Genomic DNA, 72,089 nt, shown 5'->3' with positions numbered 1-72,089 from the left:
CGGAGGACGTCAGCGACAACATCAACTACTACTTCCGGTCCCGGGTCTGCAGTCGGAAAGATGGGAGAAGATGACATGGGTGCCCAAATCATTTTCTGGGTGCCCATATCAGTTTTTTTTTTTTTTTTTTTTTTTTTTTTTAAGTAACGGGACAGTGAAAGAAAAAAAGTTTTGAATGTCTATTGGGGGCAATAGGCGTCTATTGGAGGGCAATAGACGTCTATTGGGGGGCAATAGACGTTTTGAATTGACGTAATCTCCTCTTTTTTTTATTTAATCAAAGTTTTATTTGTGTAATTTTAGGAAAATTAGTTCCCATTTCGGTAATCGAAACGTCTATTGGGGGGCAATACATGGCTGATAGTCGTCTATTGGGGGGCAATACATGGTTGATAGTCGTCTATTGGGGGGCAATAGACGTCTATTAGGGGGCAATAGACTATCGGAGCAATAGGCGTCTATTGGGGGGCAATAGGGGGCAATAAAGGTCTATTGGGGGGCAATAGATGTCTATTGGGGGCAAAAAAACTTTCCGGTGAGATTTTCAGCAAATTCCGGTGGGCGGCAGCCGGTGACCGGAATCCGGCGGCCGGTGACCGGATTCCGGCGAAAGTTGGCTGGATTCCGGCGGCCGGTGACCGGATTCCGGCGGCCGGTGACGGACTCCGGCGAAGTCTCCTATGGTTTCTCTCTCTTCCATTTTCTCTATTTCTCTCTCTAAGTAACAAAGGGGTGAGGGGTAAAATGGTATTAAAAAAAAATTAAAAACAAAAAAAAAATATTAATGGGGTATTAGGGAAGACTCCCTTAGAGTGTATTGGGTAAGAGAGAATTAAAAAAACTTAATGGGGTAAGTGGGAAAAAAATCCCTAGAAATGGGGTAAATGGACAAAACCCCTTTTATTAACGTGTCTTGAGATGTTGCCCAAACAATTATAAGAATTCACAAAACTGGTAGGAAAAAGAAATATCCACAGAAAAACGAGAAGGAAGCGGTTCCCCGCCGCACGGGTGCCTCAGTGCAGCCTCATGTCCACTGCAATGATTTTGTCTTTGTTTTTGTTTTTATGTTATTGTCTTTGGCGATAGTAACATTACAAGAGAAACAGAAACAAAGAAAAAGGAAACAAAACCAGAAAGGAAGAACCATGAACAGAGCCCTCAAGCCCTCATGGGGGAGCAGAAACATCAGATTGAAGGATATGTAGCAGGGATGGAGGAGGATTTTGAATCCAGTTCAAAGAACGCTCCAACCTTGAAGCAATGTGAGCTGCAGTATCAGTCGCCGCATTTGCTTCTCTACTGGTCCAAGACCAGTTAACAGGAGAAAAAGAATCTGCCATAAGCTTAATCTATCGAAACCAAGAGGCTGTCCGCCAAGAGACGGATCGTTTAGGGGATTTCAAAGCTGAAATTAGAGGTAGACAATCAGCTTCCAAAGAGAAAGAATTAAGGGATACAGACTTTGCCAATTTGAGGCCTTGAAGAATTGCTTGAGCTTCTGCAGAAGTAGCCTTTCCAACTGTGACTATTCCATTCAGAAGAGAACCTGTAGAGTCTCTAAGAATTGCTGCAAGATCACATCGAAATGTTTCTGAACTCCAAGTTGCCTATGTGTTTATTTTTAAAATTCCTGTTGCAGGGGGATTATTGTTAATGTCTAAAAGTTCAGCGGTAGCTAAACCTTTGTTAACGCTGGTCCGATGGGCGGACCGCTACTTGTGATGTTCTCAGAGCTTCCGCTACCTGTCAAGTAAAATACAGAGGGCGTCAGAGGGAGACCGCGCTGGGCGGTCTTCAACTCTCCGATGCCTAAGTTAGTCAATGTATTTATGTTGACAAAGTAACAGTAGGTAAGTATTAAATGCGTAATTAATGAGGAGAGAAGAGGGAACCTTTTATAGGTGAGGAAGGAGCTGAGCTTCTCCATATTTTCGATGTGGGACTGATGTGCTTCAGTCCCCAGCTTCTGGAGCTTCTTCCGTTGTCTTGGCGCGGCGCGTGGCGGCGCGTCAGCGATGATCTGGGGGTGAGCCGGGGCTCAGGCGGTAGCCCGCCTGGCTGTGTTTCCGTAGGTCACACCTTTGGTGGGAGTTGGTACCGCTGGCGGTAGCATGAGCGTGGCTCATTATAGCTAATTATGCTTGCAAATGCCTATGTAAGTACAATTATGTACCAGTAAGAGCATGGTCATTCAATGAGTGAAGACAAAGTGAATGACCCATATTGCGTACTGAAATAAATTCCTCCGCCTGTTGAGACGCCATTTTTGAATGAATGATTGAAAACACAAGCACATCTATGTTTCCAAATGTTCCACAGCAAGAATGAGATGTCAGTGTAGACAAACTTGGAATTAGAGTCTGTAGCAAACTTCAAGTTAATCATCTGCTCAATCGAAGTATCCAAAGTAGTGATCTGAGAGCATGGCACGTGAAATCCAAAAGGATGGGAAAACCAAGCACAAACTGCCCATTCACAAGTAAACAACACTTGCTCTATCGTTTCCGGGAAAGCATTGCTTAATGGACACAGTCACACAGAGAAGTATTTGAAATATGCCTGTAATGTAAGTTTTGCTTTTGTAGCCACAATTTTATGCACTGCTTTATAGAAAAGTTTGATTTTATGAAGAGAGTTTAATGTGGGAATATACATAAAGTTGCCACAAGATCATTCACGAGAATATAGACACAATTGTACATACATATAGGATAAATGAATTAAAGTTTAAGACAGGTACCTGTAGAATCTATTGAAGGCAGAGCACAAGTCCTCTGCAATTCTCTAAGTTTGAGCTTCTTACCAAGTGGGACAAAAACTTATGCTCTTAGTCATAGAGGTTGCACCGTTGCAGAGACTTATGCATCCTTATATATGAGTTAGGTTAAGCCTTGAACCGATCCCATAAAGGAAGTTCAATAGAACTCAACTTCACTCCTAAGAATCCTGAGGATATCATATATTTGTAATTAAGTTAATAATCAAGTAAACAGATTTCTATCCCTTACCAATACATATACCATTGATTAGGTTACTAGAATTGAGTTATGTTTCCATATTCATATTAGGACTAAATTCAGTTTGCCCCCTCCAACTTTGACCCAGTTTGGGCCCTGATTTTTTTTTTAATCACGATCGTGCCTGCACTTTTAATTTTCATCACCCGCGTCCAAATTTCAAAATTGGCTCCAAATATGACATCACAAGCTGAGATTGCCCCTACATGAGGGTCCACTTTTCAGACTTTGACCCTCAATTTGGATGAAATGTCCAAAATACCCTCCTCTCATCTCTCTTCCTCTCCATTGAGAAATTGATCGACATGCGTGGCTTAGGGTATTTGAAATTCATCCTCAAAATCTTGAAATTAGTCCACACTTTTTTACAGAATGCCAATGATTTCCTGTTCAAGATAATTCATTTCCTCAGCAAAAACCTTCTGATTCTTCTGCTCATAGCCTCCACAGCCAAAGCCCAAAACTGCACAACCACATGCAGATATGGAGACTCGGATGGGTACAAAATCTGATTGAACTGCTCTAACACCACCACCATCTTGATCAGTAATTTCACAGTCCAGAACATATACTCAAGCAGCATCTTCCTCGATCTTCCAGCAAATGTGACAGACGGGTCAAATCTATACACCACCTATTCGGCCCATACTTCGTCCTAACTTAGAACAACAGCTTGCTTCTCCAGAGCTGCCCAAAGTCGCAAAACAGCTGCTAAATTCCGGCGGCTTTCATTCAAAAGCAGTTCGGTTTGGACAACTGTAGAGCTAATAACAATAGCATAAGCTATTTTTCTCACGAGATGTCAAACCCCCCCCCATTTCATCAACATACCCAAACTACCCTTCTCCTCCACCACTATAGTACCAATCAACACCTTTTTCATTTTCTACATCCCACCACTGCTCTCCCCTACCCTAATTCAATGATATTTTTGAAAGCCGCAGAGAGAGCGTTGTCTAGGCTATCATCGATGGCATTGCCTACACGCTGCTGGAGGTGCCCCTACCGTACCTAAGTTTCTTGGAGAGAATGCTGGTAGTGGTGGCGTGGTTTTCGAGGGAGAGGAAGCCGGTGAAGAAGAAGAGCAAGAGGGCAGTGGAGCTAAGGCAGGCAAGGGAGGAGTTCAAGATGTAGAGAAAGGAGGAGTTGGAGAGAATGAGGAATGAGAGAGAGATGATTGATAGGGCCATGAAAGCTCAGAAGAAGGAGGATGAGAGTAGAGTGAGGAGAGAGAGGAGAAGTGCGGTGGCCTGAATTTCGGGCTTAATGGAGGACGGAAGAGGATTGAGAAGATTGAGAAGTTGTTGAATCAATTTGGTTTTAGGCTTTGGAGATATGAGAGAGAGGCAAAGTGAAGCAAAAGAGAGAGAAAATACAGAGAAGAAAGGAAAAAAACTTAGAAATTAGAATAAATTCTAATAAAAGAAAAAAGAAATTAGATTAAAGAGGAAATGTCCATTTTGCCCTTCTTAGGGGTTCAAAATTTGAAAAGTGGGCCCTCATGTCGTGGCCAACTCGGCTTGTGACGTCATCTTTAGAGAAAATTTTGAAATTTGGACGCGAGTGATGAAAGTTAAAAGTGTAGGGACGATCGTGATTAAAAAAAAAAAATCAAGGACCAAACTGATGTTTGTCCTAAAGTTGGAGGGGCAAACTGAATTTAAGGGACCAAACTGATGTTTGCTGTTTCTGTGTGAGAATACGGAACGGGAACTAAGTATGAGACAAGGTAGAGAGGGTGACACAAGCATGTATAGTGGTTCACCTTGCCCTTGAGGCAAGACTACGTCCACTTAGAGATTTCACTATGAGTGAGGCCAAGTAGCCTTTGTAGTGTACAAGTGTGGGGATCATGGATCCCATCCTCATCTAAGAAGGGGAGGACTTCCCTTTATAGCTAAAGGAAGTCTCATTCTATTCTATATTTCCGATGTGGGACAATATGTGTCTATTTGTTTCTCTTGAAGCCTTTTGGAGAGCATGGGAGGATGGCCTCTAGGCGAGATACTGGTCGACCTCCATCATGGCGAGGTAGCTCGGGTGTCGGTGTACCGGATGCATGTCGTAGGCGGGACTAACCATGTCGCGGGGCCTATCTACGAGGTCGTTGCTTATGCTTGGCGGTATGTGGTATAAGTGATATAAAGAAGTCTCCAAAGTCCCTGAGTAAGAGGCGCTTCTTGGTTGGGGAGTTTAAATATGATGCCGCCAAGTATGAGTGATGACCTTGTTGAACGCTATACCCATACTAGTCCCCCAACTCCGTAAGCAAGAAGGGACTCTTTAGGTAGGTTGGTGCCACGGGGCCCTCATCATCGAGCTAGTACCTGCAAATAACATAAGAGTGTACAAAGAGCATATTGATTGCACTAGGGCAATCTAAGTGACGCTTGAGTCAAATGCATCGAGGAGCATAAATGTTTATATGAGATGCATATGACAAATTGCGTGTATGCCCGTATGATGTAGTGTTGAAACGCGACGTATGAGTTTGAAATGTATGTGGTTATGATAGCATACAAAGTGCATATGATGCAAAGATGTGTGGTGAACACGATGACACGTACATAATGATATGTATATGTTGTATGCATATGATGCACATGTGTTAGGATCGTGAGTGTTGTTACTCGCTGAGTCCCCAAGTCATGTAGTTAGTAAAATGGAAGTTTGGATTTGGGTTATGTTCGACAATGCCGGTAAGGCTGAGCATAGAGCTCCGGTATTGAAGTAACTATTTGCCATACCAGCGAGACTATGGCATGACCATGATAGTCCCCGAGTATGGGTGAGAGGAAGGAACTTGAATTTGCTTAACCCGAACGTATAAGCCATAATTTGATTGTTTAGCTCATGTGTGACGGGAGTGTAAGAGTTGAGTTCGCTCATGTCGAGCGGGTGATAGGTTATGTGAGTTTTGTCCTATGGTCTTATTAATGGGATGTAAAAAGAATTTAATTGTTGCGATAAAAAATAGGTGAAAAATTCAATATTTCCATTAATAAACCAGAACATGAAAGTCACACGTACCGGAGGCATAAGCGTGATGTTTGCAGATGCCCGGAAAGTATGAGAGCGAAGCTCATTGATAGTCCCCGTCGGGTACTACCTCCACTTGTGATAAGTGGTATGAATAAGTCCTCCAAGTGTAGAGAACGTTCAGGAGGTGAGATGACTCAAAAGCAAGGGACTAGACCTTGGCTTACCCCCTGGGTACTGCGCTCCGGGCGAGGATTTTGATGCAAGGGACTGGACCTTGGCTTATGTAAGGGAGCTACCCTTTAGTTATCCCGTTGGGATACTGTCACGCCCCTGATTTTTAACACAAATAAAAATCGATATATAATCTCAAAATTATACATGCGTGATCGTTCAGCCATCAATACAAAATACATTGAGACATCTTCCCTTTAAACCAAGTACATATTGATGCCCTGAACCCACAATTCCAATATTGACCCGCTCCACAGAGTCATATATTACATAAGCTTACGAATTAAATTGCCATCACAAAGTAAAACGTAAATGCTCCTCAGAGTTTACTACATAGCGGAAGTCATAACAATGGCAAGGCCAACAAAATTTGCTTCCCACCCGTTCTGCTGCCAACAAGCTACCTCAGCTTCAGCCCCGATTATCCTAACTTGCAGGATTAACCCCTACACCGTTTGAATGGTGCACCGGGTAAGCTTGTGAAAGCTCGTATGAGTAACTCATGAACATCAATCAACAATTCACACAAATCAGCTTAAGGAAACAATGCAACTATGATTCCTTCTAACATTCCATGTCCTTTCCACCGAAGGGACAACTTAAGTCACCGCTGTGAAAATGTTCTATTTGCTAACTTAGCCATCAATAAGCAAATCAAGTCTCATCTAGACAATAAAAGAGAGAATACTCTCGAGACTCTCTTTCAAGCTACATACTTATGAGTCTCCAGCAACCTCGACTGTTACCCCCATAAGCTATAACGGCAGACAGACTAGCACTCTAGCTGATCGTACCCACTTGCCCGGCCAACTGCGTGATTCCCTATTTCTTGCCTTGGTCACTATCTGCGACCTGTCACTATCTGCGACCTGTCACCATCTGTGACCTATGATCTTCAGACCCCGTCTGGTCTCGGAATCAACCGTTGGTCACCATCTGCGACCTGTCACCATCTGTGACTCTTGATCTTCAGACCCCGTCTGGTCTCAGATCAACCATTGGTCACCATCTGTGACTCTTGATCTTCAGACCCCATCTGGTCTCAAATCAACCATTGGTCACCATCTGCAACCTGTCACCATCTGTAACTCTTGGTTTTCAGACCCCATCTGGTCTTAGATCAACCATTGGTCACCATCTGCGACCTGTCACCATCTGGTCTTAGAACCAACCGTTGGTCACCATCTGCGACCTATGCTTTTCAGACCCCATCTGGTCTTAGAACCAACCGTTGGTCACCATCTGCGACCTATGCTTTTCAGACCCCATCTGGTCTCAAAATCAACCATCGATACTTTTCAAACAATAATATGAACACAATCTTGCATATTATGAACACAATATTGTTTCCTGAAAAGTCGCCTTCAACAATAATATGAACACAATCATGCATATTATTCATCACACATCACTCACAAGAATATATATATATTTCACGTAAATATATATATAGGGCTAAATATTGATTACTACCCTGTAGTTTGGGTCCAAAATCAATTCAGTCCCTGAACTTCTAATTTCATCAAAAACACCCCTGCACTTTCAATTTTGATCTAATAGGTCCAATTTATTAGATTTCCGATAATTGAGTCATTTAACTTGTTGACGTGACTTATATATGGCCTATGTTTTATGATGTGGTGTTGAGGTGGCCTGCATAGTCAATTTAGGAGTGAGATCCACTATTAGAAATCTATCAAATAAATAGTTTTTCAACAAATAATCCAACTAAAACTTGAACCCGTAACAGAATATTAACGAATTGGCCCTATTAGATCAAAATTGAAAGTGCAGGGGTGTTTTTGATGAAATTAGAAGTCCAGGGACTGAATTGATTTTGGACCTAAACCACAGGGTAGTAACCAGTATTTAGCCCATATATATACGTAGTCATTCGCTCAGGAATGCCTACTAATACCAATTATAGTTTGCAGTTAAATAAATAACGCCAAAACAATAATGGTAACTCTGTTCGTAAATGAACCGTGTGAGATTACTCACCTCCAAATTCCCGCTGCGTCTTCAATATAGAACAAAGTAGCCAAACCACAAAACAACGTCCAAGGATACTTCGTCAAGTACCTAATCACATACAGTTTCAACTTAGTAATGATTCACATTTGATTTAAGTCCGAAACCCCTGTTTTGAACTAAAATCCCCAAAGTGGCGCCAATCGAGGCGAAACCACATCCGAGACCTCCCAAAGTCTCTGGAATACTTCCACGATCGATAAGTCCAAACCACAAGTCGATCGGAAGCTCGAATCCTCACAGATTGAATAAATCCACCGGTATGAAACGGTAAAAATCATAACAAATCCATACGAACTCCAAAATTTGCATACTATATATCGAAACGCTCGTATCAACGAGTAGAACATATATAATACCAAAAACAGTTCCCTACATGGCCGGAACGCCACCAGAACGCCACCAGAACGCCATTACAGGCGGTGGAGCACCGCCGCCGGCCAAAACTCATTATTTCCCAAAACTCCCAACATCAAAAATGTTCATAAAAAATGTTCATCTAAGCATGCTTGTGAATTTTCATAACTAGCTCGAAGTCAGAAAACAAGCATAAAGGGTCGAAAACTACCTCACAAGCTTTGAATTTTTGCTCAATCCGAGTTGAACCGATTTCCACGTAAATCGATCCAAACAAACACCATAGATCGATCCAGAAGTCTCCCACGAAGCCAAAGAAGGAAACTTGAAGCCGTGCCGTCGCCGGAGCTACATTTTCCGGTCGGGTCCGAATTCCTCTATCTTCGCCGCCTTGCAGCGCCGTCGTGGAGTAAAATCGCTGCTAGAGGATGCCAGAGGGACGACCAGAGCAAGGAGGCGATCTGATCTGGAAGGTTTCGCCGCCGGAGACCGTCGAAATTCGCTGGAAATTCCGGGTTCGGGTCAGGTCAGGCGGAAAACTTAGATACCGAAGGTATCAATCGAGAGAGAAGAGAGAAAGGAGAGATGGTTTCCGGATATGGAAATGGGATTTATGATTTCATTTTCTGATTTTCCATATATATACTAAAACATAAACTTCTTCCGCTAGCCATAACTTTCTCATACAAACTCCGATTGACGCGTTCCGCATGTCCACAAACTCGTATCGATGCGTTCTACAACGTATCAAAAGTCAACCTTGAAACCCCCCTAAATCCACACTTTACGAATAAAAATTCGTCCGAAACACTTCCGCTCCGTCCACGAGCCATGAAACCGTCCAATAACCATAAAATTAATTCCGGAAAATCCTCGGAAAATAATTACGAATTTCCGGGGTATCACAGATACCTCGCTCGAGTAGAAGATTTTTGAAGGCCTGTAGGCCTTGTGTACAGCGACTTTGGTACCCGTTGGAGTATTGTATAAGTGTCGGCCTCCAGTACCCGTTGGAGGGCCCGGTCTCTGGTACCAGGCTGGGTAGTGAGAGGGATTGGTGCCTCTGGTACCCGATGGGGTAGAGTGAGGGCTTGGTGCCTCTTGTACCTGATGGGGTAGCATGAGGGTCTATACCTTGTACCTCGTAACCGATGGGGTAGCATGAGAGTTTGAGATTCGTGACCCGGTGGGGTCACATGAGGGCTTGAGCCTCCTTAACCCAATGGGGTTGAATGAGGTCCGGTAGACCTCCTAATTTACCCGGTGGCGTGACCCCGGATAGAATGGTTTGTGCATCCTAACCCCGATGGGGTACCTCACTTGGGGGGAGGATTTTAAGTGCCGCATTTTACACTGATTTAGTGCCATATGTATATATGTAGCAATTTAATTGATTTGCAATTAAATTGAAACATGGCATAAGCACGTAGGCATAACAAATATGCTACCAAAAATTAATGCATACTATAGACATGCTGAGATTATAGTAATCGTTATTTGAAGCATGTAAAGCATTGCATTGGCTCAAATTGAAAGAGCGTAAGTGAGAACTTATCTGGAAACGTTCGAAATGATGTAAGTAGTGTAAAAATTGAGGTTGTCAAATTGGGGTTGTCCATGATGTAAGCCGTTCGAAAATGATATAAACATTGTAATCAACGGTGGAGTTGTTCGAGTACGAAATTTCCGTGTTTTGAAAAATGACGCCATAATGTAGTGTGCCAATGATGTATCCGATTCGAGTGATCGAATCTCCTCAAAACAGAAATAGATGTTAGCACAGTGTGACGTATAGAGAATGTATAATAGTATACTTGGAGTATGAGATATATGACTTAACTAGCAAAATAATTGAAACAATCTAAAAATAGTGATCAAGTAATCTGGTGCAAGGCATCCAATGATTATCCTTGACATGACTTGATATTTGTACAGTTAATATTTGTATAGTAAATCTCAGTTTTGTGAAGTAGAGAATGGGTGTACAACCCGTGTTGGTTTTGAAACCTTTGATATTGGCAACGTGCCTAGACAGTAGTAACTTGACAGTTGGTCTATGTGTAGCATAGATACAAAATATGTCACTAAGTGAGGCATGTCAATTTGATAATTTATGACCTGCAAGTAATCTAAGCACATGTGAACTTTATGATATTGTAGTTTATAATGCTCAGAAAATATATGTGGCGATGCACATGCTGAGGTATACATATTCAATTTGAATGCAATTGAATATGAACTTGTCACACATTCATTGAATTATCAATGTGCTAGCGTTCCTGACAAGCGATGAGCTTGTAATCATATGTATACATATATATGCATATGCATCATAACACAAGCTGATAAACTTAAATGCCCAATACTCGCATATTATATATATAATACAGTAAGCCAATGTGTGCTACGTGTTAGGCTCATGGTGTTGAAGGCATCCACGTGTTTTGAGCATGGTTAGCTAACCAACATTTGTAATTTGATGAAGATGTATAGATGCCTGGTCATGCTTCGTAAACATATATCAATGAGTCTGGGCGAGAATACAAGTCTGAGCTTTTAATTAAACGAAAATTAAGCTTATTACTTATCTTTTGCATTGAGATGTCTGATGCGTAGAGCATGTAATGCTTTGCAAATTCCAGCTGCAGCGAGCAGATGGGTGACCGTATATAGTTTGTTGAGAGGAGTTTGCAAATCCCAGCTGTGACTTGATCGAGATACAAGCTGTCGAGATGGCATCGAGAGCAGTTGGTGACTACTTGGCACCGAGAGAAGGTTGGCACTCAGGGGAGGTGCCGGATCGGTCACGAAAGGAATTGCCGAGACAAGCCACTTCTTTCAATCTCTTTTCTAACTCCGTTAGACCCTTACTTGAACTAGATGTCCCCTCACTTGATACTTGAGAACCCACAACCTCACCAACACCACTTTCCCTTCCCTCTTCCTCATACACCTTGTAAAGGTCATACAAGAGATCCTTCACAGTCTTTGTGTTAGCTTCCACATTTTCATTCATATCCCCATCATCAAGAATCTCAAAATAGTCAACAACTTTCTCAAGTTTATGACGTGGATCAAGAACAATAGCAATGAATAGATAGTGATTCAACTTATCAAAGCTACCCCAATACTTGACAAACTTGTCTTGCATAGGTGATGCAATCTCAGACAAACATGGGTTCTTTTGTTCTTGCAAGAGACCGTAAATAGAGAGTATATCACCAAAAGTACTATGAACGATAGGAGAATTAGAACAACATACCTTCAAAGTGATTTCATAAAATGGTCTCAAGAAATCCATAAATTGCTCCCCATATTGCCAATCAACACTTGCCGGTGGCCCTTCTTTTGGCTTTTCACCCTTGGCACCTTCAAGCCATGCACAAAAATTACACGCATCTTCTTCCACCATTCTATCAAAAGCTTTTTGGAATTTCAAAGCTCGTTCCAACATCAAGAATGTGGAATTCCACCTAGTAGGGACATCTAAAATCACAAGCCCTTTGCACTCTAGTTTTACCCTTTCAACACATTCCTTAAAAAAATCAAGCCTTTGTGGGGAGGATCTAACATACCTCACCGCATTCCGAATGGCACCAATGAATATCTTCATCACACTCAACCCATCATTGACAATCAAGTTCAGAATATGGGCTACACACCTCATTTGCAAATGCTTCCCTTTATGCAAAACTGCATTAGGGACCCCCCCAATCACCTATCCTCCTACTCAACTCCTTCAATGCAACATCATTTGACGAAGCATTATCAACGGTGACCGTGAGAATCTTCTCTATACCCCATTCCAACAAACAATCCTCCAATAGCTTAACTATAGCCTCTCCCTTATGACTAGGAATCACACAAAAATTTAAAATTCTCTTATGCAACACCCAATTATCATCAATAAAATGTGCAGTGAGAACCATATAATTAATGTTTTGAATAGAAGTCCAAGTATCGGTTGTAAGAGACAACCTATATCTACTCAATTGATCCATCAATTTTTCCTTTTCCCCCAAATAAAGCTTAAGGACATCCTTTGCTATTGTCTTACGGGAAGGAATTCTCCAATAAGGAAGAGCTCTACCCATAAAACGCCTAAACCCCTCTCCCTCAACATGAGAAAATGGTAGCTCATCTAATATAATGTACTCCACACATAACATAGATAGCTCTTCTTGAGTTCATTCTACAGTACACAACTCAGTAGTTGGTTTTTTAAAAGAAAAAATCTTTTGCCTTTTAGCTTTCATCATCTCAATATTAGGGGGATACTTTAGACACTTGTCCATGTGATTATTAAGGGAGGTTGTACCATTCTTCCTAGGATCGGCATAGTAAATTTTTCCACAATAATTACATTGACCCTTAATTCTACCATCCACCATATCTCTCTCAAAATGATTCCAAATATCTGACCTTTCTTTCCGTTTCAACGCCTCAAGGATGCTTTCCACACTTCCATCATCTTCAAGCTGGGTTGCTTGAGTTCCTTGAACTTCCGGAGTTGCAGTAGAAGTTCCTTCATGGGGAGTTATTGGTGTTGTAGATTCACCAACACTAGTATTGATCTGCAAAACAGAACAGAAACTGCAATAAGAAACAAAAAAACAGAAACTGCAAACACAAACAAAATACAAAAACTGCAATAAGAGACAAAGAACAGAAACTGCAGTTTTAGTGCGCAAAACTCAAACATAAGCAGTTTTGATATATAAGAAATTGTAATAAACTAATAATACTAATACCACAAAACAGAAACTGCACTAATGACAGCAGAAAACAAAAGGCAGAAACTGCAATAATGCCAGCACAAAACAGAAAAACAAACTGCAGACTGCAAACAGTCTTGATATATATACCAAACAGCATAAACATGTGTAATATGATTATCTCAAATCCAATTTCCAGAAAATCCAAATCCCATAGAACTTAAAAGAAACAAAATTGGTACCTGAGATGAAGAAGTTGATTTCGGATTAGCACCGGAACTAGTAGCAGCAGATTTAGATTGCCTCTTCATAATGTTTGCTACTGATCAATCCTATTCAAATTCAAGGAGTTGCAAACTGCAATTAGCTTACTGCATATAAAAACAGTAATATATAGTCTAGTATAAAAATTGCAAAATCACATCAGAACATCATTACACAATATTATACTAATACCACATTATACATAATAAATCAAGTACTACCTAAAATTGCAGAACATCACTATAGAACATGAATAAGAGTATGAAACTATGAAATATGAACATTGAATAACGTCTGGGAAAATCAGAGAAAAGATCTTTTACCAATTCAGAGAGAACTTTTAGCAACTCATTAACAAAACCTGACAATGCTTTTAATACCAAACCTATATCCCAACCTCTACAAGCAAACAGATCGTAATAACTAAATTCAAATGCCACCAGTTGGTGCTAGGAAATAAAAAAACAATCTTAAGTCTGAAGAGTAAACATCCAGTTGTATAGAACACCACATAAAGAAGTACGAGTATAGTGGAGACTCCCACATACATAGCTCGAAACAAAGTAAATAAAAGATAATACATTTGAATACAAAGCAAAAATGAATCACACCCATCGATTCAAGATTATGCAATCCAACCCTTACCGGCGTAACGATTCGGATGAGTGTACTGAGGTAGAGGTGGCTTGCTCGCTTGCTGCGGTGGAGGAGAACGAGCCCAGAACTCCAGACAGAACGAGCCCAGAACTGCTGTGGAGGACTCGAGGAGGCGAGCTGGTGACTTGGTGAGGAGAGAAACTGGGGGCTGAGCCGCTGAGTGATAGGAGTATTTTAATGCGACGTTTTAACTGTTATTTCCTCATATTTACTTAGTTATTTCCTAAAATAAATCCGTCTTGATTAGGAAAGTTTCCATCTTTAGAAAGTTTCTATTTTTAGTAATTTTAATAAAAGTTTCTATTTTCTAGGTACATTGGAATAAATGACAAGGAAATAAAGCTGAAATGAAGAAATGGAGTTTTCCTGGTCCGACTAGGAATCCCAGTCAACGCAGGAATCCTGATGAGGCTAGGAAACCTGAAGGCATTAGGAGACCACATGGCTTGAAGATGACGTGGGAGATATTATGGGAGATTAAATCTGATTTTTGCATGGGAAATCAAGGAGATTATGTTGAGAAAATCAAGGGAGAGTTTCAAGGGATTGTGCAACAAGAAAAAGCTCAAAACAAGTCCAGATTCATTCCTTAATTCCCTCAAGATATGTTGGCTGAAATTAGAGAATAAAATCTGCAATTTTAATGTGGAAATCAAGAGAAAATCAAGGGGAGGACATTAAGGATAAAGCCATGGAGAGATTTAAGAGAGAAAAGGTCCAAAACAAGTCTAGATTCATTCCTAATTTCACTCAAGAGTATTTTGGCCGAAAATTAAGAGAAAAATCAGAAATAATCTTGGGAAAATCAGCAACAATATATTAGGGATTGATTTTGGAGCTTTTTGATTGGTTGGATGACAAAGCAGAGCTGACGTGGCATTATTTGATTGGCTGAAGCTGTGTGGATCAATCTTGAAGACTAAGTTGCCATCCTCCTATAAATAGGAGCATTCTCTACACAATTCAACAGACCTCACAACACAACAACAACACCACAACACCTCTTCATTCAGAAAAATTCTCTCCATTCTCTAGTTGCAAAGTTCTGCGTTTTCAAGCAAGGAGAGGAAGAAGAAGAAGGAGCCGTGAAGATCATATCCTCCATCATCCACCTTGAAGGCTTGCTTCCAAGATTCAAGATCCAACCATCTAGCTCTCCATCTCCATCTCCACTCACGGTGTAATTCGTTCCTTTTCCTTGTAACCTTTTTGGTTTCCTTGTTTGATTTCGTATGAACTTGTTTCTAGTTAACCTAACGTTTAGGGCGAAGTTAAGCCCAATTTCTATGTTTAAATAAAGTTTTTGAATTCTATAATTGTGATTCGAAGTTGCTTATGTGAGTTTGTTTAATTAAATTTGCTTTATAGATAACTTTTGTATTTTAATCTTATGTGGTTGCAAACACTTAGGGTTTCGATATAATTGGTGCTAGGTTTAAGAACATGAAATCGACTTTTCGTTTTGTGTAAACTTGAATCAAAGTAGTAAAGGTTTTGAGCAAAGATCGAATTTAATTAACGAGGATTGCAATTAGGTGGACTTTTCCATACTAAGTTGTACACTTGAGTTGATAGCCTTTCTTTATGTGTAATGCATTAAACATGACATGATTGACTAGCTTTCTAGGGTTTGATTGCATGTTTGATAGGATTAATCTAGGTGCTTTCGCTTAGATTAATTAGCATTGAAAAGTAAAAAATGGGAATTCATTTGCTTTCGAATGTTTCACATGATCAACTCCTTTCTCATGACTTAGATGAACAATTATAGGGTTTGAATCGAATTTGATTACATGGAATTGGTTTTGATCTTTGTTCCTTGCGTTCCACCCTTGTATATATGTTTTTACGTTTTCTTTATTTGATTTAACTTTTGATTTTATAATTCTTAAACCCCCCTTTTATTTCGTTATTTGTATATATTCTTTTTGTAAATAATACTTTTTACTTTTACTAATTAATTCATTGTTTTTGCAATTACAGGTGTACCCTCAATCCCCGGTTAGAACGATCCCTACTTATTCTATACTAACAACTACATGCAGGGTTAAATTGCGCGCTTACTTTTAGCGTATCACTGAGTGAATCAAGTTAATCAGAAACTCAATCAGATCGATGAGAGAAACTCAGAAACTAGCCCTAAATATCAGATCGATGAGAGATACACAGTGCTTACTGGCGAGATCGATGAGAGCTTCGATTTCCGGAACGTGATCGGGAGAGAGGTCGGTCTGAGAGAGAGGTCGGGAGTCGCCGAGTCGGGAGAGCTTCGATTTCCGGAACGTGATCGAGAGAGAAGTCGGTCTGTGAGAGCGGGAGTCGCCTATCTGAGAGAGTTAGAGGCTTAGAGGAGCGAGTGCGATCTGAGAGAGTTAGAGGGTTAGAGAGTTAGAGGAGCGACTGAGCGAGTGCGAGGGTTAGGCGACCGAGTGGATTAGGTCATTAGGGTAAGTTAAAAACCCTATTCAAAAACGACACCGTTTTGAGGTTCGGTTGTACGGTTCGGTTTGCGGTTCGGTTCGGTTTCGGCCGGGCCAAAACCGAAAACCGAACCGAACAGATTCGGTGCGGTGCGGTTTTTGCAAGTTCGGTGTGGTTTTTTTCGGTGCGGTTTTTTCCGGCTGCGGTTCGGGTATCGGTGCAGTTTTTTTCGGTTTTCGGTTTCGCGAGCCCACCCCTACATAACACACAACAGAAATAAATCATCTATGTTGTCTGAGTGATCAACAGACAAGGGAGATAATTTCACTTTGGTTATGTGTTACATATCTCAGACAACAAACAATGAGTTATATCTGTTGTATGTTATTAATCTCAGACGACAAAGAATGAGTTAAATCTGTTGTGTGTTACATATCTCAGACAACAATGAATGAGTAAAATCTGTTGTGTGTTATATATCTCAGACAACAAAGAATGAGTAAAATTTGTTGTGTGTTATGAACCTCAGACAACAGCAAAATTTCTTTTTGTTGTCTGAATGTGCAAAGGCATCCTCGCGCATGCCTGCGCAAAATTCACACAACGGAAATATGTTTTCTGTTGAGCAAACTGTTATCACACAACGGTGGAATCACCGTTGTCTGATTTTCCAATCACACAACACTCACTTAGACCACGGTCAGCTTGGTCATCAGACAACAGAAATCCACCATCGTTTGATGACCTTTTTGTAGTAGTGTGTACCTTTCTTTTTGTGTTTGCAATGTGCAGGATATGGTTCAGAACAGTTTATGCCTGTGTACTGGGGCAAGATAAGTTTGAATCCTTAGCTCCTTCCCGAAGAAAGAACAATTAGCTGGAATTCTGCAGAAACTGCCCTACAGCACATCTCTCTATGGTATTTGTTTTACCCTACTTACTGATATTCAAATATCTTGAAATTTTGACTTTTTTTTTTTGTTAGTTAACAAAGGATCTGGAAAGTTTCATCTTATTCCGAAGCAAGGTTATTTTTTGGTGATTTTTTCAACTTTCGTCTGCATTTGGGAAAGTTCCAGCATTTTGAATGTATCTTCTGATTATCTGTTGAGATTTGAACTCTTATTTGAATTATTTAACCTCTGGTTCTTTTGTATATTGAATTATGCATTTCAAATGGTTGTTTCAAAACTGATTTCATGTCAATTGGACTTACAATGAATTTTTGGTGAATTTTCTAAGTTGACCATAGTGCTGAGATTTTTTTTATATAACTCTTGCAGTTCAGTCAAATTGTGCTCATCTTTTTCCTTGCTTCCCAAACTCCAAATTGCATGAAATTTTAATATGTTCTAACTTAACATGTTTAATATGAGTCTGCAAAATTTCAAGCTCATGGCTAAACAAATGAATTCCCAAATCTAAGCTGTTCATGCCTTAACATTCCCGTTCATTTATGTCTCCTTTTTGATGTGTGATGCAGATTGCTTTGACCCTTTCGTGTCGATTTTACTGGGAGAGGAGAGCTTGCAGATCTTCATGTCAGTTCCATATATATGTATGGTAGTTGAGTAGTACAAAGGAACTTTTTTTGTCCCTATATAGAACTGGTCACTATATGATCATACTTAAACCTAGTTTTTTTGTGCCTTCATCGATCATATATATACTTAAACTTAGTTTAGTATTAGGGAACTGATGGGATTGATCACTATATGTATTCATGTATTTTGGTGGAGACAATGACAAATTTGGCTTTTTTTTTTTTTTTTGAAAAGGGGTTTGGAACCCAGCCTAGCTAGGAGGCTCAGCCCCATGCCTGGTTCCATTTATTGAAATAATATTTTGCAACGGGGGGGGACATAAAACCTGAACCCCGTGCTACATTAGAACAATGACTATAATCCTCGTAGAGTACATCCTGAATAATAGCAGGAGTCTCATCTAACCAAACATCATCTAACCAATCAATACTAGCAAGGTGAGCAAGCCTATGTGCAACACCATTTGCTTCACGGTAGATATGCCGAATTCGAACTGATTGAAAAGCAGATAAGTAATCTTTACAATCATCCAAAACTCGACTTACCTCCGAATAATTCACCTCCTTGCTATTGGCTTCTTTTTTATGACTAATTTTAATGGCTTTGGTGATTGTTATTTATGAATGATAATGATATGGTTAAAATCCAACACAGGTTAAACAATATATGTTGTCTCAACATATATAGGAACAACTAAACCAAACTATTATTTGTTGTTTCTTCTTACTTGTAAACAACAGAAAAGTGAAATCAAAATCAATATCAAACAACAGAAAAGTGAAGTCAGAATCAATATCAAACAACAGAAGTTGCAATCAGACGACAGAACTCATCACATAGATGTTGACTAGAAGAACCTAAAGCAACATAAAACTGACCTTGAAAACTAATTCAGACAACATATTTGTCAACTAAATGCTAAAATTGGTATATTCAAACAACAGAAACACATGTTTCCCCGTCAATTACGAAGCATTAAAATCACAGATATATTCTAAGTCTGTTGTCCATAATGCTTATGGAACAACATTTATATGTTGTTTCTTCTTGTTAAAAATGATAGAAGGTCACAAATTCTTCAAAGTTGGGTTGTTCAGACAACAGAGCCTTGCGAAGATTCTGTTGTGTGAATGAGATGAGACGACGGAGGATATCTGTCGTCTAATGTCATAAGAGACGGCAGCTGGATACACAACAGATAATTTGCATATTAGACGATAGATATCATCTGTCGTCTGAAGCTATTATTGGCATAGTGTTGGTTTGCCTATCACTTTAAGACAAAGAAATAAATAGTTAGAGAACGAATCATATAGTTTCTACAGAACATCTATATATTGAGTAGTATATCATTTCAAATAGACAAATCAAAGTTCCTCAAAATGTTGGTAACAAAAGATGTATAGTTCTATTTCTACATAATATCTAACAACTGAGATGCTGGTAATTAATCTAATATATATATTGTAGTTAAATTCTTGGCTTTAGACTAAAATGACAGGTTTCAAACTCTAGCTTAAAAGTTTTATATATAGCCTGATTATTCAGTCGCATAATTTGTATCATTAATCTCAATTTAACATTCCCAAATCTCAGTTTAACAATCTCAAATCTCAAATTGCCATTACACCTTAAAATCAAAGTAGCCAACTTCAACATATAAAAGAAAGTTGAAGAGTCAAAACAGAAAGAATGTTGAGATTAGAATTTGAATGCCTGTTGTATAAATTCAACCACAAAAACGCAATGGCAGATATCAACACAGCTATATCTAAAAGACTTGGGATATGTACTGAATTTATAGATACATATAGAACAAATGTATGCTTATTCATTTTCAAAGATTATATTTTAGACTTGGTACCAGAATATTTAGAACAAGGCCTGTAAATGCTTCTTCACCGAACCATATAGTTAGATATATTAATAAAATGAATCAATCGCAATCGGGAATTTTCTTAGGTACCCGGGTGTTTGCCATACACCTATTTTGTTAAATATTTTGGACCATTAGATTAGTAATATATCCAATGGTCCAAAATATTTAAAGTTTGGTAACCTGTTTAGCCATTAGCCAATTGATTACCAATTGACAATTACGTTTTTTCCTTTTCAAATTTTTTTTTTTTTTAAAACCTTCTAACTTAGGCTCACCAAATTACAATTAGTTAAATAGTATTTATTACTAATTAATTTTATCATTAGCCAATTAATGTTTGATTAATATTAGATTATCAATTGACAATTACACAATTGACAATTACACAATTCACAATTACACAATTGACAATTACATTTTTTTCCTTATTAAAAACAAAAACCTTCTAATTAACCTAGGCTCACGAAATTAGTATTAGTTAAATAGACTTTATTACTAATTAATTATATCATAAGTAGTTTTCTTAACCAAATATAATTCTTTTTACATGCATTTTACGACAACCACAACCATTAATGTAAAAATAGATAATCTTTGTAAGAGCATCTTTAGCAGACTCTCTATTTTGGCTCTTTAGCTATTTTGGAGAGCATGTTTAGCTTTTTATCTATTTTAGTAGATGCACCAGACTCCTAAGTGGCTCTCTATTATAACTTTTAGCTAACCACTGCAAGTGGCCTAGTGGTTCTTACCTAGTTGGGTGTGCTCCCTAACCTAGGTTCGAACCCCGAAGCTGTCAAAGTGGCAATGCACAGTTGGAGCATTTCACATGCGCCAAATGAGTTTATCTTGGGCCTAGGAAGCCTTTGGGTTCCCCTTGACAAAGTCAAAAAAAAAAAAAACTTTTAGCTATCTCGCTCCTAAATATAGAGAGCGAGATGAGGCTCTCTATAATTCAAAACATTCTTTTTAAGTTATTTTCTGTAATTTATAAATACATTTAAACTATTTAATCTTCATTTAAAAAATAATATAAATTCAAAACTAGCTAAAATGGAGAGCATTGATGCAGACGTAATTCTAAAGTGGCTAGCTAAAATGACTTTTTAGCTACTTTAGCTAAAATTTGACTCAAAAATGGCTAGCATTGCTAAAAATGCTTTTATAGATGTAGTAACTACTTCACGTACAACTTGTTATTGCTGCTTTTTTTAACTAAATTACAAATGTTACCACAATGTGTTATCATATAGGTAAACCATTATATTTTGACTAAAACCACGTATGTCCTCATTGGTGTAATGAAGTTCTCCCTTGCGTAATTAAAGTAATATATTGTGTAATTTCCGTCGTTGAAGTTATAATTACTTTCAGTCCACGTAATTTACCACAAACTACGGGGGGTGTATTGTATTTGGATTTGTGCAGACTTTTTTTAAATGACAAACTTTTTGAAAAATCCACAGACTCTTTAAAAAGTTGATAGACTGTTATGGATTTCTTAAAACCATTGATTTTAGCAATAGACTTTTATTGATTCATGAAAATCTATATACTTTATTATGAATGACTTCTACAGATTTCCTAGCATGTACAAAATATAAAAACAAAAAACAAAACAAATGCAGCCCAAACACAAAACAAGATAATAACTCGTTGTCTCTTCAATGCTCAAATATCTTCTAATAGAAATTGACTCAAATGAATAATTGTTAGTATGTCTAGCGAGTTTGTTCTCATTCCTAATCTCCCAACAACATAAATATACAATATAGATCACTTGATGTTTATGGTTAATTATTCTCATCAATTTTGTTTTCGCCGATTAACATATTATTGGTCATTGTCTTGATCTATAATCAATCAATTGAAATTCAATTGTTCAACCTTTCTTTGAACCATAATATAAATTCAAATTAATGAGAATAATTAATTAATAAGATAAAATTTAGTATGCCATAGCAACACTATTCAAGGTCTTAGGGGTAGATCACAATATTTGGGTTTTAAGGTTTCATAAATCATTTTTATTGCTATTAGGGTTCGAAGTATCACAATTGAAAAAAAAAAAAAAATCACATTCAACAACTACAATGAACATGTTGTGTATCAAAAAACGTTGATATCATAAAAAATTAGAGAAAAGACAAAAAATTAAGAAAGAGAGATGATGAAGGACCAACTTCTTCGTGCGTAGAGAGAAGAACCTTGATAGACCTTTTTTTTTTTTTTTTTAAGAGGAAACTTTGATAGACTTTTTCAAATCTTTGGTCTGGAGGCTGGAAAATTATTGGAATTTGGTATGTATAGTTAACACTACAAAGTCCATGATTTTCTAATTCCATAAGTATGAATGATATTTTGAATACCTCTGTACTTTTATTCATTTTTAAAAGTCCTAATTGAATACCCCTAGATTTTGGTGGAATTAATGAAGTCTTTAAAAATCCTAATTGAATACCTCAAGACTTTCATGGACTGCTAAAAGTCTATATTGAATACACCCAGACTTTTAAATTCCATAGAGTTCTTTAAAAGTTCCACTAATTCTATATACAATACCCCCCCTACAACAATTGATATAAAAACGATACTTTTTGTTCTAATTGTAGTAATTACTCCACCTACAACCTATGTACTAGTTTATGGACAATTTAACAAGTGTGACACCAAATTTATTGTCAAAGTGGTAAATCTTCATGTTTTTATCATTAATGAATTATTACTTCAATGACCATGCATTTTACCATATATAATCCATGTCAATTGATGTAAAAGCGGTAATTTTTGTTCTATTTGTAGTAATTACTCCACCTAAACTAATGTACTAGTTTATGGATAATTTAACAAGTGTGATAACAAATTTGTTGTCACAATGGTAAATCTTTATGTTTTTATCATTAATGAAATGATTACTACAATGACTACACATTTTTACCACGACCCCCAACAATTGATGTAAAAGTGCTCACTTTTGTTCTATTTGTAGTAATTACTTCAAAAACTGCATCATTTTACAAGATAATCAACCATTTTACAATTCTGACAACAATTGTGTTGTGAACATGGTAAATTTAATATTAGACCAAAAGATATGTAAGTACTTTATATTGTAAAAAGGTTCTCCATTTGATAATTAATGTTCTCAATTTGATAAAAGTTGTTCAATTATGATATTTACATCTTTGACCACTTAATTACAATAACCACAATAAGTGTGGTCATAAGTCGTAATTTTAGTTATACTAGGTGTAATTTATTATTTTGACAATATATGTTACATGTTTCTGAACAGTATTACATATCAAGATAGAATGTGTTGTTAATATAGTAAATTTTATTTTTTAAAATGACACATGTCAATATTTAAGTGGATAACCTGTTAACCGGTTCAGTCGGTTTCCACTATATTAATTTATTAAAAAAATAAAAAATAAAAAAATAAGGATATGACATACATCAAGGTACCCAAGACACTGTGCTGCAATGCACAGTTGGAGCATTTCACATGCGCCGAAGGGGTTTATCTTGGGCCTAGGAAGCCTTTGGGTTCCCCTTGACAAAGTCAAAAAAAAAAAAAAAAAAAAAAAAAAAAGGTACCCAAGACGACCCCGAATCAATCATCCTATTTTCAATAGACAGATGCCTTTGTCCTACGTAACCTTTCTCTTAAGAGGTGGAATAGATATCAACCAAAATTCAAAAAGCAGAGGCATGTATTTCAACATGAAAATCGGAGAGCCAAGAAAATGGGATAAGATATATAGTAACACAAACTGCCTCAAGAAGCAAACAGAAGAAAAAATCATAATTATTAGGAAGATAACTATACAATGGGGCCAAATTACTTATGTCAAGTATAAAAAGGATGTCCAGTTTACTTATGACCAGGGCCTAAACTCAGATAATTGCTTAACCCCACATACAGTACGTACTATTTTGTATAATCAGCAAACAATGATTAATACTTGTGTCCAGAAAATGAAGAAAATTGTAAAACAGCGTATCCAAATTTTATCTCAATCAGTACTGAATGTTTAAAGTCCTGCCTTGTACTTGAGACAGTATACATAATAACATAAAAGAAGTTGTAAAATTAGATTTTATCTAAATTTGTTTATCACCACTCAGTTAATGATTCGTTGCTTGTTCATGCTCTCGATTTGGATGCTAGTGGTGGTGAAATAGTGATGATACAGATGCATGTCATAAAGATCGAAACCCCAAAGTCACATCTGCTTTGATGAGTTTGTTGACAGTGTTGACTGGGCTAGGGCAAAAAGCCTAAAAGGCTAAAAATGAGGGAATCAATACTTTGTACTGCATGCGAAGCCTTACACACGCAAATGCCGGAGAACGATAATACACATGCACTCTCATCAATATCTTAACGATCGACTTGTGTATGATTAATTAGCTAGCTTCCTTGTCGTCGAAAAAAATTAGCCAGGGAACCCTAGCTAGACACAACAGTGAGTCGGTGAAAATGTACGATAAAAACAAATCCGTACCCTCGAATGGTCGGAATGACTAACTCCAGCTTTTTTCGTCCTCATCATATTTAAAAAATATATATCTCTCTCTCTCTCTGCAACAAGTCTAATCTATCTGACCGACTTCTCTGCTTTTGCTCACCTTGCGCAAAAACCTTACCTTGTTAATTTTTGCGCAGTGGGGTAATTTCTTGACTTTTTCAACAAAAGCTTCAGCTCCTACATATGAGATTTAATTACCTTGATAGCTCTCACCCTCTCTCTCTCTCATTAATTATTTGTATGTGAATATCTACCATTTCTGTTTCCACAGCATCATCGATCATCAGCCCGACTAACAACTGTGTTTCTTCCTTTCAATTTTCAGTGTCTCTCAGTCTAAATTAACTACGTGATGACAGACCCTAAAAATTACAACTCCAGCGGCCTCAATAGATGGATCAACTTCATGCCTCCCCATCCACAATACTACTGCTCCGAATCCACTTCTTCTTTCAATTCCAATCCTTATCCACATCATCAGTTCTCTCATAACTTGATGTATAACAACTCCTCCTGTGTTGTTCAGAACCAACCCTCATCATCTCATGATTCTCATCTGAAAGAAGCTCTGCCTTTAATAAACAAACTAAACCCTAGAGGAGCACAATTAGAGGAAGAGGGCACAAGTCACAACCCCAAGAACAAAGCTGATGTCGATGATGATGTAGCCCTACGTATAGGCCTCCCAAGTAGTAATTATAGTATTGATCCAGGTAGTGGTGGTACGGAAGTAGATCAATCTAATGATGAATTAGGAGCAGCTGCGAGTGTGGACAGATTAAACAAGGGTCATTACTGGATTCCCACCCCTTCTCAGATTCTAAATGGCCCAACTCAATTCTCATGTCCTCTGTGCTCCAAAACCTTTAACAGACACAATAACTTGCAGGTATATAATTTATGCTTCATTGCTTACATAATTACATTATATGTATACATAAATTACTTTTCCGTGATTCCATGTTTTTCATGAGTCTGTGCATGTGTTTGTGTCTTTGCTTCTTTAATTTCTTTGTATGACAATCATGCTTCTTTTTTTTCTTTTTTTCTTTTTGGGGTCTATCTCAGTGGTTTAAGATATCATTTACGTCTTATGACGAGGACTACCTGCTCCAGCTGAGACTCATTATATAAAACCTGCAATAAAAGTGTCCTGAACGTCGACCATGTCTCTGTGCAGGAGCACAGATATTAAATTTTAAAAATTTCTACCAACAATGTACTGATGCTTCCTCCAGTTTGAACAACAGCCACAACCGTTGGATTTAAATATTAATAGTAAAGTCTAATTGGTAAATTAGCAGTGTCTAATTGAACACTTCTTTCAATTCCAATCCTTATCCACATCATCAGTTCTCTCATAACTTGATGTATAACAACTCCTCCTGTGTTGTTCAGAACCAACCCTCATCATCTCATGATTCTCATCTGAAAGAAGCTCTGCCTTTAATAAACAAACTAAACCCTAGAGGAGCACAATTAGAGGAAGAGGAAGAGGGCACAAGCCACAACCCCAAGAACAAAGCTGATGTCGATGATGATGTAGCCCTACGTATAGGCCTCCCAAGTAGTAATTATAGTATTGATCCAGGTAGTGGTGGTATGGAAGTAGATCAATCTAATGATAAATTAGGAGCAGCTGCGAGTGTGGACAGATTAAACAAGGGTCATTACAGGATTCCCACCCCTTCTCAGATTCTAAATAGCCCAACTCAATTCTCATGTCCTCTGTGCTCCAAATCCTTTAACAGATACAATAACTTGCAGGTATATAATTTATGCTTAATTGCTTACATAATTACATTATATGTATACTTAATTTATTTTCCGTGATTCCATGTTTTTCATGAGTCTGTGCATGTGTTTGTGTCTTTGCTTCTTTAATTTCTTTGTTATGACAATCATGCTTCTTTTTTTTCTTTTTGGGGTCTATCTCAGTGGTTTAAGATATCATTTACGTCTTATGACGAGGACTACCTGCTCCAGCTGAGACTCATTATATAAACCCTGCAATAAAAGTGTCCTGAACGTCGACCATGTCTCTGTGCAAGAGCACAGACATTAAATTTTAAAAATTTCTACCAACAATGTACTGATGCTTCCTCCAGTTTGAACAATAGCCACAACCGTTGGATTTAAATATTAATAGTAAAGTCTAATTGGTAAATTAGCAGTGTCTAATTGAACACTTCTTCTTTCAATTCCAATCCTTATCCACATCATCAGTTCTCTCATAACTTGATGTATAACAACTCCTCCTGTGTTGTTCAGAGCCAACCCTCATCATCTCATGATTATCATCTGAAAGAAGCTCTGCCTTTAATAAACAAACTAAACCCTAGAGGAGCACAATTAGAGGAAGAGGGCACAAGTCACAACCCCAAGAACAAAGCTGATGTCGATGATGATGTAACCCTACATATAGGCCTCCCAAGTAGTAATTATAGTATTGATCCAGGTAGTGGTGGTATGAAAGTAGATCAATCTAATGATGAATTAGGAGCAGCTGCGAGTGTGGACAGATTAAACAAGGGTCATTACTGGATTCCCACCCCTTCTCAGATTCTAAATGGCCCAACTCAATTCTCATGTCCTCTGTGCTCCAAAATTTTTAACAGATACAATAACTTGCAGGTATATAATTTATGCTTAATTGCTTACATAATTACATTATATGTATACTTAAATTACTTTTCCGTGATTCCATGTTTTTCATGAGTGTGCATGTGTTTGTGTCTTTGCTTCTTTAATTTCTTTGTTATGACAATCATGCTTCTTTTTTTGTTTTTGGGGTCTATCCCAGTGGTTTAAGATATCATTTACGTCTTATGACGAGGACTACCTGCTCCAGCTGAGACTCATTATATAAAACCTGCAATACAAGTGTCCTGAACGTCGACCATGTCTCTGTGCAAGAGCACAGACATTAAATTTTAAAAATTTCTACCAACAATGTACTGATGCTTCCTCCAGTTTGAACAATAGCCACAACCGTTGGATTTAAATATTAATAGTAAAGTCTAATTGGTAAATTAGCAGTGTCTAATTGAACACTTCTTCTTTCAATTCCAATCCTTATCCACATCATCAGTTCTCTCATAACTTGATGTATAACAACTCCTCCTGTGTTGTTCAGAGCCAACCCTCATCATCTCATGATTATCATCTGAAAGAAGCTCTGCCTTTAATAAACAAACTAAACCCTAGAGGAGCACAATTAGAGGAAGAGGGCACAAGTCACAACCCCAAGAACAAAGCTGATGTCGATGATGATGTAACCCTACATATAGGCCTCCCAAGTAGTAATTATAGTATTGATCCAGGTAGTGGTGGTATGAAAGTAGATCAATCTAATGATGAATTAGGAGCAGCTGCGAGTGTGGACAGATTAAACAAGGGTCATTACTGGATTCCCACCCCTTCTCAGATTCTAAATGGCCCAACTCAATTCTCATGTCCTCTGTGCTCCAAAACCTTTAACAGATACAATAACTTGCAGGTATATAATTTATGCTTAATTGCTTACATAATTACATTATATGTATACTTAAATTACTTTTCCGTGATTCCATGTTTTTCATGAGTGTGCATGTGTTTGTGTCTTTGCTTCTTTAATTTCTTTGTTATGACAATCATGCTTCTTTTTTTGTTTTTGGGGTCTATCCCAGTGGTTTAAGATATCATTTACGTCTTATGACGAGGACTACCTACTCCAGCTGAGACTCATTATATAAAACCTGCAATACAAGTGTCCTGAACGTCGACCATGTCTCTGTGCAAGAGCACAGACATTAAATTTTAAAAATTTCTACCAACAATGTACTGATGCTTCCTCCAGTTTGAACAATAGCCACAACCGTTGGATTTAATTATTAATAGTAGAATCTAATTGGTAAATTAGCAGTGTGTAATTGAACACTTATCCATAACTCTATCACTCCTTGGTCTTTTTGGAGGTCCCGAAACTTCAATGGAATGCTATTTCTTAGTTGGTCTAATACCTACATTTGATTTATGTAATTCAAACTAGATTAATTAATAGTTTTAATCTAGTTTTTCAGAGCATGCATGCTAAAATGACTTGAATATTTAGAATTAATTAATTTCGTTCTTCTAATTACAACATCATTGGCTGACCTGTTCGGCATTTTCAAACAATTTAGTGATTTTATCAAATAATGAAATAGATAAATCTGTATCTTAAGCTTGCAGAAAACGTGCATACATAAAACAGGATTCTTTCTCTTTTCTCTCTTTCTCACAAGAAATTATAGCACACAAATGTTGTAAATACTAATTAACTAACAAGACGTGCAGTACGTAGTTGATATGTGTTCGAATCTGGAAGAATAAAATATTTATATGGAAGCTATATATAGGGGATTATAAGATCTGTGCATGAGTTTTCTTATACAAAAATCGGAAAATTCTAGTGTACTTGTGGGTATCTCATACCCACATTTACAAAAGTGACAACAAATTTGTTGTCAGAGTTGTAATGTTGAGTCCTATTTTTTGTAATCTTAGTTCTAATAATGGTAATTACACCTCTTACGACATTGTTACAAGCTTTTGAACAAATTCGTTGTCAATGTTGTAATTTTTGTTTAACTATATATAAATAGTGTAAATGAATATGGTAACTTTTGTTCTTAATGTTGTAATTTTGGTTCAAATAATTGTAATTCTTTGTTCAAATAGTTGTAAATGAGTGTATGAGATACCCACAAGTACCATAGTTTGTCTCACAAAAATCGGCTCTCCATTTGTGCAGATGCATATGTGGGGACATGGATCTCAATACAGGAAAGGACCGGACTCTCTAAAAGGAAATCAGCCCACAGCAATGCTGAGACTCCCTTGCTACTGCTGCGCACAAGGTTGCAAGCACAACATTGACCACCCAAGAGCCAGACAACTCAAGGACCTCAGAACTCTCCAAGCACATTACAAGAGAAAGCATGGGATAAGGTCCTTCATCTGCAAAAGATGTGGCAAGTCACTTGCTCTGAAAGGTGATTGGAGAACTCATGAAAAAAACTGTGGCAAGATTTGGCATTGCATTTGCGGCTCTGTATTTAAGCACAAGAGATCTCTCAAAGACCACGTTAAGTCCTTCGGTGAAGGACATGGAGCTTTCGATATCGAGTGTTTTGAAGAGGATGATGAACCAGCATCTGAAATAGAACACATGTGAGGCCAGTTAGTTGTCTTAATCTGATTATATATTAAGTTTTAGGTGTACGTCTTATATATATCTTTTTAAGCTGATCATCTTCAACTTCAAATATATAGATGATCGAGTACGTTGTTCCTCTAATTAATCCTCTATCATGATGGATATGGACATATGGTAAACTTGGCAGTCTTGGCTTTGCCTTTCTTATATATGTACATTCTTCTCCTTTGGAAAATGGGCTAGTAGTTTTGAAAACTATCGAGCTGCTTTGGTTATGAACGTACAAGTGATTAACAAGCTTTGCTAATTTCATCATTCTTCTTTTAGGGGAGTGAAATTTGCACCCCACTTTTTACAAACTACACCCCCTTTTCATATTTTAATAATTTCTTTTGTTCTCCTTAAATTTCTTTCCCACATTACCCTTAGAATCATAACTTCTGACTCCTTCCCTCTCTCTCCTCATCATCTTCTCGTTTCTCTTGTAACACAATCATCTTTTTCATTTGGCTTCTATGATTTTTGTTGCCTGATCTGAGAATTCCATCATTACGTCATTGTCCTTTTATTGTCAATCTTTCTTAAATCTGATTTGTCTCCTGATGTACAACTTTTCTTTCCTCTGCTCTCAAATTCTCAATTTGTTTCTCAATGAAATGGATTTGCTGTTGGTTTGACTGTGATTGAAACTCAGATCAAAGAGCAACAACCCAGAAAGCAAAAGATTTTTTTTTTGAAAATTAAAGTCTCAAATGTGGATACAAATCTGGGCATGAATCTACATTTCTGTAACCAACTAATTTTGATTTTGAAGAATATAGGCTGGTATGATTTCATTTCCTACTTCTAATACATTGGGTAATCTAATAAGAAAGAGAACTCGTTGTTCTTGTCTTCTGATGGTGCTACAACTACTGTAAATTCTTGCCCTTCCTTCTATAATCAGCCCAAGTTTTATAAGCTTAACATTATATAGCAACCAAAAACGTTAAAATTATACACCAACCAAAACGGTATTGCTCTAAAAGTCATGTTATGTTGTTCCTCATCAGAAACTTTGATTGAAACCAGTTAAAAGCAAACCCAGAACTTGATATGTAACTCATGAGAAACATTCTAAATGTCCAATCTTGTACCCAATATTTGTATCTGCTTCCATCTACTAGTACTACTACTTCTTCCTCCTGATTCGGAACCATAATAATCCCTCTTCTCCGAAACAATCCGATCCTCCTCATCATCGTGCTCATCCAATTCGAAAGGATCGTACAAATCCTCCTCCGATTGGGCCCTCTCAAGACCCCACCTTTGAATCTCATACGCCTCATATCTCCTCCCACTCTTCAACAGCTCCTCATACGCGCTCTCGTCGTAGCAACCCGAACCCGAATCCTGGAACTCCACGTCGCTAAACGTCGTCGTTTCGTGATTGCTCGAGAGACGGCAATAACCGTCATCAACTCGACGATCCCGTTGTTCTTCGTACTCGATCTAAACCTAGCGCCGCCGCCGCCGTCCGGATCGCGCCTATAGGGTTTATGCAATTCGCGGTCGTAATCGCGCGGCGAATAGTTCCTGGACCGGTCCCGGTAATCCGGACCGGACTCGAGGTAGAGGCGATGACGTGGCCGGTCGGAATCGAGAGGTGGCGGGCGGTGAGTGGTGCGAGGGGAGAAGGTTCTGGAATGATCGGAATCGATGGGGTGGGGGGAGAAGGTGGTCCTTTGGGGATGTGGTGGCGGCGGAGGAGGGGGATTGTGGGCGGAGCTGTGGGGGACATTTTCAGTTCTGATCGATCGAGTTGCAGAGAGAGCTGAGAACAAGAGAAATAAAGAAACTGAACAGGTCAGATTAAAAAAAAGAAAAAAAGAAACTGAACAGGGGTATTTTTGGAAGAGAGAAAAACATCAGTAAACTAAAATTATTAAAATATGAAGAGGGGGTGTAGTTTGTAAAAAGTAGGGTGCAAATTTCACTCCCCTTCTTTTATTCTTTTATATTTTTTGTTGCAGCAACTTCTTTCTAATTAGTTATATAGAAAAACAAAACATTCTTTTCAAATGCTTGTGTTTAGTTTGACTTAATTAGTATCAGAGAGTATCTTTAAAAAAAATCCCAAGTCCTTGGGGTAGTGTGTATCGGGAGTATATGTACATGCTGCACGTACAAGCGAGCAGGTGCTGTTGGTTGTGGTTTCTCACCGAATTGGAGATAGGTCGGTTGGTGGTTAGGTGTGGTACCGTGTTCGATACAAGCGGGTCTCCATGCTGGTTTGGAACTTTGGATGAATTAATGGATGATGGTGTTGAGCCGTCCGAGACGCCTCTGTGATGTCATAGTGCATGCAACCGGACTTATAGGTTGCTGCTGCAAAAGTTGTTCGAGGCTTATGGGCATTTCTAACATCCTTCGCTCTCTAATGGATTATCTCATGTTTTTGTATATGACGCGCTAAAACTTAGGAAGTTCCTTTGTGGCCCAGATTTTCTCCTTCAATTGGCCAGAGCATTTGGGTCGAACTTGTATATGTGGTGTCAAATGTACGATCCTAGGCTCTCGTACGTGGGCAGTTTATTTTGTTGGGCAATGATATAGGGTCTCAATGAGGCTTAAGATTTGTGGCCTCAATCCTAGGTGTCAAGCCATGTCACCTATACACCTCACTAATTTGTCAAATCATGTCATCTCATTCTTGAATAAAAAGACTATCTTATCCTTTCAAAATCTAATGGCTTTAAATTATTTTAGCTTTCTTCTAGAAAAGATATATTATTTTATTTTTTTCTTTTTCTTTTTTTATAATATATACTAGTCTTCCTACAAGCGCGATGCGCGTGCGGAAGGGCCGCGCTCGCGCGTGCGTATTGTCATTCCTCTCTTGATACGCATATTTGAAATGTTACTCATGAGTGCAATATAATTTCTGTGTTGCATATTACCTAACTCTTACCCCATACAGATATTATAAAATATTGTAGATGTCTTTAGCAATCCATTAGCAAAAGACATAAAACTTTGTACAAAAATATGCGCTGGTATATACAAATTTATATAATTTTAATGGTGGGAACCCAGTAGGAGGAAAGGCCTTCCCACCTTTAAGTCTACTTATTATTGGAATTGGTTAAGTACCACAAAATAAAAACATATTTAAAGGAAAAGAAGCAGAGCTTAAGAATTCATACTGTGCATGCTTCTTTTTATTCCACTCTTTCAAGATAAGCTCACTGAGATAATAATGTTCATTTTGACTGATTTTCCCATGCACCAACCACATGAAAAATACGGAAACACGCCTCCTAAAGCCCTCGTCTCTTTAAAACTTTTTCTTTTGTTGAGGGCAACGATCTCGTACCATTCCTACAAATAGAAAGAACTACACAAAGTTACAGGTTGTAATCCATAAAGGTGGAAAAATAATTAAAATTTCACCAACTTTTTCTTTGAGCGCGGCTCTTCTACATACGCGCGTGCGGAAGAGTCGCGCTCACGCTTGCGTAATGATATTTGGAAGAGATATAGTTCAAATATGCAAGATCCCGACCCATTATAATTCAATCTAACAAGATTTTATCTAAGTACCAATCTGACATCTTTGCGTGTGCAAGATGTTAAATTTTTTTTTTTTTTTGGTTATAAAATTTTGGCTAAAAATCTTTTATTATTCCTCAACTTTTGTTTTTTTTTTTTTTATCAAAACTTTTGTTCTTATTGAATATGTTTGGGGGTGTCATCCTTGATCCTAATAAGTATGATGACACCCCCATGTTGACACCCCCATGTTCAACTGCAGCTCGTTTAACATGCTTGATCCTGTTCCATGTTGCTCTTGCCTTCATCATAATCAACTTTGTTTATCCTTCTAAGAACACAACACTCGCTAACATCGTCAGGACCTAATCCACTCGATGCAACTTAGAGAAAAGAGCAAGTGCTTCTTCCTGAACCTGTAGCACTATAGAACGCAGTATTTGAAAATAAAAATTGGAACACACATATTAAGAAAATTATAAGATGACTAACAATTCACTCACTTTATCAGCAATGGATTGACAGAGAAGTGATTTCGTTGATTATATCCTCTAAGACAAAGGAGATAGTAAAGAACATAATGAAGAAACAAAAACTATTGAAAACCAATACCACAGTTCTAAGAAGAAGAAAAAACTATCAAAAACCAATACCACAGTCCTAAGAAGAAATAAAAACTATCTGCAACTTCCTAGAGCAAAAAAGGCCAGTACAAAGTAAAATCATTGCAAGGGAAGCCAAATAAAAGACGCAACTAAGAGAGGAAGGAATAAAAACTGTGCTGAGAATTCGTCCTATACATCAAATTAAGATTATGCGGCAGATCAAATTGCATGCCTAAATGAAATTCAGGCCCATCCTTCAAACTGGCCATCGTTCAAAATTAGAGGTGCTAAATCCATGAAATCAAAATATTAGATGGCAACAGTCTGATCCTTAATCTAAAGAAGAGGGAGCGGCCTTCTTTTTTTGAAGGAGGGACCTGGGGAATAAAGGAACTTGTTAGTACTGTGAAGTAAGAAAACCACAAAACAAAATGTTAGTGTTCCTATCTACGCTCTTGATAATAATGAGAAGAATGTTGAGAATAGACTTACCTTTTGAAGTAAAGAATTCAGTCCACACGTTGTTGAAAACTTGAAAGTATCTTCATGATTCTTCAATTATCATTACTTGAGACTCCACACTAAAAAGGAAAGAGAGAGAGAGAGAGAGAGAGAGAGAGAGAGAGATCAGAGAACAATCAATATGGAAAATGAGCAACTGTATTTACCAACAAATAGAATGAAATGGAATGAAGTAAAACTGTAGAGAGATGGAAAGAACTGGTTTGACTTAATACCTTTGAACGGAGCATTGTTTTGCTCCTGTTAAAATTATTCATATCTGCATCAAAGGAAGGTGCTACAACTGGAATGACAAAAAGAAGAACAAAAAATTGCTCATCAAGTCACGAATTTATAATTCTAAAAAATCTACAGCTTTGACCAAAAGAAGAAAAAAATCTAGAGGCAAAAATAAGAAGAGATCAGCAATTAAAAAGGCGATGAGTAGAGATGCAGATGAATCACAATGTTGTCTTCAATCACAGTTATAAGGAAAAATAATGTATACTGACATATATGCAAAAATGAGGAACGGATGAAATATGATATGATCTGCATCTGCTGATCACAGCTAAAGAAATTTGAGACCTTCAATGCTTGCGCCAGCCTTTCTATCCCTTATCCTTTCACAGTACTATTATTTATCAAGAATCCTTGTCTCAGCGAACTGAGCCAAGGAGAAAAACAATCAATCGTTCAATGAAAATCAAGCAAAAGTGATAAATCGGAAGAACATATGTACCTACAAAGTGTCATAGCAAAACCTTATTGAACCATATGCGGGATTTATATTGCATATTTGAATCATATCATTTAGTTTCTATTGCTTGGCAGGCCCCATCTCCACTTGAAGCAATTTACTCAGTAAATCTTTATTAATTCAGCCAAAACACCAGTATCTCTTGATATAATAAAGCAATGAGTTCCTAAACCACATATAACCATCTTACATTAGTATGACAGGAAAGAAACAATAAAGACCATTTTGTTGGAGTAAAACTGACGAATTTCTTTTGGCTGATTACATAACACATACTGACATGTATAGCACTGGACATTAGATAACAAAAACTGAAGCACTACTTGAGCAAAACTAAACCCAAAGATTAACAACACGGAGTGCAAATGTTCCATAAAATAATTAATTCATTTGAAAGTGAATGAAACCGAAATAACTAAAATTTTGAACAATTCAACACTTTGATATAAAATCAATCACCCAAGGATAAAATCAATGCATTGAACGGTTTGATATAAAATAAAAGACCAAAGGATCACACCGGACTTCTTAGCATACCACTGAAAAATTCACACACCAAAGAAAAGCAAAAACCAACTGAATCTGAAATTCAATGGAAAACGAAATCTGAAACTTACCCAATGACAATTATCAAGTCCGACCTAAGCCGATTTTATAAGAATTTTCTCCTCCTTTTGGGTTTGATTCTGCGCTGCTCTTCTTTCTTTATTTGTTTTCTATTTTCGTGTGAACTGGGAATTGGAAGACGGATGAGTGTTGATGTATACATTAGAATTCCCACGTCGTCCTAAGTCTCTGCCTCCAGTGAGTTCGTGGCCTGGCGGTTCTCCTCAAGTCTGGAGATCGTGGGCGACGGCGGCCGTTTTTTTTCTTCTTTTCTTGTAATTTTTTTTTCTTTTCATCTCTGCCAAGAAATTGTTTTTGTTTTGCCTTTTATTTTGAAAATTACCATCATATTCCTCGTATAGCATTTTTTTTATATGTGAAGTTTTAATAAACCGTGGGCATTATAGACACTTCAAAAATTTAACCATTTTGTCAAGAAATTGCTTAATTAATAAAGATATAATTCGTCTAAAAAAATTTATATTTATATATATATATATATATATATATATATATGTTGTTAAATATATAACGGCTCTAAATTATTTTGACTTTCTTCTAAAAAAAATATTGTTTGTGTTCAAGTAAAACCCTAATTTGTGTTTGGCCCAAACTCTAAGTTACTTGACCTAGTGGTAATAGGGTTTAATTAGAAGAATCTAGAGATTATCTTTCCTTGTATGATTCAGACTCTATGCATTGTAATCCTCTATATAAAGAGGCCCCTATTATCAATGAGAATACACAACGATTTTCTCTCAATTTCTGATTCCCTAAAACACGTTATCAGCACGAAGCCCTAACCCTGAAACCCTAAATTCGTAGCCTTCAAATCCAGAAACCACCGCCGCCCACCTTGAAGATTTCAACTCCAGGAGTCCAGAACCGGCTGGAAAACCACCAAACCGGCCCCCGGAAGAGACGCAAATCTCTCTGCCCAGTTCAAAGGCTTCCTCACCGCCTCCTGCAGCCATACTCTACCACCTGCAGCATCTCGATCCCAGACACCCGGAACCGGAAATTTCACCACCGGAACCGGCCTAAAAGTCCCTGAACCGCCACCTCACCTTCAGCCCTGCAGATTCTCTCTGCCCTGTCCCTGTAAGCCCAGCCCAGAAGGATAACAGAAGCCCAGAAGCGCAACGAATCCCAGAAGCACAGAGCAGCCCAGAAGCCCAGCAACGCGGCCTACTGACGTCAGCCCAGAGTTTTCTGACACGCAAGCATCCAATCAGCGTCCAGTCACACTACTACAGAAATTGAATCATACGACACCTTTCAGACGACAGTATGCAATTTTCTGTCGTGTGATTGAATTTTTTTTAGACGTCGTTTTTGTAAGAGCTGTTGTGTGATAATGACTTAGAAATTAGTTCAGAAGACGTTTAAGATAAAAATTGTTGTGTGACGCTAAAAAAAATTGAGCGGCAACTTTCCCATTGTGTTAGTGGTGCCATACCCCATATGAAACCCAAAATTTTCTCCAACATGTATTGATCAGACGATGAGAAATAATATAACTGTGGTCTGATCAAATAGTTTGACAAAAAGGAGGAGATTTCCCACCACCATTTTTCTCCAACTCCCCAAATGGGGAAGTCAAGTTAACACGAGACAAATCCCAAATTTAAAACTCATGCATTGAGACCACATTGTTTTTAATTTCTGTTGTGTGAGTCCTTGTAGGGCTTGTCCAAATTGATATGGCCGGACTTGAAACCCTACACTTAGAGCAAGTTCACCTGTAGTCAAGAAATGTCAAGGTCGAAAAGTCAAGGCGTCGACCAGTCAAGTAACTGCTCACTGCCACTGGACATGGGTTTCCACCCGTTCTGTTTCTTGACCAGTCAGTTTTACTGTTCATTGAATTTTTTTTTTATAATTAGAAAATTGAAATAGATTTGATGTAAAAAGATGGTAATAATGGAGATTTATGGATAACTAATGTCATAATTGTGATTGATATAGCTTTTCAAATCGATTTTATTTTCGAAACGAACGTTATTTAGGGGGGGTCTCGAAAATTGATTTTTTATACATACATAATTTGGAAAAACTTCATTCATGAAAGTTATAGAGATCGTCGATATGAGTTCGTGCATGTGTGGAACACAAAAATCGGAGTTAGTATGAATTAGTTATGAATTTTTGAAAATTTGAAAATTTCTGGCCCTTTATCATAAGGACAGATTTTTCCTCTTTTCTTCACTTTCACCCCTGAAACTCTCTCTTCTCTCTCCTCCGCGTCTCCTCAAACCCGCCGGGTCCCGACCGACCCGACCCGAGTTTTCCAGCGCCGTCGTGCGTCCTCCAGCCGCGGACCCGGGCCATACGGGCTCACCTCGGCTCGATCGTCCTCCCCACGGTGGTGCCTCACCTCACCACGCAACCCAGAAGGAGATCGAAGGCCTCCCACAGCCGTGCGACATGACCCAGCCGAAATTCCAGTTTTCTGGCATCCTCTCGGGGACTGGGGCAGACGCGGTCTGCTCGCTGGCGCTTCCTCATTCGTCCGTGTCCTCCACGCTTCCTCTCCTCCTCGTCTCTCTCTGCGTGTCCGTGGCTGACGTCAGCCATGTTTTCTTCTGGGCTGAGCTGGCAGCCGACGAGCCTGGGTCAGGAAATATGTCAAGGCTTTGCCTTTTTTTCTTGGCCTCGGTCAAGGAAAGCCAAACGATGGCTGGGCAAAACTACACCGGTGGAGGGATGATTTTCCCCTTGCCCGGTCAACACATCATCAATTCTTGCTGGTGCCCAGTCAAAACTACACTGGTGGACTTACTCTTAAAGCAAAAAAAAAAAAAATAACCAAACAGATCGACCCAAAACCAAAATCCTCACTCCTCACTCTCGACAACGCCTCACTCCTCACTCCTCACTCCTCACTCTCTCGAACAAAAACTTACGGCCAAAATCAATCTTCGCTCGCGCCTCACCTTAAAACCAAAACCAGTCTCTCTTCCTCAAACCTCCAGAAGCCAACAACCCCAATTTTCTCGATACTGTTTTGGCGAAACTGAAGCACTCTCTTTCCCTCGCACTCGTTCACTTCTACCCGCTCGCGGGTCAAGAAAGAAAAAGACCCTCATCTCTACTTGGTCTATGTGGATTGCAGCAATATCCCCGGGAGTTTGACAGCTTAACGGATTGATGCCCTAAATCCAAAACGAGTCGTCCTCCGATGTCCCTTCCAGATCCCCATCACACTCTGCTGAATTCTAAATCCCCAGTTTTCTAGGGTTTCAATTTTCAATCTCAAGAAATGTTGAAGCGGAAGGCGTCACGGAAGAAGATGTTCTCCCCCATCATCTCCGGTACGAGCCCCTCAAGGCCATCACCGACCATAATCCAAGCGGTTGTCATTAGGTCTGGGAGACCAATCTCTAGTCCAAGGTTATGATTTATATATACTGCTGATCCTCTCCGTCGATTCGGTCTGGGTACTTCAATTGATATTCACTCTGTTTGTTTTAGGTTGACCCAAATTTCAAAACAGGCGGAGGAGACCACAGTAGTGATCCATTTGAGGCTACGTCATCGAGTAGGTTTTGTTTCTATTTGATTTGATTCATTGATTAATCGGTTTTAATTGATTTAATTAAGTGAATTCTATTTTCCATGTTTAGGTTTCGTCACAAACCTACAGTCTCAATGCGAATCTCTGCCATCTTCGTCTCTATCAGGTGATTTAGGGTTTAGGAATAGAGTTTCTGGTTTTGACTAGTTTCTGTTTGGATTCTGTGCTTTGTTGTGATGGTTTGTTCTTGTAATTTTTGGGTGTCATTTGAGCCAGAGCATATTGGCACTCAAATTGTTGCTTGTATTCTGGTCAAGGTTTGCATTTCAATCTTGAAAAGCTTTCAACTTTTGATTTAGATTGTTATTAATTAAGTGGTGGAATAAGAAATTTGTTTGAAGTTTTCTATATGTTAATGTGTAGGCACTGATGGCAATGCCTGCTCTCGATTTCAACCTTTGTCTCTTCCTAATTCCAGAAATAGGGGTATTGTTCTATTCTATATCGATTTAATTGTTTCCATTGAGTAGTGCACTGGTTGTTTGTAAATCATTAGTGGTGGGATTTCTTCTGCAATTGTGGTGGGATTTCTCTTCTACAATTGATTATGGTGTTTTATTTTCTTCTCTTGGTGAATGATAACTCATTAGTGGGATGTTGATTTGATTAAAATAAGGTCTGTTTCTTCAAGTCGTATGTGTGAAGGTTACAGCAATTGAACTTTCAGGCTTTTATTCTGACAACAAAGGTTATCCTCACTCCATTGTTTACTGCATGAATCTTCTTTATTGAGTAAAACTATGGTGGTTCTTGAAGGGGCAGCAAGTCTTCTTTACAAAACATAGCAGTTCCGTAACCTGTCTTGCCATTATGGATTACTCATTGTTCCTATTAAAATAGATAAAACACCAATCTACCACTCAATTATTTTGATAGGTTATGATATATGTGTTTTACATGTGTAGGTTCATCGAGATGATTTTATGCTGAATGTGAAACTTCGGCTGTTTGTTCTTATTGCAAAGCAACCAGCCTTCCATCAGCTTAGATCAGTTGAGCAACTTGGTTACTTAACTGCTCCAAGTTCATGCCATCTGCTTTTACAGAGGTTTGACACATTCAAATTACTGATCCAAGTTCATGCCATCTGCTTTTTTTTTTTCTTCTTCTTTTATTTAGCTTTGTTTTCTCTTGATGTAGGAATGATTGTGGTATCCGAGGACTGCAGTTTATTATACAATCTGCAGTGAAGGTATACGGCATGCTTTTACATTATGAATTCATTATTTCCTTAATTGCTTATTTATACCAAGTATGTCATATTGGTCTTAACAGGGTCCAGGACATATTGATTTGAGAGTGGAGGAATTTCTCAAGACTTTTGAGAGTAAGCTTTATGAGATGACAAATGACAAATTCAAGGTGAGGTCAACAAGAATCTGGTCTTCATTTCTTTATCATATTTGACTAGATGATGTAATTCTTCAAATAATTGCGACTTACGGTTGAGAAAGTCGAACTAGCATTCTGACTTATTAAGAAAGAGCGAGTAGTGTGAAACCCCTGTTCCACATTGTCATATGAGGCAATTGAACTAATCACAATTAAGATGGTCCGCAAAAAACGAATTAAAATTGGTTTTTTGAGGCATGAAAGGGTTAAGGGGTCACCTAGTAGGACTCTTTGAACTTCCCTAATGGTCTTCCACACTAAGAAGAGGACAATGTATGTACAGTTCAGTGGCCTAATCTAGACCTTACTTTGTGTTTCGTTCTTTAAGCTGATCTATTATGTTTGCGAGTCTTAAATTTTTCCACGGTAATTAGCTGCTATACTGTTTGTTATGTAGAGCAAATCTTAAGTTTTTACACTGTCATTGACCCTAACTGAGAGACAAAGGCCATCATAAATACTACTGCTTATGATACTTTTCTAATTGGACTGGTGTGTATATTAGTTTCTAGGTTGTAGTTTTGACCCCGAGGGAAAAGGTGTGGACTTTTTGGGTATAGCTGTTTGAAGAATTCTCCTTATTGCTAACTTGAATTCACTAGATCTTGATACGGTATTAGAAATCATGGGTAATTCTCTCACTTAAAAAGCAAGATTCTTCTTCCAAGTCTTGTTACAAATAGGCATTTTTGATTATATATATGAATGGTTTTTCTTGTTGCTAACTTTTGTTGCTAAAATAGAATAGTAGTCAAACTTCAGTTCAATGTAGATAAAGCTGGCTTGCCCTTTTTCATTGATACTATGTTCAGTATACAATAAGCTCATATTTGCAGCTTCGGAGATAAGTGGGGAGAAAATTTGGAGACTGCCAATGGAGGAGTTATTGGGAATCAATGAAATCAGGAGTAGCTGATATGGTCAAAACTGGTGGTCGTCAAGGTGGTGCTATCAGTGCAGCTCTCTTCTTGAAACATGTATATGATCTTATTGTTCTATTCTCTTGGTTTCTTTTGTGCTTATTGCTTTATGGACTTAAACAGCAAGAAGTATTTCTGCTTCTCTGTTTGTTTCTACTCGTATATAATTATGCCTACATCTGGACTATGGCATTGACATATACATGGGGTGTATTACCAACAAAGTCGCATAATTCATCATGCTTGTGTTATGGTTTCTGGCTTCCGAATGAAAAAGTCTTGCATATAATAGAAATCTTCAGTAGAATTTAACTTAAACTATGGTTTTGCAGTTTGTTGATGAAAAGGTTCAGTGGATGCATATTTGACGTGGCTGGGCCTGTTTGGAGTGATAAGAACGTGCTGCTACAGGGTTTTCTGTTCCTGGTGAAGTGGGTTTTGAAGAACTCTTCCTAGGTGCTGAAGAAGTATTGGTAGGAAGAACACCATTTACATGAGTTTACATAGCATCGGAAGAAGACAAATGTACAAATTTATGAATATTTTGGGAGATACTCCATGTTTGATATCAATTTAATGAATTCATTTTATATATGATGGGATTTGAATTAATTTGATTAGTTTATATTTTGTAACGAAGACAACAAGAATAAGTGAAAAGCATTGTGCAACATGTTATGGCACAACGATAAAATCTCAATGTGTCGTCTCAAAGCAGAAAACAATATTCACAACGACCACCAAATAAAAACTGTCGTCCGAATTCAAAATAGATCATGGATGTTTAAAAAAAACAGTTGTGTATTAAAAGTCACACAACAATTATAAGAAAAAAAACAACTTCTTAATCACAGTCATACAACGGACGCTCAAGTTACCCGTTGTCTGAGTAAACTTCACACAACAGTTAATGCTGTCGAGAGCCTGTCGACATGGATGCCGAGTTCTTCACACGACAGTTCTCTAAATGTGCCTTCATCAGACGTCACCGAGATAGACGACAGTTAGCCTCCTTATCAGACGATAGTTTTTAGCTGTCGTCTGATTCAATTTTTGAAGTAGTGTCAGCACCCAGTTAGTCTGCCACGTCAGCAGATCGGTCAACTCCGGTCAACACCACCGGTCAACCTTTTTCCTGCGACTTTTCCAGCCACTTTCCGGCCATTTTTCCGGCGACTTTTTCAGGCCAACTTTTCCAACGACCTATTTAGAGGTATTTTTTTCTAAAAGTTCCCGTTTTTCTTAGATTTTTTAATTCAATTTCTCTTCTTTTTATCGGGGACTTCCAACATCCCTTCTTCTACTTCCCTTTCTTCTTCATAGGGGAGACCAAAAGCCGAACTGTGGGGGTTCGTGCTTACTCCAAGCTTAGAGCTTGTAGAGTCCTCCAAACTTAGAGTTTGTTGAGAAGAAAACGATCGACCACATACATCGTTGTTTCGATCTAATCCAAAACCCCTCTTAGAATCGGATTTTCTTGGAAGCGACTACGCTCAGAAAATCCCTAATTTCTCGAAAGCGACTACGCTAAGAAATTTAATAGTTTTTAGTGGTAGCCTTTTTCGCTCCGAAACTAACCCTAATCTTGTGTTGTTTTTCAGGATGAGTAACCTGAATAAGTTGAACTTTGTTCCACTGGAGACAACTGGCGCAGGATACCATAGGTGGGTCTGAGATGTGCGCCAACATCTTAAGGCTGATGGACTTCTGGAAACCATCCAAGAGCCTAGTTAGAACGTGCTCTCCATTGAGCAAGCTACTGCTTTTGAAGCAAATCAAGCTAAAGTCATAATTCTCATGACAAGGCACATGAATGACGCGCTCCAAAGTGAATACCTCAATGAGGAAGACCCCAGAAAACTATGGGTGGAACTTGAGCAGCGATTTGGCAACATTCGTGACTCCCTGCTTCCTGATTTAGAAGTGAGATGGCATAGCCTCCGCTTTTGTGATTTCAAGTCTGTGCTTGATTATAACTCGGAAACTCTTCGTATCAAGTCTTTGATGGAGTTTTGTGGCAAACCCATAACTGATATGATGTTGATCGAGAAGACTCTCTCTACCTTCCCCGTCTCTGCCCTGATGATTTCAAAGAATTATCGGATTGATGTGAATGCAGGACGTATCACAAGGTTTCATGAGCTCATTGACTCCATGAACGTAGCTGAGAAGCACGACAATATCATTGTGAAGAACTATAATGCTAGACCCGTGGGAACTAAGTCTATTCCGGAGTCTAACTATAGTCGCGCCCCCAAGGGAGGACGCAAGGAGCGAAACCCGAAGAGTAGGGACAATTCTGGACGTTCTGGTCCATATTCTCGCCCTAAAGAGGAAGGAAATCGCCAAGATAGGCGTACACGGAACCGTGGAGGTCAACGTGTGAAGAGAGAGAGAGGCAGAGCCTCTGACCATGGTGATAACGCCACCAAGAGCAATGGTCGTCCAAATCGCGCCCCAAAGGCGCCTCGATCAAGGGAGCCTGACCATAATGATGTTTGTCTTCGATGTGGATCAACTGGACATTGGGCCAAAGCGTGTAAAGCATCCCAGAATGTTGCAAACGCATACAAGACGTATTGTGAAGCAAGGGAGGCAAACTACATGGAACAAGAAGATCAAGATGGCGATCTGGATCTAAGGGTGGAAGACTACAAGGATCAAGACCCAGAAACTGGCGATTTTGATTAAGTCTTTTTATTTTCCAAGAGATGTAGGCAATTGCCATATTATTTTTGTAGTAGATGCCAATGGTATTAGTCTTTCTTCAAAGTAGGCATACTCAATGTAAATGTGATGTCTAGGAAGGTTTTGAGATAAGTGGTACTTAAGCGAGCTTTGCTCCACCGACATCTCTCTACTCACCTGGTCACATTTGCATTGGAATTACCGAAAGAAGTTGGATGACCGCCATTGTTTTGCATTAGCTAGTTTATTGGATTAGATTTTCTTTGGTCAAAGAAACAATGATGTAATTCCATTTGGCTTATTAATAAAAGTTGAGTTCTTTTCTTTATGACTTCCTTTGCATTACCTCTAATGACTGCGGACGGAAGCGCATCTTAGAGAAGCTTATGTGTCAATCTAGTGGACTTTATGTCACTACAATTCGACCAATTGAATCCAATAATGTCATAAGAGAAGATCTCTTGGATTCTGACACATAGTGGCTTTGGCATGACCGACTAGGACACCCTGGTCGTGATATGATACTCTGTATACTAAAGACTTCACACGGACATCCATTCTTCAGAGTGAGAAGAAGCAAGAATCGAAAATTGATTCCCGGACTTAGTAAGACAACAGTCACCGCAGCATCTGGCGCTGCAGCTGTCTTGGGACACCAAAGGGCCGCCCAAGTCCCATGTGATGACGCCATAAATGGCGCCAACCATGAGCATGACGCCATAGTTGTTCCTCCCAATGGCCATGACGCCATAAATACCAATTCCCATGGCTCCAACGCCATGATGGGAGATGTAGTCACACACTTTGCTTCTAATAGCGCTACAGACGCTTAGGCCCAACCAAAATCCTCATTGGTTGCTTCTAAGGCCCCTCGCTCAATTTGCAAAGCCTGTTCCTTCGGGAAATTAGGACCGAGACCGTCCTACGCAAAGGATCCCAAAATACTCATTCCGTTCTTACAAAGAATCCAAGGGGATATCTGTGGACCAATTCAACCATCATGCGGACCTTTTAAATATTTTATGGTATTGGTTGATGCGTCGACACGCTGGTCACATGTTGCGCTGCTGTCCACTCGAAATGCTGCTTATGCTAAACTCCTCGCCCAGATTATCCTTCTACGGGCTCACTACCCTGACCATCCTATTAAGTCAATTCGACTTGATAATGTTGGGGAGTTTACATCGAAAACGTTCGATAACTATTGCATGTCCCTGGGGATTGATGTAGAGCATCCCGTTCCCCATGTTAATACCCAAAATAGTCTCGCAGAAGCCGCTATCAAACGACTACAGATGATAGCACGGACATTGGTTATGCACACCAATCTCCCTGTTTCTGCTTGGGGATATGCAATATTGCATGCAGCGACGCTGATTCGTCTACGACCCACTGCAACCCAATCTTACTCTGCGTTACAGTTAGTGACTGGGTACGAGCTTGATATCTAGCACTTACGCATTTTTGGGTGTGCCATTTATGTGCCTATTACGCCGCCACAGCATACTAAGATGGGTCCACAACGACGAATGGGCATCTATGTTGGCTATGAATCTCCAACTATCGTCCGCTATCTTGAACCCTTGACAGGCGATCTCTTTACCACTAGATTTGCGGATTGTCACTTTGATGAGACAGTCTTCCCATCGTTAGGGGGAGATAAGAACACAGATGTTCAACAGGAACGACATGAATTGTCGTGGTCTGTCCCCACTATGTCTCATCTCGATCCCCATACCGCACAGTCCCGCTGTAGGATATCAATCTTCTTATCCTTGGCGGCCACCCGTTCCTGCAGCAGGGACATGTCTTGCTCCAGCTTGGAGACATGATCATTCCGCTCCAAGTCCCGCTTGACGGCCACCGCCAGCTTGCCGCGGGCATCTGCGGCATCACAATCCGCCTTTGTCAGCCGCCGTTCCACCTCCGCCAGCCTGTCCTTTGCCTCCGCCAGCTCTCTCTGAAGACCTTGGATCTCCTCCCTGAGCTCCCGCTCAACCCGGGGCTGCTTCGACGCCGCCAGGAACATTTCATGCAGCCCAACCGACAAGTGACCAAAGGCCGAGCTAAAGGGCTACTGGTCAATGGCCGTTGGGCCCGAAATCCCCGCTAGACCGCCAAACCCTAGCCGCTCGCAGAGGTGGTAAAGAAATTCCCTCTCACCATCGGTCATGAACTCTGCGTACGCGGCGAACGAGTCCAGGTCACTCGCGGGCGCCTCTCTCTCCTCGACCACGGGAGCCTTGGGCGGAGCTTGTCGAGCCCTCTTCTGCTGGCGGGCCCCAATGGTCTCCACATCGTCCCCCTCTTCCTCATCAGGGGAGTCATTCTGCCGGCGCCTTCGCTGTAGCACCCTTGTGTTCCCAGCGGCAGGCCTCGATCCCCTCAGCGGCGGCTGCTCCCTTGTAACGGTGACGGTCTCCGCCGGCGGCACCGTTTTCTCCTTGTGTGGCCCGCGCCGGTTAGCAGGCACCCTCTCCTTCTGCGGCGTGGCGGTAGCAGACCCCTTTTTCCCGCCGTCCACATTGGCCCCCGCCTGAACGACGGGCAGGCCGTCACCACCAAGGTGGGAGTGGTGCGGCATAGGCAGCACCACCGGAACCTCGGACGGGCTCAGTGCCAACGTTTCCGGGTTCACGACCGTCTGCTGAGCCGCTAGCCCGGAGGCATACATGGTCTCCAAGAAGTTGTCGATCTCCGCACGGTCCATAGCCTTATCAAAAGCGTCGCGGCTCGCTTTGTTACCTGGCGGAGTTTCTAAAAAAAAAAAAACAACAAACCAGTCAGCCTGAGTCACTCTGATCGAATGTACAGTGTGGCAGAGATTTCTTACCAACGGCACGAGTCAGTCGTTGATCGACCAATAACTCCCAACCAGTAAGAAGGCGAAAGTCCAGCAAGTTGCGATTCCGCCAACAGCCTCTAATGCGTGCCACGCAACACTCTTCTTCACGAGTCAGGTTATAGCGCAAGCCCGCTGCACAAACAAACAGTAATCGTTAGTAGAAATACAAGGCTATGCATAAGAGGAACCGCCAGCTATGTTCAGCGGAGACCGGTAAACAACCTCGGATATGTTGAAACTCCGACTTAATCCTAAACGTCGGCTCCCCCTGGTTAGACCCAGCTTGGTATTCCCACCCCGCCGTGGCAACACAGAAGGTCCCCCGCCAGTAGGACATGGAATCCCTCAAGTTCTCGATCAGCTTGGGCGCCCCCTGACGGCGACTCAAATTCACCTGCCCTCTGCAACCCTGGCGCTTCACGTACACCAGCTCGTAGAAGTGCAACACTTCCGCCACGGTTGGTCCCTCACAACCGGACAACCGCCATAGTGAGTTCAGCGCCAACATTAACCGCCACATATTGGGACAAATTTGCCCAAAAGCAAGGCCAAACTCGCACACCAAGATTTGAAGATTTGGCACAAGCGGGAGTGTCACTCCTTGGCGGAATATCGCTTCGTGCACAGCGGCAAACCCCTCTGGCAGAATCGATGCCTTCTCGTCCATCGTCGGCGGACGCAGCTTCACCGAACCTGGCAACCGGAACATCCGCTTCACACGGTTGACGGCGGCAACATTCATCCGCCCTCTTGCCTCGTCAACAGGGGTGCCGTCCTGGAGGACCCACGCTGACTCAACATCCTCCCCCGCCACCTCTCCCTAGTCAGCGGAGCCACTGGCAGCGCTGTTACTTGCCAACCGCTCATCAAGCCTATTTTTGGCAGCGGCAGCCTCCCCTGCCCTAGAACTCTCTGGACGCGAGGCACGACCCATAGCTACTTCCCAGGGTATGGTCTGTAGCGGCTCAACCTCTAGCGGTTCTGGCAGTGAGGTTCCTGCATGGGCAGACGGACGCAACGAATCAATAAATATTCTATCCGCCACGCTGAACGACACGTCAGACCCGGAATCCTCACTGCTCGAAATCTCTACGACGTTAGCCATCCCAAACCCTAAAACCCAAATCAATTAGCTCAAACAAGATCTAGCCTATGCCTATATCAGTTATAACCAAGAACATCAAGAACAGTTTACCCAGAAAATGCCAAAACAAGAACAAACACACTCAACCCAGATTCGACCATCCAGCAAATCCCTAAACGCCAACTCTCTGCCAAACACCATAACCCACCCCCCAAATCTCACTTCACGCCCTCAGAGCACACCACATAAGAGCAGATAGCACCCCAAAAACAGAAACAACAAAACCCAGAAACCAACAGATCCAATGAAACAGGGAAGAGAATCAAAATACCAACCTTAGTGGCGAAAACTCCGGTGTGATGGTGAACAATAGGCTTCGATGGGGAAAATCTTCGTTTCTCCGGGAACGATATCTCCACCAAATTCCAGCAGCCTCCTTCTTGAGTCTCGGACGAGCAAAGCGTGAAGACGACGAGTAAGAGTTTGAAGCCTTAGCAAAGTGTCAAATCTCGCTGAGTTCCCCCCCTTTTATGTCAACATCAACGAATTCTAAACCGTCCACTAAAAAACGACATTGCACACCAGCCGTACACGTGTCCCACGTCTCCACTTACTCTCCGGATTAACCGAGGAGTCGCCTCGGTTACGGAATCCATAATTACTCGCATTAATGGCGAGAAGACGGCCAGGCTTAGGAGACACGCCTCCAGACGCTAACCCTCTAGGAGTTGGCCGCGTGTCAACCACCATCAGACGAAGCGTCTAATGGAAGTAACCACTTGGGAAGAAATCACCAACCGTCCGAAGTCTCCGCTGAGCGAAACCCCGCCAGCGGAACTTCTCCCTTGTCACCTCCCAAGTGATGAAGTCTCCGCTGAGCGAAACCCCGCCAGCGGAACTTCTCCCTTGTCACCTTCAACAGACGAAGTCTCCGCTGAGCGAAACCCCGCCAGCGGAACTTCTCCCTTGTCACCTCCCAAGTGACGAAGTCTCCGCTGAGCGAAACCCCGCCAGCGGAACTTCTCCCTTGTCACCTCCCAAGTGACGAAGTCTCCGCTGAGCGAAACCCCGCCAGCGGAACTTCTCCCTTGTCACCTCCCAAGTGACGAAGTCTCCGCTGAGCGAAACCCCGCCAGCGGAACTTCTCCCTTGTCACCTTCCAAGTGACGAAGTCTCCGCTGAGCGAAACCCCGCCAGCGGAACTTCTCCCTTGTCACCTCCCAAGTGACGAAGTCTCCGCTGAGCGAAACCCCGCCAACGGAACTTCTCCCTTGTCACCTCCCAAGTGACGAAGTCTCCGCTGAGCGAAACCCCGCGAGCGGAACTTCTCCCTTGTCACCTCCCAAGTGACGAAGTCTCCGCTGAGCGAAACCCCGCCAGCGGAACTTCTCCCTTGTCACCTCCCAAGTGACGAAGTCTCCGCTGAGCGAAACCCCGCCAGCGGAACTTCTCCCTTGTCATCCTGCAAGCGGGGCGTCTTCCGCTACACACCTCTAGCCGAACCCCCTTTTCATCTTGCAAGCTGCGTACTTTGTTCAGCGCAATATCGCTCAATAAAATACCGCCAAGCACGTCTACTGGACGCTGCTTCCTGCTACAGTCAGCGGGGGATATCCGCCAGCGGCGGATCCCGAGGCCACGCCTCACTTTGACAACGACCGCCACGGGGCGTTACGGTCAGACCGTCCCTACGGGACACGGGGACTTGTCAACCGTCTACGACGGCCCTGATCAGGCACGTTGACCCCCGTCACTTGGGTACTAAAGATTGGGCTCGCTACCCAACACCCTCTGCTCCGTGCAGCTCCCCCTCAACAAACAATTTGCCGACCATCCGGAGGTCTATCTTAGCCAGGGAGTGGGGCACTCCCTGGAGGGCCTAGCAGGGGCCCACCCGAAAGGGTATAAAGCGTTTGCTCAGTAAATCCATGGTTGACAACGCACTGACGTTAATTATGCTGTTGCAAGTCTAGCGGAAGATAACGCTTCAAACCGCTGAACAACTCCCCAACCAAGATTGCCCTCCTTGACTGGGGACTTGGGGGACTTGTACATACATGTACATTGACAAGCATAATTAGCTATAATGGGCTACGCTCATTGTACCGCCAGAGGTACTAATTCCCACCAAAGGAATAACATACAGATACACTGCCAGGCGAGCTACAGCCTGAGCCTCGGATCACCCCCAGATCACCGCCGACGCGCCGCCACGCGCTATGCCAAGATAGCATCAGAAGCTCCTGAAGCTGGGGACTGAAGCACATCAGTCCCACATCGAAAACAAGGAGAAGATCAGCCTCCTCCTCACCTATAAAAGGTTCTCTCATCTCTCCTCATTAATTACGCATTTACTACTCATTTATTGTTATGCTGTCTATATGCATTGACTGACTTAGGCATCGGAGAAGTGAAGACCGCCCAACGCGGTCTCCCTCTGACGCCCTGTCTTTCGTTTGACAGCTAGCGGAGATCACTAAATCCACAGAGTAGCTGTCCGCCCACTGGACCCACGTTAAACGAAGGTTTGGCTACCGCCAGACTTTGAGCATTAACACTTGCTATAAAAGGATTATTGATTGAAGTTTCCTATTCAATCTCTGCTACTTGACTCCAATAAGGACTCGTTTTCCTTATGGATCACGGAATGGGCGAAGCTGTAACCCAAACCCAAGCAGGCTTATTTTTGGGCCGCGGGTATCGGGCCGCTGCGCTAAATCCGCTAAAGGATCTTGCCGAAATTACTTTTGGGCTCAAACACATTCGACACTTAACTCACTGACATTTCAAAAACCACTTTAACTCGCTCACTTTTTACACCGTTTATCATTTAACTCACTCAATGTTAACGCCGTCTACTCGATCGTTAAAGGACGTTATTTCCAAGGTCATTTTGGTCCAATCAGTTATGAAAAAAGGGTTTTAGAACGCTGTTTTTCGGGACCCGTCTCTCTCACCATTGCTTTGAAACCTCGACTCCACAGGCCATCAATTCAGTTCTAGAGCGAGAAATAGAGAGAGGGAGGGACGAAGACACAAAATCAAGAGTTCTCATTGAGAATTTGAATGAGCATAGATGTCAGATATTTCAAATAAATGGAGATATTTCAGACTTGATGGAGAGCCACCAACACCTCATGGTAATTGAATCTTCCCCTTCAATAAGTGATATCACTTTTAGGGCATTTACGCCGATGATAGGTTGGGTTATCGATTTTTTAGTTTTTTAATCCATAAAAGTGGTCCAGAAATGGGGTTAGGGTTTTTAAATTATGAAGATTGAAATTGGGATTGAAACGAGGGTTTTGAGTTAAGCTTTAGTATAACTTGTGGTTTGTTGTTTTGTTTATGGAAATTTGCGGGGAGGGAATGGGGTTTGTTTATTGTAATTGGGATTGGGTTTACTGAAATTGGGATTTGTCTATAGGATTTTGTTTATTCCACCTATTGATAAGTTTATTAGTGCAGACATTTAAGGGATTTGTTTAATGAAATCTTGGTATAAGATTAATTTAATTCAATTGAGATTGAGTGCATCTTTTGATATTAGAACTTCCATGAAATCATATTAGAAAGCCCACAAACCAAGTTCCTCTGTTCTTGAAAATTAAAGAAAACGTACAGTAGCAGAAGCTTTGTGTCTAGAGTAGAAGTTCCACCCGCTAACAAGAATGCTTTGACATCAAAGTAGAAGTTCCAAGATTTAGAATTATGCATAGTCATACTGATTATAAAACTGACAAGACTATGTCTAGAGTTAAGCTCTTGAGATTAATAATTTTTATTACCAAAAGAAGTGAAGAACAAAATTAATTGTTACAGAAGGAATATGATATGAGAAAAGAAAAATTAATTGGTTACGAAACTTAATAAGAAAGAAACAACAGCAACTTCATCTCATTACAAGAGAGTGAAAATTCATAATCCCGTTTAAGGACTGGTACTAAATATATAAAGTTCAGATCCATGTATTCTACTGTTGCTTTTGCTACTCTGTGTCGATATGAAAAATCTCTGAATAATGACCAATTTGTTTGTTACTGCTTTTTTTATTTTTTATTTTCTGAAATTTCTGTCATGGAGATTGCGATCAGATATGTTTGTCACTGAGATTATGGTTTGGTATCTTATTTGCAGATCCTAATTGGTTCACAATTGCATTTCACCATGGGGGGAGGTTTTATAGGTTGGGAAGTGGTAATAGGTTTTACAAGGGAGGAGAGGTGGCTTATGTGGACAAAATGGAGACTGATAAGATTTCATGGACTTGTCTGAACTGTTTTGCTGAAGACTTGGGATTGGGTTTACTGAAATTGGGATTTGTCTACATGTGGACGATGCCATCAGAAAGGGCATAATAGCAGAACTTGTGCAAGAAGAGAGGCACAGTCCCAAACAAGGGTAAGAAAATAATTTCTTTTAAAACTTGAAACTGCAGGTTGAATTTTTTTTTATTGATCAAATGAAACTGCAGGTTGAATCACCACCTTCTCAAAACTATGGAAATGATGTGCATGTTGAACAGGCTTCACATGATGACAATGTATGAACTTTTGTGCATATTACCAAGAACTGTATGTGCATGTTAATAGGGAAAAATTCACCAACGGTGTCTGGACACTTAGGGGACTTTCAGAATGATACCTGAACTTTATCAATGTGATACCTGGACTCATTTTTTCGTATCAACATCGTACCTATGACCAATTTCCGTAACGGCTCCGTGACGGAAATTGGCCGTAGGTATCACATTGATACGAAAAAATGAGTCCAGGTATCACATTGATAACTTTGTAAGTTCAGGTATCATTCTGAAAGTCCCCTAAGTGTCCAGACACCGTTGGTGAACTTTTCCCAATTTTGCACGTGCGATGCACGTGAGTCACTTAATGAAGACAAAAGGACCGATTTACCCTCAAATTCTTTCTTTTCTTTTTTTCTTTATTCTTCTTTCTTTCTTTCTTTCTTTCTTCTTCTTCTTTTTTGGTTTCTTCTTCCCCTGATTTGAATCATCAAGATTCAAATCATCTTGCTCGTCCGATTCCCACCGCCGATCGCCGATCAAACACCGCCGTTGTGTCTCAATCCACCTTCATGCACCACAGATGTTTCTGGTTCCCCCAACTTCAAATCCTATAGCAAATTGAAATTGTGCATTGAGGCTTCACCGCTCACTCCGAGTTCATCCCCGCCGCCACCGCCAATGACTTGACCACCACCACTCTCGTTCTCTCCTCCGACCCATTTTTATACACCATTGATCAGAAACTCAGACCCCGCCAACCCTCCACTCTCAAATCACAGCTCCAATCCCACCCTTCCATCCTCTCCTTCGTTCCCGACATGCAACACCACCTCCACACCATCCTCACCTGCAATTTCATCGGTTTAGCCGACAACTTCGGCCTCTAGCCCAACTTCGATCAGAGGCAATTTTAGGCAGACAAAGATTAACAACTTCGGCCTCCACACCATCCTCACCTGCAAAAAATTCGAGCTGTTCTTATTCACCAGTTTCACCACTCCGCTGCTACCCACCATTGTGCCTCGCCGATTAGTAGACAAAGAACTCGGAGCCTCCACCATCGAGAAATTGAGGCTCACGTTCTGCGTGTCCTGCGCGGCGGATATCGGCATCGTCGGAGAAAATGTTGTATGAACATAAATTTAGTTTGGGTTCCACGGTGGCAGCTAGTCAAGCTCGTTGATTTCGGCCTTGGCTTTCTTGATTAGCCAATCGACGACCTTGCTAGGCTGGTCGTATCCAAGCCAGTCCTGCATGTCGTAGAATTGAATGGCGGTGTGGGCGACGAGGCTGATGATGCGGTCCCTGGGGCCTTTGGTGGTGCAAACCTTGCTGTGGCGGTCCTTAGAATGTGGCCTTGAGCCTCCACGATTTCGCTAGCGGCGGAGGAAGAAGCAGTCCTTATCCCCAAACCCAATCGAGAAGCAGCGGAGGACGACGTTGTTGTGCGGTGGTGGAGGTTGTTGTGGTCAAGTCATTGGCGACGGCGGCGGGGATAAACTCGGAGTGAGCGGTGAAGCCTCAATGCACAATTTCAATTTGCTATAGGATTTGAAGTTGGGGGAACCAGAAACATCTGTGGTGCATGAAGGTGGATTGAGACGCAACGGCGGTGTTTGATCGGCGGTGGGAATCGGACGAGCAAGATGATTTGAATCTTGATGATTCAAATCAGGGGAAGAAGAAACCAAAAAAGAAGAAGAAGAAAGAAAGAAAGAAAGAAAGAAGAATAAAGAAAAAAAGAAAAGAAAAGAAAAGAAAGAATTTGAGGGTAAATCGGTCCTTTTGTCTTCATTAAGTGACTCACGTGAAGACAAAGTTGGGAAAAGTTCACCAACGGTGTCCGGACACTTAGGGGACTTTCAGAATGATACCTGAACTTACAAAGTTATCAATGTGATACCTGGACTCATTTTTTCGTATCAATGTGATACCTACGGCCAATTTCCGTCACGGAGCCGTTACGGAAATTGGTCATAGGTACGACGTTGATACGAAAAAATGAGTCCAGGTATCACATTGATAACTTTGTAAGTTCAAGTATCATTCTGAAAGTCCCCTAAGTGTCCGGACACCGTTGGTGAATTTTTCCCCATGTTAATATGTTTTGAAAGTCTGAACATGTCAATTTGTGTTTATTAGGTTCAACCAAACACCACCACCTCTATGCAGCAAGATCAAGCCCATATACATATATCATTTGAGAACACACTGATAGAAGAGGTAATGAGATACATGTGGCTTGATAGTTTAATTAATGATAGAGAAGGTTAATTAACCGATGAATGAAAAATGCTTGCAGGTGCATATACAAACATCCTCAAGTGTGGTTTAGGGTTCTAGGGTTAGGGTTCTAGGGTTTAGGGTTCAGGGTTTTAGGGTTCGGGGTTTTAGGGTTGAGGGTTGAGGGTTGAGGGTTGAGGGTTGAGGGTTGAGGGTTGAGGGTTGAGGGTTTAGGGTTTAGGGTTTAGGGTATTAGGGTATTAGGGTTTAGGGTATTAGGGTATTAGGGTATTAGGGTTTAGGGTTTAGGGTTTAGGGTTTTTGGGTTTAGGGTTTAGGGTTTAGGGTTTAGGGGAACATGTAGAATTTGTGTGTTTAGATGGACACAATTATTGAGTTTTTGTCCTTATTGGTCAAGAACCCTTTTATTTAAGAGTTCAACGTACTAAATGGGTAATCTTTTTCAAATAAATGTCCTAAATTGGCGACGTGGTGACCTATTTCTATGATTGAAATGGGTCAATGAAATCAACCAGAGATGACTTATGTCACGCCCCGAATTTTGAATAAAGGAATTCAAATCCGAAACGCGAGAACAAAACAATAACAAGAAAACACATAGAGAAAATTTTCAAATAAACTAAGCAACAAAACAAACTGAGCTCACAATGTCAATACCGACTCGTTCTTTAGAGTCACATATTACATTACAGATAGTTTACAAATTAAACTGAATATCAATTCAACCTGTAACCACTCTCACCAACTCACTACACAGCGGAAGACTACAAGTATGAGCGCCCTTCTACACCCACGTGACGGAAAGTCCACCTCAGCTTCGATAACGATCACCCGATATTCTAACCTGCACAATAACCCCTACACCATAGAATAGTGCACCGGGAATGTAAACAACAAATCCGGTAAGCCTTTCAGCCCGTATGAGTAAACTCAAATAAAGTGACTCACGTCACGCATGCTTATAATCTCTCAATTCGTGAGATGAATTAAAGCAACAATATTTAATTCCACAAAACACAACCAAACATCAAGTTCATATCATATCATATCATGCTCAATAATTTCAACCCAACTAAAACCCACATACTCTGACTCTCAATTCATTTTATCTCACTTCCCACAATCTCCAACTATACAAATAACTCCAAATATTTTAAACATTTCACGTCCCCACAATCTATCAGATCACCATTCCTTTGCCTCAACGGCACAACCAGGAAAACATACTCATTTCCAATCACTACAGATCACAACCCACAACTATACCCACAATAAGAATTAAGCAAAATCAGTAATCCCTGCATAGAAACTTAGTTCAGGAGATCACATGAAAACAAACAAAAGAAATAATATAAATCCCTGCATAGATTTTAGTTCAGGAATTTACATTAAAACAAACAATACAAAAAGCAGTAATCCCTGCATATAACTTAGTTCAGGGGATTACAATAAAGCAAACAATACAAAAGCAGTAATCCCTGCATATAACTTAGTTCAGGAGATTACATAAAATTCAACAATTAGAAGGAAAAGGAAAATAAATGAAGAAGTCAAACAACTCACACTAGAGTCGATGATCACCCATCAACACTAAAGCCGATGATCACCCATCAACTCCAAATAAATCATATTAACACAACTCACCCATAATATGAAATCAAGTCCCTCTTAGACAATAAAAGAAAGAACCCACCTGAACTCTCTTTTAAAAACACGTGTACTCATGGGCCTCAAGTGACCCAACGCGTCACTCCCATGCAGTACGTACTCATGGGCCTCAAGTAACCCAACGCGTCACTCCCATGCAGTACAAGGCAGACAGACTAGAGCTCTAACTGATCGTAACCACTAACCCGGCCAAAGGTGTGGTTCCCGATATACTTGCCTCAGTCACCACTGTGACACCAGATCCGTAGATCCGAAAACAGTCACAACTGTGACACCAGATCCGTAGATCCGAAATATTTATAAAGTCCCACACAACTCAACACATCATACTCAACACAAGATACTCTTTAACACAATCACATCAATCAATCACATGATATATTGCATTCCCGAAAAGAGTAAATGCACAATTAATAATGCGAATAATTCCCAAATCATACACATATCCCAATGTCACTCCATCCATATATATATTCCACGTAAATATATATATACGTAATCATTCACGTAGGAATGACCACTAATACCAACTATAGTTTTATAATTTATACTTCTCGAAAATCATTTTATATCAAAACATTGTTTTAACTTACCCATGAACCGTTGTCGATCAAGTTCATATATTTTAAAACAAATAATTTGTTTCGATAAATACGATTTTTCATACTAACAATTAAATATACTAAATTAAACATGACTAATTTATCGACCGACACACCGTGAGATTTACTCACCTCAAATCCAGCTGTGTCTTCAATACAGCCCAAAATCACATTCACAACCGTCCGCCCAACCAAAACCGTCAATCACCTAACCAAATACGATATTTAACTTAGCGCACAATTCATAAAACGCACATATACAAAGATCCAGCGGTCGGATCTTCACCCATGACCACACAAAGTCATCGGGACAGTCTTACGATTAACATATCAAAACTACAAGTCCATCGGACGGTCCTATCCTCACGGATCAAAAACCGAAACGAATCGAAAACCCTAAAACCCTAACATGCATCAACTTCTCCAAAATAACCTTATAATATATCAAAACGACCGTATCGATGCGTAGATGCATAAACTGAAAATAGAACACAAAAATAAGGCCAGACGCTCCGCCACGCGCCGCCACAAGCGGTGGTTCAGATTGTGGTCAACCACGGCGGTCAACGCCGGATCAACTACCTCCGATGCCAAAGTCATCAACTACAAACTTGTTCAAAATGAAGGAATGAGCCACTTTCATACCTGGAGCTAAGTGAGATTCGGTCTAGATCGTCCTAGATCAAGCCTGGAAGTTGGATTAATCTCGGCCACACGATCAGTTTCCAGATCGAATCAGGGACGTCGAAATCTTCAAACCTTGATCTAGCGCTCTACACCCCAAATCGAGATGCAAGGCCTATATGGGGATGATCAGCAGGAAGAGGACAACCCAAAACTGAGAAGGATCGGCCCGTGCAACCCCGGCAAGGCCAAGATCCGATCGGGTCGGTTTCGCTTGGCTGGGCGTCTTCGATCCGGATCTGGGGGCAGCGACTCGGCAAAGCGACGGCAGAGGGCGGCTGGGCGTGGAGCGACGAGCACGGAGAGGGCCGGGTCGTGGCCGGAGGACGCCGGAGCAGAGAGAAAACTCCGGGTCGGGTCGATCGGAACCCGAGGGTTCTGAGGAGAGAGAACGGAGAGAATCTGGGGAGGAAAATAAGAAAAAGGAAACTTTTGGGATTTTCTGAAAAATCCGGAATTTTCTCATATTTATAGAAATTTCCCCAAATTTCAATCGCTCATAACTTTCTCATACGAACTCCGATTCTCGCGTTCCACATGTCCACGAACTCGTATCGACGCGCTCTACCACTTTCGTGAAGGAAGTTTTCGGAGAAACCCAACGCATAAAAAGTCAACCATTGCCACCCCCCTAAATCCATTTTCTTCGACTAATAATTCGTCCGAAACACTTCCGCTCCATTCACGAGCCACAAAATCGTACAACCGAACACTTTACTAATTCCCGGAAACCATTAGAAATTAATAACGAATTTCCGGGGTCTTACAACTTATTTATTAAAAAATTTAGGCATATAATCGCAGGTCAGCCATTTAATAAAAAAGTTTAGGTTTGGGTTTGTACTTTTGATAAATTATTAACTCTGTTGGGTTTGAATTTGTCTATCGTGACACCTTTAATACCTTGACATAACACAAACTAGACACAATTAAGCTCATTGTCTATCGTGACACCTTTAATACCTTGACAAAATTGTTGCCTTCTTTAGTTTTTCTCAAATCTTTATTTTCTTGTTCTGGTATAGTGCAATAGCTATGTTCAATGCTGAAAGGCAGAAGAAAGGTCGGAGTTCAGTCTTGTGGAAAAATTTGGCAGTAAGTTTCACCTAATTAGTATATTTTTGTCTTGAAAATACTGGATTTGGCTCATTTTTTGACTTGTTTACACATACTTTGTTTTTAGGGTATTCCTCCCCAACCCAGTAACAAGGAGTGCGGGTACTTTGTCATGCGTTACATGAGAGACATCATTGAGGATAAAGACTTGACATTGTTTCCAAGAAAGGTACAAGTGTAGTTTATAAATGTAGTCGATAACTTTAACTTGGTTTATATTGACTCTTTTATGTTCATGCCTCACTTTCATATAATAAATTGATTCAGTGGGAGAGGAGAGGCAACAGTCAATATACCCAAGCAGACATAGATATGATGCGAAATGAATGGGCAAAGTTTGTCGTGAAGGCGTATGTGTAGGAGTTAAAGGAAAGCATAAGAGGAAGTAGGTTGCTGAAGTAGGTTGCTGAAGCAAAGCATCATTTTTGTGCTTCTCTGCTGGTACAATATTCATGCACTGTGTGGCATGTTTTGTAACAAATAGTTTGTATTTGTATCAGCTTTTGATGTCCCAAGTAGATGGGCATGCATTTGAATGCTTTTCTTCTTTCAATGTTGGCTTGGATGATTGGGAAATCCTCCCTTTTAAAGTTTGAATGCTTTTCTTCAAATAGTATGAGTTGGATTACTGATCATTTCATGGATTCTAGTGTCTTTTCTTTACAATTAGTCACTGTTCATTAGGTAAAATGAAGCATTATTATCAATGCACAAAATCGAGAAAAGACGATTATCACACAACAGAATTTCTAATGTTAATAATGTTGTCTGAAGTAATAATTTGAATGTTCACACAATGAATCCTTATATAACATGCAACAGCTCTAACAAACATACGTTGTCTGATTTACAATCACACAACTGTAATAACTAGAATACGTTATCTAAAACTAACACACAACAATAAAATTTCCAAAACTGAAGTGTGATGATAACTCATACAACAGATAAAATAAAATGCTGTTGTCTGATTCGCCTTTCATACAACGGCTCGGAGACAAACATCGTTGTGTGAATTATGCCAATGACATGTGCAGCATGACTGCGCGGCAACTATGGCTGCCATCTGCCGAGAGAAGGCACAACAGTTTTAACCAAATAAGTGTTGACTGTTTGTGATTCACACAACGGGTTTCCACCGTTGTGCCATTTTTCATCACACAACGCTCCGATACACAATGGAGATCGTCCAAATCACATAACGAATTTGGTCCGTTGTCTGATCGCTTTTTTGGCCTAGTGCCTATGTTCATATTGGTTTTCTAAGATTATGTAGATTTCCTTGTATTGTCAAGGTTCAGTAAAAAAATTGGTTTTTTAGCATATCCGAGTTTTAATTCTTGGTTCCATCCCTGATAAAATAATTAAGAAACTGAGAGAGTGAATAAGTTCGAGATGTTCTATGATACTAAGTTTTATCAATTGTTATACTGATTTTGACTTTTGAGATGGATATTTTTAACATGAAAGGAGAACACTATATTCAAATAAAAACTTTTCTCTTTACCTATTTCCTAGTAACCGTTGTCGGCAGCTCTATGAAGTTTGGTACTTTCCATCAATAATGTCCGTGAGACCTTTCTTATCTCTTCACACCCCTCTCCTTTCTTTCTTCCCTTTTCCTTTCCCTGTCTGTTTGATTTTGGTGGAAAAGTTTTTCTTTGTTTCAATGACTAGGCTCCTTGTGCCTTGGCCATACTTTCTCCTTGGTGTCCCAATTCTCATAGATCTGATCTTCTTTGATGCTTCTAGCTTCACTCTTCTTTGAGGACTTGCTTATTGGGTTGGAAATAGAATTGGTGATCATGTTGGTTGAATTTTTGGGGTGTTGATGTTCCTTTGTTGTGGTGTTGTACGTAGACTAACAACATCGACTTTCACAGGTGATGGGGTCTAGACACACATCTCTTCTAATGATTTTGGTTAAGGGTGGCAGTGCACGTTTTCTTTGGCAGTACTTCAATAGTTCTAAGGTTGTTGAGGGCGCGCAGCTACAGTTTCTGGATGGTAGTGGCGGTTTGGGCTCCTTTTTGGGTTCCAGCCAGATTTGGGTTGTGGACTGGCTTTTGAGTTTTCATGTTCGGAGTGCTCTTTTTTTTCTTTGATCAAAATACAAGATGATTTCTTCCTTGTATCCTCCATAAATTTTTTGTGTTTATCAGCGGCTAGGCCTATATAAGTATAGTATTATGTTTGGCAAACTTATTTTGATGAGTCACTATGTAACAGGTTTCTTTGTAACATTACTACCAAGTTTATTCATCATTTCTACTAAATTTGCCTAAAAATGACAACATTTTAACTAAAAAAAGAAGGGACATACAACTTGTTTTGCGTAGTGGACTCGGTACGATATTCCTTGCTTTTCTAGCTCTTCCTCAACTTCATTCATAGTCTTCAAAAGTGAATGATAGAATACTTGCATGTATCGTGGTAGACCATTCATGCAATAGTTGACATCAAACCTGAAAAAAAAATAAATAAATAAAAAAAGAATTGCAGTAATTATTATTTGTATGATAATACGGTCAATTTTAAGTAAAGGTAATCACATCTTAAAAAATTTAGAGACACACTCACTGAAAATATAAAGGTTGAAGGTCAAGACCACCAATCATATAGGTCACTCTTAGATTTCTACAAAGTTTCAGTTTAATATTGAAAAAAAAAAAATCAATAATTTGATAACCCACTTTACCTAGCTAGGGCCGGATTTGGTTCAGAAGATTTTGGAACTAGACTAAACTCAACTTTTGGTTCGGTTCCACGTATTTCAACTACAAAGACCAAACCGAACTGGGTCGCTATTTAAAATTATTTCTTATGAATGTTGGTGTTGGAGAGAAAGTGAGGAGAATGATGAAGAAGAAAGAGAGGGAAAGTGGAAAACAAAAAAAAAAAGGGGTAGACGAGAAAAGAAATGAAAATAAATTACGTATATAAAAGTGGAAAGTTTTTTAAAGACATATGTTGTTATTGATTTAAAAGCACAATGTAATTTGGACTTTATCTGCAAGTGAAGTTGATAGATTGGCTTCCTACCTAAGTGTTAATCATAGACAACAGTGTTATAAAAATAAAAGATACAACGTTTATTTCAAACACTTCTAACCTGTCAATTGCTTCACTAAGTATCTTGAGTTCTTCGAATGTACCACATGCATCATAGATATCATCCAATATTATAGCTAGAAAACCCAGTTTTGTTCCGATTATTCTTCCAACCGAGTATCGGGGTTCAAAATACATTCCCACCATCCACAAGAAAGCCTCCACAATCCTAAGCCTTACGCTAGGAAGATTCTTTTCAAAGCCTAGTTCTTTCACCCACCTAATTCAACAGTTTCAATCAATTAATTGAGAACTTATACTTATTGCCAATCACATACATACGGAATCAATTGGAGAAAAAGTCACCATACCTTGAAAGCTCACTAAGCTCCTCTTTGTGTAAAGATTGAACCAGATTGAAATCTAACTTCGCAAGTTTCAGTAAGGTTTCGTTATGCGGAGTCGTGGCCTGGTAGATTGGTATGTAATTCCTGGCACATAACCTCTCTACACCTCTACGCAGAGGCCTCTCTAGGGCTTGAGATATTTTTGCAGCTAGTGGATAGCTTACACCACTTATCGCTGATTCAAGGTGGGTGGTGGTGAAAACAAGAGCTTCTTCTAGTATTTCTTCTCCATGAACCCTAAGATGTGTTGCCTCATACAAGCATAGGATAGCCAAGATATCAACAATTAAGCTTTCCTTGAAGTAACCGTTTGCATCTTTAAATTTGCTGAATATATCTGCTTGAATGTTGTAAAAGTTAAATCATCATCACAACAAAAGATATAAAATAACAGTTCCAAAGTCAAACTTTATATATAGCCATTTTAATATGCTAGTTTACGTACCAGATGAAACATTATATCCATGTTGTCTTAGCAGACGAAAACGAAGAGAAACATTGTATAGGTCGACATCACCATCATCATGGTATTTAACATAGATATTTTCTAGTGCTTCATCTATTTCTGTTTCAAAATGGTATGCCACGCCTAGGCGTTGGATTTCATCAATTAATTTCAGCTGATAAGAAACATCATATGATGCGAAAACTTCTCCCTTCACTAATACTTTCAGTTCGTCAATTTGCTGTTGCATACGGGCATGAGTTATCTGCGGAAACAATTAATTTGATGAGAAAATATAATTAAAGTGAATTATTTCAAAAATAGTGTAATATATATATATTTATACGACTATAAGATATTGTTGCATCTAGTGGCGGACACAGAATTTTATTTATCTGGGGGCATATATATTGCCATATTCTCTTTTGTCGTTGTGAAATAATAAAAATTCTCAAATTCTTAAAGTAAGGATGTCCTCTCTTGGTCCTCCTTATATATATTATAATAAGGTTTTATACTAAAGGTGACTTCATTAAAATCTTGTTCAGATAAAATTCAGTGGAACAAAACTCCGAACCAAGAAAAAAGTTCCACCTACATACAAAAAGAGTACCACCCGTATATGCACGCACACACTATTATTAAAATGAATGATATTTCAAAAAAATTAGAAATGATTAATTTGAATGAGAAATATATTACGCTGTCGAGGGAGTGACAGTCGATGAACTCATCTATGGAAATGCCTGGTTGAAAACTTGTCATTGGACGAGCAATTTCGGGCATGGTGTTTTGTAACTCAACAGTTGGACCAACTTGGATCGACATGATCGATTTCTGTTTCTAAATCTATGTGTAATGATATCTGGATGGCTTTTGTTAATGTTTGGTGAAGAATATCACTTGGACATTGACGTATATATAGGGCCTAGTTAGTTAATACGCGTATTAAACGCGTATAAAACTTCAATACGCGTATAATTGAAAAAAACTTTAGTACGGCGTATTGAAATTATAGACTCGGGTTTTTTCGCGTATTATTGAGTTCGACCTTTTAAAACACGTTTTATACACGTATCTGTTTTATACGGAGTAAAAATACTTGGAATTTGAAAAAAAAATTAAAGCGCTAGTTAATTAAAACGCGTATAAAACTTCAGTATGCGTATAATTAAAGAAAAACTTCTGTATAGCGTATTGTAATTCAAGCGCCTGATTATATTTTACTTGGGTGCCATATCCTTTTTTTCATGTTTTATCACATATCATAAATGATATAAAATAAAGCAAGAGTTTAGAGTAGATTATTAGTTATTTTCTTACAAAAATAGTGTTTTATATATCCGTATTTTTGAACCCGTTTTTTCTACTACTTTAAGGACTCATGTTACCACTTTGAGGACTAATATTACTATTTTGAGGACTCATTTTACCACTTTTAATGCAATTGTATGCATGTCATACGTTAACACATTGTAGAATTTTCTGTAAATTAAAGGTAGAATATAAAATATTTTAATAAAAACTAATTACTCTTACAAAAAATGGTTGACAGGAGGTGAAATGTGTAACTAATAAATATCTCTAGATTTTTTTTTCATTTTTTATTTTATTTTTTATTATTATTATTTTTTTTTTTTGAGAATTAGAATAAGCCTAACTTCCAAGTTCTAAATACCTCTAACTAATATACTGAATAATTTTTTTTTTTTTGGTGTTTCTAAATGTACCCAGCAGATTTCTTAGTACACCCAGCAAATTTATTTAATTATAAATATATCTAATTAAACCACATAAATTCCCATACTAACCTTATCTTGTACCCAGCTAAAGAAACAAGGCGATGAAAACTTCCCAACTTCATACCAATCTTCTTCGGTGGCTTCTGGGTTCTTTCAAGATGGGGTTTTTGACTGTACTATAGCTTAGTAACAATTCTTGTTTTGAAAGTTCTTGTTTTTCTAAATGAGTTCCAAGGTTCTCAATTCTTGTTTTGAAAGTTATTGTTATGCTGATAGGGATTAGATTGTCCTTTTTCTTTTTTCTTTTTTCTTTTTTCTTTTTTCTTTTTTCTTTTTTCTTTTGTCTTTTTTCTTTTTTCCGAGTGAAAGGGATTTCATTGAACATAGGAAGTTAATTAAGAGCAAACCAACGCACTAAACCAAACTGTAGGTGACGCGGGCGGAAGTAACCCTAGGTTTACAAGCAATAAACCTAAAACAAAGATTCTGGAGTCCACCAGAGATAAAAGAGAAAACTCTCAATTTTGTTTGATAATATGATAAAAGATAGTTCTGCAGCCGTTTAAGGTTGCTTATATATGGGAAAAGAAACCCTAGGGCGACTAACAATGAAACCCTAAAGCCCACGGATTAAAACAAAACAAATCCAAAATAAACTAGAAAACCTAACATAAAAAGAATGTAAAACTAACCTAAAAATATTAAATCACGAATCGGATAATTAAGACGATACATTTTGGCCTAAATCTGATAGGGCTCACTAAAGTGAGTCTTGAAGATCTCGTCGTTCCCATTCTGGAAAGGTATGATGCGTCTCAAACAGACGTTCTGGCCAAAAGTTAGTCAAATCTGATTCAAAATCAAAACCTGACTTTTCGCACGAGAAACCCGAAAAGTCCAAAACCAAATCTTCTTGAATATTCCAGCGGCTAGTAACCTGATTACGCGTGAGTTACCTATCTTCCAATCACTCTTCTTGATTCTACGCTGCTTCTTTACTTTTATGGTTTTTCTGCTAAACTGGGTCCATTCTCGTCCTACATCATTCTCCTCCACTATGAAAGAACTCGCCCTCGAGTTCCTCTTGAATAAAGGACAAGAATAGGTAGACAAAAGACCTGAGAAAAAATTAGACAATTGGACATGTGGATTATTGGCTGGATCTTCTGCATATTCTGATGACACAATCATGAACCCAACACCATAGATGAGTCTGTTATAGGCAACCTTAGTAGATTCTTCACAGCTCTCAAGGTTGTACTCTTGAATAACATCTGGCTCTGAATTATTTATTTTAGGCTCCAAGACTTCATCAGTACAAATAACCATGTCTTCATGAGCAGTTTCATCTTTAACCTCTTCTTGGTCTTCACCCATGAATTCTTGTGGAGCTTCTTCCATTAGAAATTCTTCTGGCTTTTCTTCAATTAAACTATTAATCTCAACAGGCAAAGAAAACTTAGACTCTAACTTCTTCTCGAAAACCTTAGGAGGATAATTCTTGATGTTCTTCCTTCCAGGCTTGATTTTAATTTTGTGTGACTCCCACCTAAATAAATATGTGTCATCTTTGCAATAACCACCTTTGACGCTTTCATGCCATGGCCTTCCAAAAAGCACATTAGTGTCATCCATGTCAATCACATGACAAGTAATCTCTTCTTTATAAAATTTTCCCATAGAGACAGGAACTTTACAAACCTCTGTTACTTGTGCATATTCATCCTCTCCAAATGGAATCCAGTATGGATCACTCAGCTTCACTGTCGGCAATTAAAAATAATCCACAATTTTGTTTGCTACAAAATTCTCTCGTAGACCACTGTCAATTATTATAGAGCATACCTTGTCTTTGATGACACATGTAGTTCGGAAGTCGTCGTAATCCGGCGTTGTGAATATCCAATGTTCCATGTTTCTTCTTTCTTTTTTTCTTTTTTTTTCCTTTTTTTTTTTTTTGGATTGATGAGGTTGTCCTAGGGCAAATCCCTTGGTATGTTCCTCTTCAACGAAACTTTCTTTGATAGATACTCTACGACCAGCGTCGTTGAGGTTGGTGGTAGTGAACTTCTCCCTTGGATCGTCGTCTGCTAAGAAGCGGGCGAAACCCGCTCTGATACCAACTGACGCGGGCGGAAGTAACCCTAGGTTTACAAGCAATAAACCTAAAACAAAGATTCTGGAGTCCACCAGAGATAAAAGAGAAAACTCTCAATTTTGTTTGATAATATGATAAAAGATAGTTCTGCAGCCGTTTAAGGTTGCTTATATATGGGAAAAGAAACCATAGGGCGACTAACAATGAAACCCTAAAGCCCACGGATTAAAACAAAACAAATCCAAAATAAACTAGAAAACCTAACATAAAAAGAATGTAAAACTAACCTAAAAATATTAAATCACGAATCGGATAATTAAGACGATACATTTTGGCCTAAATCTGATAGGGCTCACTAAAGTGAGTCTTGAAGATCTCGTCGTTCCCATTCTGGAAAGGTATGATGCGTCTCAAACAGACGTTCTGGCCAAAAGTTAGTCAAATCTGATTCAAAATCAAAACCTGACTTTTCGCACGAGAAACCCGAAAAGTCCAAAACCAAATCTTCTTGAATATTCCAGCGGCTAGTAACCTGATTACGCGTGAGTTACCTATCTTCCAATCACTCTTCTTGATTCTACGCTGCTTCTTTACTTTTATGGTTTTTCTGCTAAACTGGGTCCATTCTCGTCCTACATCATTCTCCTCCACTATGAAAGAACTCGCCCTCGAGTTCCTCTTGAATAAAGGACAAGAATAGGTAGACAAAAGACCTGAGAAAAAATTAGACAATTGGACATGTGGATTATTGGCTGGATCTTCTGCATATTCTGATGACAAAATCATGAACCCAACACCATAGATGAGTCTGTTATAGGCAACCTTAGTAGATTCTTCACAGCTCTCAAGGTTGTACTCTTGAATAACATCTGGCTCTGAATTATTTATTTTAGGCTCCAAGACTTCATCAGTACAAATAACCATGTCTTCATGAGCAGTTTCATCTTTAACCTCTTCTTGGTCTTCACCCATGAATTCTTGTGGAGCTTCTTCCATTAGAAATTCTTCTGGCTTTTCTTCAATTAAACTATTAATCTCAACAGGCAAAGAAAACTTAGACTCTAACTTCTTCTCGAAAACCTTAGGAGGATAATTCTTGATGTTCTTCCTTCCAGGCTTGATTTTAATTTTGTGTGACTCCCACCTAAATAAATATGTGTCATCTTTGCAATAACCACCTTTGACGCTTTCATGCCATGACCTTCCAAAAAGCACATTAGTGTCATCCATGTCAATCACATGACAAGTAATCTCTTCTTTATAAAATTTTCCCATAGAGACAGGAACTTTACAAACCTCTGTTACTTGTGCATATTCATCCTCTCCAAATGGAATCCAGTATGGATCACTCAGCTTCACTGTCGGCAATTAAAAATAATCCACAATTTTGTTTGCTACAAAATTCTCTCGTAGACCACTGTCAATTATTATAGAGCATACCTTGTCTTTGATGACACATGTAGTTCGGAAGTCGTCGTAATCCGGCGTTGTGAATATCCAATGTTCCATGTTTCTTCTTTCTTTTTTTCTTTTTTTTTCCTTTTTTTTTTTTTGGATTGATGAGGTTGTCCTAGGGCAAATCCCTTGGTATGTTCCTCTTCAACGAAACTTTCTTTGATAGATACTCTACGACCAGCGTCGTTGAGGTTGGTGGTAGTGAACTTCTCCCTTGGATCGTCGTCTGCTAAGAAGCGGGCGAAACCCGCTCTGATACCAACTGACGCGGGCGGAAGTAACCCTAGGTTTACAAGCAATAAACCTAAAACAAAGATTCTGGAGTCCACCAGAGATAAAAGAGAAAACTCTCAATTTTGTTTGATAATATGATAAAAGATAGTTCTGCAGCCGTTTAAGGTTGCTTATATATGGGAAAAGAAACCCTAGGGCGACTAACAATGAAACCCTAAAGCCCACGGATTAAAACAAAACAAATCCAAAATAAACTAGAAAACCTAACATAAAAAGAATGTAAAACTAACCTAAAAATATTAAATCACGAATCGGATAATTAAGACGATACATTTTGGCCTAAATCTGATAGGGCTCACTAAAGTGAGTCTTGAAGATCTCGTCGTTCCCATTCTGGAAAGGTATGATGCGTCTCAAACAGACGTTCTGGCCAAAAGTTAGTCAAATCTGATTCAAAATCAAAACCTGACTTTTCGCACGAGAAACCCGAAAAGTCCAAAACCAAATCTTCTTGAATATTCCAGCGGCTAGTAACCTGATTACGCGTGAGTTACCTATCTTCCAATCACTCTTCTTGATTCTACGTTGCTTCTTTACTTTTATGGTTTTTCTGCTAAACTGGGTCCATTCTCGTCCTACATCATTCTCCTCCACTATGAAAGAACTCGCCCTCGAGTTCCTCTTGAATAAAGGACAAGAATAGGTAGACAAAAGACCTGAGAAAAAATTAGACAATTGGACATGTGGATTATTGGCTGGATCTTCTGCATATTCTGATGACACAATCATGAACCCAACACCATAGATGAGTCTGTTATAGGCAACCTTAGTAGATTCTTCACAGCTCTCAAGGTTGTACTCTTGAATAACATCTGGCTCTGAATTATTTATTTTAGGCTCCAAGACTTCATCAGTACAAATAACCATGTCTTCATGAGCAGTTTCATCTTTAACCTCTTCTTGGTCTTCACCCATGAATTCTTGTGGAGCTTCTTCCATTAGAAATTCTTCTGGCTTTTCTTCAATTAAACTATTAATCTCAACAGGCAAAGAAAACTTAGACTCTAACTTCTTCTCGAAAACCTTAGGAGGATAATTCTTGATGTTCTTCCTTCCAGGCTTGATTTTAATTTTGTGTGACTCCCACCTAAATAAATATGTGTCATCTTTGCAATAACCACCTTTGACGCTTTCATGCCATGACCTTCCAAAAAGCACATTAGTGTCATCCATGTCAATCACATGACAAGTAATCTCTTCTTTATAAAATTTTCCCATAGAGACAGGAACTTTACAAACCTCTGTTACTTGTGCATATTCATCCTCTCCAAATGGAATCCAGTATGGATCACTCAGCTTCACTGTCGGCAATTAAAAATAATCCACAATTTTGTTTGCTACAAAATTCTCTCGTAGACCACTGTCAATTATTATAGAGCATACCTTGTCTTTGATGACACATGTAGTTCGGAAGTCGTCGTAATCCGGCGTTGTGAATATCCAATGTTCCATGTTTCTTCTTTCTTTTTTTCTTTTTTTTTCCTTTTTTTTTTTTTTGGATTGATGAGGTTGTCCTAGGGCAAATCCCTTGGTATGTTCCTCTTCAACGAAACTTTCTTTGATAGATACTCTACGACCAGCGTCGTTGAGGTTGGTGGTAGTGAACTTCTCCCTTGGATCGTCGTCTGCTAAGAAGCGGGCGAAACCCGCTCTGATACCAACTGACGCGGGCGGAAGTAACCCTAGGTTTACAAGCAATAAACCTAAAACAAAGATTCTGGAGTCCACCAGAGATAAAAGAGAAAACTCTCAATTTTGTTTGATAATATGATAAAAGATAGTTCTGCAGCCGTTTAAGGTTGCTTATATATGGGAAAAGAAACCCTAGGGCGACTAACAATGAAACCCTAAAGCCCACGGATTAAAACAAAACAAATCCAAAATAAACTAGAAAACCTAACATAAAAAGAATGTAAAACTAACCTAAAAATATTAAATCACGAATCGGATAATTAAGACGATACATTTTGGCCTAAATCTGATAGGGCTCACCAAAGTGAGTCTTGAAGATCTCGTCGTTCCCATTCTGGAAAGGTATCATGCGTCTCAAACAGACGTTCTGGCCAAAAGTTAGTCAAATCTGATTCAAAATCAAAACCTGACTTTTCGCACGAGAAACCCGAAAAGTCCAAAACCAAATCTTCTTGAATATTCCAGCGGCTAGTAACCTGATTACGCGTGAGTTACCTATCTTCCAATCACTCTTCTTGATTCTACGCCGCTTCTTTACTTTTATAGTTTTTCGGCTAAACTGGGTCCATTCTCGTCCTACATCAGTAGGTTCGAGATTTACTTACCTAAAACGGCATAACTAGCCAACCCTAACCTTAATGAACAGTCTCAAAGCATTCTACTTATAAGGGCGCCGCATAATGCACACATAAATTAAATAAAGTTTGATTGGCGGAGGCTATAGTGATGTCTATCCTACTAAATGTTTGGCATGCTATAAATTGAAGGTGGGCGCAGCATCCCTCACTTGGCTACAACGGCCTGTTTAATAGAGATAATTAAAACATTTAATTATGGTTTTACATAGTTAGTTGAAAAATGGTCTATAAAGTACCTGATTTTTTGTTCCTTATAAATTTTGGTACCTTACGTTTTAAAAATATCAGAACAGTAGCTGAGGCTTTGACCTCAACCGAAAATTGGTACCTAGAACCGTTAGGGACGTTGCCAGCTGGCAAATTTTCAAGGGCACTTTCGTCCATTCATATTGTAATTAATTATTTTTTTTCTCTAAGCATTTTTTTCCTCCCTTTCCCTCTATTCTTCTTTCTCCCTCTTCCCAGATCAAAGATCAAAGAAAGCATATAATTGTTTAGAAGTTATCAATTAAAGCATAGTTGTTAAGAAGTTATCAACTAAAACATAATTGTTAAGAAAGCATTCCATTCCATGGTCCAGTCCGCCACATCAAAACCATCCCGATTCAAAATTTCTTGGTTTGTTATTTTCTGGGTCTCTTTTTAGGGTTCCAAAAGGGCCAGATGCACTCATGCTCGAACTTTCAGACTCAACCTAACTCTGATCTTCTAGCAAATTGTTGGCCTGAACTATAGCCATTGAGAAATCACCATTGATGACTTGGCGACCCCCTGCACCTGAACTGCTATGAACATATCCATTCGACCTCGGCCAAAAACAGGACCACAAGAAGTTCATCAACTCTGATAACATCCCAATTCTAAATAGTAAATAAATAAAATTCCCCTCTATTTCTTAGCTCAACTTTTACACACTGCAACAACGTACAGACATTAACACACAAAACACAAGGTGGTTAATAAATTGAAACTCTTTTCTTTCTGTAATACCCCAAAAATTTGTTATTAATTTCTCGGAATTAATAAAGTGTTTGTTAGTACGATTTCGTGGTTCAAGGATAGAGCGAAATTGTTTCGGAAGATTAATTATACAAAATGCACGTT

General features: G+C 39.5%; 3 protein-coding genes and 2 long non-coding RNA genes across 16 annotated transcripts; 3 read left to right on the top strand and 2 right to left on the bottom strand.

Annotated features, from left to right (window-relative positions):
* Positions 1-24,818: 24,818 nt before the first annotated feature.
* Positions 24,819-30,028, top strand: LOC133717183 (zinc finger protein WIP2-like). 3 transcript variants are annotated; one of them, XM_062143847.1, is made up of 2 exons: positions 24,819-25,525; positions 26,035-26,762. In XM_062143847.1, exons 1-2 carry the CDS (start codon positions 24,989-24,991, stop codon positions 26,467-26,469), a joined length of 972 nt encoding a protein of 323 aa, XP_061999831.1. In that variant the 5' UTR covers positions 24,819-24,988; the 3' UTR covers positions 26,470-26,762. The 3 variants fall into 3 exon arrangements, with proteins under 3 accessions (XP_061999831.1, XP_061999832.1, XP_061999833.1); XM_062143848.1 differs by lacking the exon at positions 26,035-26,762 and adding an exon at positions 29,411-30,028 and having other exon boundaries at positions 24,823-25,525; XM_062143849.1 differs by lacking the exons at positions 24,819-25,525; positions 26,035-26,762 and adding exons at positions 27,337-28,135; positions 29,411-30,021.
* A 4,077-nt stretch (positions 30,029-34,105) lies between these two features.
* LOC133717276 (uncharacterized) lies at positions 34,106-36,133 on the bottom strand. The gene is made up of 4 exons (XR_009849502.1): positions 35,830-36,133; positions 34,689-34,756; positions 34,444-34,532; positions 34,106-34,328 (listed from the first exon to the last, which is right to left on the bottom strand). It is a non-coding gene; the product is annotated as an uncharacterized LOC133717276 (long non-coding RNA).
* A 2,505-nt stretch (positions 36,134-38,638) lies between these two features.
* Positions 38,639-42,301, top strand: LOC133717359 (insulin-degrading enzyme-like 1, peroxisomal). 9 transcript variants are annotated; one of them, XM_062144061.1, is made up of 10 exons: positions 38,639-39,211; positions 39,293-39,359; positions 39,445-39,501; positions 39,759-39,821; positions 40,063-40,083; positions 40,301-40,443; positions 40,536-40,587; positions 40,671-40,757; positions 41,624-41,729; positions 42,040-42,301. In XM_062144061.1, exons 1-9 carry the CDS (start codon positions 39,081-39,083, stop codon positions 41,633-41,635), a joined length of 633 nt encoding a protein of 210 aa, XP_062000045.1. In that variant the 5' UTR covers positions 38,639-39,080; the 3' UTR covers positions 41,636-41,729; positions 42,040-42,301. The 9 variants fall into 9 exon arrangements, with proteins under 9 accessions (XP_062000045.1, XP_062000044.1, XP_062000041.1 ...); XM_062144060.1 differs by having other exon boundaries at positions 41,624-41,764; XM_062144057.1 differs by having other exon boundaries at positions 41,600-41,729.
* A 13,515-nt stretch (positions 42,302-55,816) lies between these two features.
* Positions 55,817-63,939, bottom strand: LOC133717310 ((-)-alpha-pinene synthase-like). 2 transcript variants are annotated; one of them, XM_062143996.1, is made up of 6 exons: positions 63,769-63,939; positions 63,067-63,331; positions 62,586-62,958; positions 62,276-62,494; positions 61,487-61,628; positions 55,817-55,951 (listed from the first exon to the last, which is right to left on the bottom strand). In XM_062143996.1, exons 1-6 carry the CDS (start codon positions 63,892-63,894, stop codon positions 55,832-55,834), a joined length of 1,245 nt encoding a protein of 414 aa, XP_061999980.1. In that variant the 5' UTR covers positions 63,895-63,939; the 3' UTR covers positions 55,817-55,831. The 2 variants fall into 2 exon arrangements, with proteins under 2 accessions (XP_061999980.1, XP_061999981.1); XM_062143997.1 differs by lacking the exon at positions 55,817-55,951 and adding an exon at positions 57,500-57,571.
* Positions 59,073-59,498, top strand: LOC133715135 (uncharacterized). Its single transcript, XR_009848948.1, has 3 exons — positions 59,073-59,142; positions 59,231-59,332; positions 59,431-59,498. It is a non-coding gene; the product is annotated as an uncharacterized LOC133715135 (long non-coding RNA).
* Positions 63,940-72,089: the final 8,150 nt, after the last annotated feature.

This window comes from Rosa rugosa, chromosome 6 (assembly GCF_958449725.1).
Source record: "Rosa rugosa chromosome 6, drRosRugo1.1, whole genome shotgun sequence".
NCBI lineage: Eukaryota > Viridiplantae > Streptophyta > Magnoliopsida > Rosales > Rosaceae > Rosa > Rosa rugosa.
This window is presented reverse-complemented; position numbering and strand designations above follow the sequence as displayed.

What these genes read in the sequence shown, in the direction of transcription:
- LOC133717310 (XM_062143996.1), bottom strand. Translation starts at nt 63,894, where the DNA reads ATGTCGATCCAAGTTGGTCCAACTGTTGAGTTACAAAACACCATGCCC. An exon ending in GAGCTTAGTGAGCTTTCAAG is followed by an intron (nt 62,495 to 62,585) that starts GTATGGTGACTT and finishes CTGTTGAATTAG; the next exon opens with GTGGGTGAAAGAACTAGGCT. An exon ending in CTTAGTGAAGCAATTGACAG is followed by an intron (nt 61,629 to 62,275) that starts GTTAGAAGTGTT and finishes TTTTTTTTTCAG; the next exon opens with GTTTGATGTCAACTATTGCA.
- LOC133717359 (XM_062144055.1), top strand. Translation starts at nt 39,081, where the DNA reads ATGTTGAAGCGGAAGGCGTCACGGAAGAAGATGTTCTCCCCCATCATC. An exon ending in AGACCAATCTCTAGTCCAAG is followed by an intron (nt 39,212 to 39,292) that starts GTTATGATTTAT and finishes TGTTTGTTTTAG; the next exon opens with GTTGACCCAAATTTCAAAAC. An exon ending in TCCTAATTCCAGAAATAGGG is followed by an intron (nt 39,822 to 40,062) that starts GTATTGTTCTAT and finishes TTGAACTTTCAG; the next exon opens with GCTTTTATTCTGACAACAAA.
- LOC133717183 (XM_062143847.1), top strand. Translation starts at nt 24,989, where the DNA reads ATGACAGACCCTAAAAATTACAACTCCAGCGGCCTCAATAGATGGATC. An exon ending in ACAGACACAATAACTTGCAG is followed by an intron (nt 25,526 to 26,034) that starts GTATATAATTTA and finishes TGTGTTGTTCAG; the next exon opens with AACCAACCCTCATCATCTCA.